Source organism: Dasypus novemcinctus, chromosome 1 (assembly GCF_030445035.2).
Source record: "Dasypus novemcinctus isolate mDasNov1 chromosome 1, mDasNov1.1.hap2, whole genome shotgun sequence".
Classification (NCBI taxonomy): domain Eukaryota; kingdom Metazoa; phylum Chordata; class Mammalia; order Cingulata; family Dasypodidae; genus Dasypus; species Dasypus novemcinctus.
In genome coordinates this window covers 25,487,842-25,559,930 of record NC_080673.1, presented here as the reverse complement: position 1 = coordinate 25,559,930, position 72,089 = coordinate 25,487,842, and the positions used below count along the sequence as shown (strand labels likewise).

Sequence of the window (72,089 nt, the reverse complement as noted above, 5' to 3'; positions counted from 1 at the left end):
AATCAGGCAATCCCAATTGTGAGATAATTCCCAATGCAACCAGTGTTGACTCTTCAAAAGTGTCAGTTTCATGAAAGATAAAATAAGGCTGAGGATCTATTCTAAACTAAAGAAGCCTAAAAAGACTGGGAAACGAAACCCGGTTTGTGATTGTTTACTGGATTCTGGATTGGGAAGGAGGGGGAGTCCTTAAAGGATATTGGTGTGAATGGAAAGTTCAAATATAGACACCATGTTTAGTAATAATACACCAGTATTATATCAATATACGTTTCCTGAGTGTGGTAATTGTATTGCAATTGCAGGAGCATCCCCTTTTCCTTATTCATTATATATTATGTATCCTTTCAAATGCTTCAGAAAAGAAAACTAAAGTTATATGTAAATAGAGAGAGGTAAAGCAAATGGGGCATAGTAACCAGGGCATGGGACACCATCAAGAACGCCAGTGTGGGAGTCCCAGAAAGAGAAGAAAGAAAATATTTAAAGAAATAATGGCTAAAAAGTTCCCAAATTTAATGAAAGACATAAATATATTCATCCAAGGCAGTCGATAAATTTCAAAGAGTATAATCCCAAGTAGACCCATGCTGTGTCATATTTTATTCACACTATTGAATGACAAAGATCAAGAGTGAATTCTGAAAGCCACAAGAGACAAGCAATGTGTCATGTACAAGGAAGCTTCAAAAAGATTAAATCTTAGCGTGGATTGAAGCTGTAAGTACCCCAGAAAAACATATTTTTAAATCTCATCTATTCTTGTGGGTGTGACCCCATTGAACAATGGGTACAGCCCATTGTAAATAGGACCTTTTGATGAGGTTACTTCAGTTGAAGTGAACGCAGTTCACTTTGGATGGGTCTTAACCCTTTTACTGGTGTTCTTTATAAGCAGAATGAAATTCTGAGACAGAAAGAAGGCCACAGGCAGTAAGAGGCTGGAAGAGAAGGGAGAGACCAGGATATGCCACTATGTGCATAACCGTGTGACAGAGGAGCCAAGGATCATGGACAGCCGCTCCAGAACACCTGTCTTCAGGAAAAAGGCATTATCTTGATGACGCCTTAATTTGGACATTTTCCTAGTGTCAAATTGTAAGCAAATAAATTCCCATTATTTAACCCAACCATTTCATGGTATTTACTTGAGCAGCCTAAGAAATTAAAAGTAGTTAACAATTTCTCTCTAGAAATTTTGGAGGAAAGAAGGCATAGGATGACATATTTGAAGTGCTGAAAGCAAAATTGCCACCCAGGAGTTCTACATCCAGCAAACCTTCAAAAACAAGGGAGAAATTAAGATATTTCCAGATAAACAAAAGCTGGGGGAACTTGTCACCGCTAAAATAACCTTCCGAGAGATGCTATAGAGAGTTCTGCAGGTTGAAAGGGAAAGATGATAAACAATAGATTGAATAAAGACCTCTAGTAAGGGTAATGACATGGGAAATATAAAAGCTAGTACTATGTTTTGTTGGGTGTTTTTTTGTTTTTTGGGTTTGTTTGTTTGTTTGGTTGGTTTTTTTGCTTTAGAAAATCACTTTTTACTTCCTACAGGATCTAAAAGGCAAATACACAATATGTAATGATAAATCAAGAGGTCTGGACACATGATGTTTCTTGTCACAAAAACTACATAAAGGTGGGAGGATGGAGAGGTATAGGAACAAAGGTGATTATTACAGAATTAGGATGTTAAATAAGCTCCATGGTAACTACAATGAGTGTATAGGAAAATATATAAGCTCATAGAGACAAAAATTAGAGTACAGGTGTTCAGGGGCAGGGCTGGGAAGTACAGAGCTAATGCATAAAGGATGTAGGGTTTCTGTTTGGGGAGATGGGAAAGTTTTATTAATGGAAGGTGGCGAGTGTCCCACAGTATTGTGAATGTGGTGAATCCCATTCAGTGGTATACTTGGGAGTGATTCAGAGGGCAATTTGATATTGTATATATGTCCCACAATTAAAGAAAAAAGAAAAAGAAAGAGCAACTAAACAGACAATGACAATTCAATGCAAAACAGGATCCTGGATGGGATGAGAAAAAGCTCAAACAGACAAAAATTGAATATGGACTATAAGCTTTATATCAATGTTAAAATTTCCTGAATTTGATAAAATGCACTTAAGATGGTACATGAGTGAATATCCTTATTCTGAGGGCATCACATGGCAGTATTAAGTACTGAAGGAGCATGATATAGAAAATCTATACTCAGGAGTTCAGAGGATGATGGGTAATAGAGAGATGGATTGAGATAGATGATAGGTGGACAAAATGATATGGCAAATGTCACAAGATGTTAAAATTGGTGGATCTGGGAATCTGCATGGGGGCTATGTTAGAGTTCTCTGTATGTGATTTGTACTACTTGATAACTGTCCAGTAATTTAGAAATAAAAAGTCTTTTTTTTTTTAAATGGGCCACATGAGCAATTTTTGGTCATTTGGAGCTGACTTGCTTTGCTTACCCTACAAAACTGTGCCCATCATCTGCTGGCCATAGCTACAATAAAACCTTGCAGTAGTCGGTCCCAAGATGCTTCAACCCCTGGGCGCTCTGGCCTAGAGACTCCCATTGTGCTCATTCTTGACCTCACCTAGACCTAGAAGCCTTGCCTTCCCACTCTCCCTCCTCCCCAGGAATGTCAGGCTTCCCCTTCTGGTGGCTCCTGCCACCACAGCCTCAGGACGCCTCCGGGTAGGGGACTTCACCTCCACTGCGAGGGTTGTCCCTCATATTAATAAATAGATGGTCCCTTACTGCCATCTAATGGTCAACTTTTTCTTGATCCGTTCCAAATTCCTCAAAATTGAACTCACACTACACCACAACTTTTGATTTCCTACTATCTCCAGAATACTGTATTTACATTAAGAAAACCATGTATTTTCCACTACAGAGCTGTTTTTAACCCCTTTCTATTAGTGTAAGGTGCTAGGCCTCTTATTAGATGCTTGGAACATGGGTAAGAGAGACACAGTCCCTTCCTTCATGGCGCTTGAGTCTTTTAGGGGAGACAGGCTAGTAAAACCAGGGTTTGTCTCTGGATCCTTTGGATAAAGAAGTCAAATGAAAGTATAAAAAAATACATACTTACCTTTTCCAGAAAATATCTTCCTGAATTGTGTGCTGTCACACTTGTTAAAATTTATAATATAGAGTACCTGTGGGACAGTGATGGTTGCAAATCCTGTGGTTGCTCAGAAAGGTCTCGGCTTATTTAGGAGTGAAATGTTATGATGTTTGTAATTACATTCAAATGGTTAGGCAAAAATTTATTTTCTTATCCTCATTTCTGTTTGATTATAGTTCTGATTATACTGACCACTGTGCACATAAATGGACAGAAGGTGAACTAGGCTGCCTTTGAAGTCTCTTTTAACTTATAAAATTCTGTTCTCACAGGATACATAAATTAAATTCCATATTAATCATTTACATGCAAAATTTTTTAAAAAAGAACTATATAAACATAAAGAAACTACATCAAAATAGTCTAGAATAATCCTTGGAAAGGGAAGGCTTTCCACATATTATATCAAAACCAGAGTCTATAGAAGATTAACATAGAAAATAATTAAATAAAAAAAACAAGTCACATTTCAGAAAAAAAGGTTAAGATCTTCAGTAAATAGTTCTTACTAAATACAAAACAGACAAGCAAACCAATAATGCATAGCCCAATAGGAAAAAGGGCAAGTCATTTGTAAAATAGGTGTCAATAAAACGAAAAAGAAAAAAAAAATAGGCTTACCAGCAATAAAAATATGTAACAAGGAAAAAATGAAATTGTTATGTGTTGCTTAGGAGATTTGAGTCTATCCAGTGTTTGGGGTTGGTTTATATAAGGAAGATGGGCAATTCTGTAATGTTTATAATACCATAATCACACTTAAAAATTAAATATAATTCCTTAATATCATCAAATATCCCATCTGTGTTTACATTTCCTGGTTGTTTCATAGTTTTTATATGAAAGACTTGACTTGTTTAATTCAGGATCCAAAGATGATCCACATTGCCATGTATTCTTTTCTTAATATTAATAGGTACTCCTATTAACATTATTATTCCTATTATTATCCTATTATTATCCTATTATTATCCTATTAACTAACATAACTAGAAGTGTATGTTATCATGTAAGTATATATGTCCTCATATATTTTAGTTGAGGAAACTAAAATTTACTAAAGTAAACTGCCCAAAGTTAATAATAACAGAGTACAACTGGAAAAATTAATAATCAGACAAAAATATTAGTGGCCTATTTGTGAAGTATAGATTGGGTAATCTTCAGACCACACGGAGTATGAGTACTAGGCAACAGCCAGAATATACCTCTCTTCAATTCTCTCGTGGTCTTGCTTGCCATTTGTTTCCATTCACTTATCCTATTCCCAGAAAAATATTAAATATTAAGATACTGTTCAAAGCCTTTATTAGAGCTCTGGCTCACTAATCTTTAGACTGGAAATCTCACCCAGTTTGCCATTAAAATTCTATAAGGGAGGACTTCTGGGAAGATGGAGGATTATGGAAGCAGAGGGATCATTTCTCTCCCAGAAAAAATAGCCCGCCTTTCCAAGGTCCTTGGAAACTGGCCTGCACACCGTTACTGGGTCCCTAGTCCTCATTTCAGCAAAGAGGGTCAACCCTAAATATCTAGAACAAGATGAACCAAGAGTCAAAAAACAGTGGTAAAACACTGTTACTTAACTGTAAATTCCTAGGCAAGAGAGACAAACTGAACATCAGAGTAAACCAGATGCCTAGACTTCAGCAAATTTTATAAGCCATACTAAACAAAAGGAAGATATGACTCAGGCAAATGAACAAATCGATGCTCCAGATGAGACACAGGACTTGAAACAACTAATCAGTGATGTTCATACAAATCTCCTAAATCAAACCATGGAGTTGAGGAACAACATGGCTAAAGAAATAAAAGACATTAAGAAGACTCTAAGGGGAGCAGATGTAGCTCATGTGATTGAATGCCTGCTTCCCATGTACAAGATTCTGGGTTCAATCCCAGGTATCTCCTAAAAACAAGCAAACAAACAAACAAAAAACACCCCAACTCTCTTTGGGGAGCAGATGTAGCTCAGTGGTTGAAGAGTTTAAACAGGATTGGTGTTAATTCTTCTTCAAATGATTGGTAGAGCTACACCTGCTCCCTATCCTTTCAGTTTTGCTAGAGTTTGCCTCATGTATTTTAGGGCAATCTGGTTAGGTGCATAGATATTTAGGACTGTTATTTCTTCCTGCTCAATTATCCCTTCTATTAATATATAATGACCTTATGCATCTATTATCACTTTTTTGCATTTAAAGTCTGTTTTTTCTGACATCAGTATAGCTCTCCTTTGGTTACTGTTTATATGAACAATCTTTTTCCACACTTTCACTTTCAGTCTATTTGCATCCTCTGGTCTAAGGTGAGTCCTCCTGCAGACATCATATGGATGGCTTATGCTTTCTTATCCATGATGTCAGCCTATGTCTTTTGATTGGAAAGTTAATCCATTAATGTTCAATGTTATTATGGTAAAGGCATTACTTACTTCAACCATTTGTCCTTTGACTTGCATATGCCATATCTTATTTTTATCCATCTTTTTACCCTTTTGGTTACCCTTTCTAATAGTCTTCACTTCTACAATCTTTGCCAAGCCTCTCTCTCTTCTCTTTTTCTTTCTGATTGCAGAACTCCCTTTTGTGTTTCCTGCAGAGCTGGATTCTTGTTTACGAACTCTCTTAGTTTCTGTTTATCTGTGAGTATTTTAAACTAGATGAAATGGACAAATTCCTAGAAATGTACAAACAGTCTACCTTGACTCTACAAGAAACACAGAAACTTAACAAATCAATCACATTTAAAGAGATTAAATCGGTCATCAAATTCTTCCAACAAGGGCGTCGGACTTGGCCCAGTGGTTAGGGCGTCCCTCTACCACATGGGAGGTCCGCAGTTTGGGCCCCAGGCCTCCTTGATCCGTGTGGAGCTGGCCCATGCACAGTGCTGATGTGCACAAGGAGTGCCGTGCCACGCAGGGGTGTCCCCGCGTAGGGGAGCCCCACGTGCAATGAGTGTGCCCCATAGGAGAGCCGCCCAACGCAAAAGAAAGTGCAGCCTGACCAGGAATGGTGACACACACATGGAGAGGTGACACAACAAGTTGACGCAACCAAGAGAAACACAGATTCCCATGCCGCTGACAACAACAGAAGCAGACAAAGAAGATGCAGCAGGTGGACACAGAGAACAGACAACCGGGGTGGAGGAGAAAGGGAGAAAAATAAATAAATAAATAAATATTTAAGAAAAAAATAATCTTCCAACAAGAAAAAGTCCAGGACCAGATGGCTTTACAGGTGAATTCTACCTATAATTTTGAGAAGAATTTAACATCAATTCTGTTTAAACTCTTCCAAAATACTGAATAGGAGGAAAAATTACCCAACAATTTTATGAAGCCAACATCACCCTAATAAGAAAGCCAGGTAAAGATACTACAGGAAAAGAAAATTGCAGACCAATATCTCTAATGAACATAGATGCAAAAATTCTCAACAAAATACTTGCAGATAGAATACAACAGTATATTAGAAGAATTATACACCACCATCAGGTGGGTTTTATTCTTGGTATAGAAGGGTCATTCAACATAAGAAATCACTTAACATGAAAAACCACATTAACAAATTAAAGGGAAAAAAACACTCGATACTCTCAATTGATGAAGAAAAGGCATTTGACAAAATTGTGCATCATTGCTTGATAAAAACACTTCAAAAGGTAGGAATAGAAGGAAAGTTCCTCAATATAAAAAAAGACATATATAAAAATACCAAAGCCAACATCATACTCAATGGAGAAAGGTTTGAAAGCTTTCCTTCTAAGATTGGGACAAGACAAATATGGCCACTGACACCATTGTTATTCAGCATTGTACTAGAAGTTGTAGCTAGAGCAGTTAGAAAAGAAATTAAATAAAAGGCCTCCAAATAGGAAAACAGGAAGGAAAACATTCACTATTTGCAGATGACATGATCCTGTATTTAGAAAATTCTGAAATGTCTATGACAAATATACTTGAGCTAATAATGAGTTCAGCAAAGTGACAGAATACAAGACCAACATGCAAAATATCAGTAACTTTTCTGCACACTTGTATTGTACAGTCTGAAGAGGATATTGGGGAAGAAAATGGTGTTGATGTAGGTAGGCATTGCTAGCTCTTTCACAAAAAATGGCAAAAGAGCAAAAACCTACCTGAATGAGCTGTTTTGGGAATCCTCAGAGCAAGAGGCTGCAGGGCATCATCCAGGAAGGAGTGGGACAAAGAGACAAAGAGCCCAAAGGAAAGTCTGTGTTGCTCACCCCTGTGACTAGGAACAGCAGGTGGGTAAGCCCCACCCTCAAGGCAAAGAGCCTCCATGGAACCCCTGGCTCTCACCAGCCAGCTAAGTGGGAGGAAGCATTCCCTGGGAGGAAGAGGGGTCTGACAAAGAGTTGAGAATAGTTTCCTTTCAGTGGGTTTGACCTCCTAAGTCCCCTTTGAATCTCGGGGAGGATAACAGCCATCACTGAGGTGGCCCCTCAATGCTCAAATGTGGCCTCTCTTTAAGCCAAACTCAGCATATAAATAAACTACCTCCCACCCTTCACCCCCATTGTTGGACATGACTTCCAGGGATGAGCCTGCCTGGCACTGAGGGAGTACTATCAAGCACCAAATAACAATGCAACCAGAAAAAGACTTTGACCAAAGGGGGAAAAGGGTAAAGACAAATGAGTTTATATGGCTAAGAGATTTCAAAGTGAGTTGGAAGGTTATGCTTATGCAAATCTCAGCAGGATCTCACTGATTGCCACAGTAAATATTGTCTCAAACTGAGGGGCTCCTGAGGGCTCTGGAGACATCCAGACACTATAGGCAGGGCTGACAGCTCAGGATTTTGGTGTCCTGCCAGGGGACTTGCTCTCCAGTTTATTGGTTCACCCAGGACAACTAACAAGGAGATGATGATGGACAATGACCATCCCAAGGAACAGAGAAAGTCTGCAAGTGTAAGCAAGATAGTCCCACCCATCTGGCCCATGGGATCTAAGCCCCCTCTCAATTAGAGGCAGAGTGGGCATCACCATCCCAAAATTCTCAGACTGAGGAATGAATGATGGACTAGAGTAGACTTATTATTTTTCTATTATAGACTTTTGATTCTAGCAATGGAAGAATTTTTATCATTGCTGTGGAGGCAGTGACCACCAGAGATTTTGAGGGGACAGAGAGGGAAAAATAGGTGTAATATGGGGGCATTTAATGTGGTAGGGGTAGGGAGTGGGGCATATGGGAATCCCCTATTTTTATGTAACATATATGTAATCTAAGTATCTTTAAAAAAATTTTAAGTATACAAAAATAAAAAATAAATAAATGACAAGACTTGAATAAACATTTGTCCAAAAAGAAAAACGAATGATGAAAAAACACATGAAAAAAATATTTAACATCATTAGCAATTAGGGAAATGCAAATCAAAACTACAATAAGATATCATTTCACACCTATCAGAATGTCCACTATTAAAAAGACAGAACTACAAGTGTTGGAGAGGATGTGGAGAGTTAGGAATGCTTTTTCACTGTTGGTGGGAATGTAGAATGGTATAGCCACTGTGGAGGACTGTTTGGCAGCTCCTAAGGAAGTTGAATATGGATTTGCCATATGACCCTGTGATTCCACTACTAGGTATAAACCCAGAAGAACTGAGAGCAGTGACACAAACAGACATATGCCTATCAATGTTCAGTGTTAGTCACCATTGCCAAATTTGGAGACAACACAGGTGCCAATCAACTGATGAATGGATAAATAAATTGTAGTGTTTACATACAATATAATATTATGCTGCTGTAAGAAGAAAAAACCTGGATGAACCTGGAGGCCATTATGTTCAGTGAAGCAAGCTGACACAAAAGGACTTACACTGCATGATTGCACTTCTATGAACTAAATATATTGTGTAATCTCATGATGTTAATAACTTGAATATGGGTCAGCAGAGAATAGAATGAGGTTAGAGAATGGAAAGCAGAGGGTAAACTTGTGCTAAATTGGTCAAAAGGATGTGTGCTAATCTTTGAAAATGAAAAGAAAAGGTGAAAGCCCTACATAATGTAACTAGCAGTAATATGTGGGTATGAAAGTGGTTCATAGGGATAGTCTAAGGTCATGTACACTACTGAAAGGAAAGCTAACAAATGTAACATGGAACTGTATAGCATAGTAAAGCCACAAGTGAAATATGAATATGGGTAAAATTGCATATATAATACTTTTTCTTTGAAACTGAACAAATGTATGTTAATATATAAGATGTTAATATCAGTCCAAAAAAAACCACATTATGCTAAGTGAAAGAAACCATACACAAAGTACTACACATTTTATGATTCCATTTATATAAAATGTAAACATAAATCAATTTATAAAGATGAAATTAGATTAGTGTTTTTATGTAGGGCTAGGGCAGGACTGCTAAGTGGTATGGAGTTTTTCCTTTTGGAGTAATGAAATTGTTCTAAATTTTTTTGTGGTGGTGAATGCACAACATTGTGATTATAGTAACAGTCACTGGTTTTGCACTTTGGATAGATCATACAGTATGTGAATATATCTCAATAAAACTGCTTAATAAATAGATAAATAATTGTGCAAGAATAGTTAGAAATACCCCCTCTCAATTAGAGGTGGAGTGGGCATCACCATCCCAGAACCCTCAGGACTGGGGAATTAAATATGGACTAGAGTGGATTTCCTGGGATACTACTATAGACTTACTGTGATTCTAGCAATGGAAGAAATTATATCATTGATCTAGAGCCAATGGCCACTGGAGATATTGAAGTCAGGGAGACAGACAAAGAGGTGTAATATGGGGTCTTTTTCAGGACTGGGAATTGACCTGAATGACACTGTAATGACAGATACAGGTCATTATGTATCCTGCCATAACCTACAGAATTGAGTGTGAGAGAGTGTAAACTACAATGTAAGTTATAATCCATGCTGTGTAACAATGCTCCAAAATGTGTTCATCGGTTGCAATGAATGTACCACACTAAAGAAAGAAGTTGTTAATGTGGGGAAAAGTGGAAGGTGTGGGAAGTGGGTCATATAGGAATCCCGTATATATTTTTATGTAACATTTTATGTAATCTAAGTATCTTTTAAAAATAAATTTTTAAAAATATATTTTAAAAAACTTAATGTCTAGGATTTACTTCAAAACAATGAGAGTTAGGAATGAGTGGGAACAAAAGTTGGTGGGTATGTACATAATACTATTTTGTCTACTATTTTATATGTTAACATGTTCTAAAATAAAAAACATTTTTCAAAAGGTTAAAAAAGAATAGCAGCTATGTACAGTGGGGGAACCATAGAAAGACTGACAGGTGAATTTTTTATTGTTCATCTGTTTTTTGTTTATTATAATTATTGAAATAATGAAGTGCTCTAATGATTGAAGTGATGAATGCACAACTATGTGATTATACCAAATACCACTGATTGTACACTTCGTATGAATTGCATGCATTATTACTATGTATCAATAAAATTGATTTTTTTAAAAAAAGATACAGAGGTAGAGAGTGGTTATATACCAATAAGCTTTTGAATGAGCAGTGGTATGGTGGCTGAACCCCATGAATTTGTATGCATTTCTTCAGGTCAGTTTCTCACTATCCAGGTGTAATCTTCACCTGCATCATAGACAAACAAAAAACCTATAGGGAAAATAAAGCTCATGGAGACTTGTTCATTTATTTCTGGTGGCTAAAAAAAAAAAAAAAAGAATTAGCAAATAGGTGGGAGGGGGAAGAATTGAGAAAAATTACCCATCCTGAGTGATGCAAATTAACCCCAAAAATCCATCAGTCCACTCTGATTTCATGCTCTGGGCTGATTATTTCTAAGAATTATAATTAGTATTTCTCTTTCATAACTTCTCCAGAGATGTCCTGTTTCACCCTGTCACTCCACTGAAATTGTTCCACTAATTCCTCAGTGAGATGTTGTCTGAGTTTGCTGTATAATTTTTCAGTCTTTTTTAATTTCTTTGGATCATGCAATAACTTGATCTTGAAGACCTACCTCTTACGGCTGTTTCTCAGTCTGTTTGGCAGGCTGCTTTTCTACTCTGCCTGACCTCTCAAATTCATTTCCTAAAGATCTGCCTTTGGCTGGTGTAAGAGTCTGACATAATTGATGATTTCCAAAAAGAAATATTGGATTGTGCTTGTAATCTGATCTGTACCTGGGCATGATTGAGTTATGATTAGATAAAAGGCATAGTGAAGAACAGAGTTGAGGGCTTTTAAAATTGGAGTTTTGATTTTGGAGTTTGATTGCTGAAAACTTAAACTGGAGTCCTGGGAAGTCAGCATGCAGAGGAAAGAGAAGCCAGCCCCAGGAAGGAAGGAACTTTGAAGCAAGCCCCAGGAATGTAGGAACCCAGGAAACCTGAACCCTAGCAGACACCGGCAGCCATCTTGCTACAAATAGACTTTGGTGAGTAAAGTAACTAATGCTTTATGTCCTGGTTTCTGTAAGCTCCTATCCCAAATAAATACCCTTTATAAAAACAACCAACTTCTGGTATTCTGCATCAGCATCCCTTTGGCTGATTAATACAGAATTTGGTACAGGAGTGGGGTAGTGCTTTGCAATTACTGAAATGCTGGAATGGTTTTGTAAATGGATAAGGGGTATTGTTTGGAGGAATTGTGAAATGCTTGATGAAAAAGGCCTAGATCACATTCAAGAGACTGTTGATAAAACATGGATGCTAAAGAGACCTTTTATGATGCCTTAGAAGTAAATGATGAAACTGTTACTGGAAACTGGAGGAAAGGCAATCTGTATTTTAAAGTTGCAGAGAATTTAGCAAGATTAACTCCCGGAGTTCTATGGAAAGCAGAAATTGAAAATGGTGAGCCTGGGAATTTAGCTGAAGAAATTTCCAAAGTAAACCCAGAGAATGTGGCTTGGCTTCTGCTTGCAGCTTATAGCAAAATGCTAGATGAGAGAGATAAGCTAAGGACTAAACTGTTTAACAAAAAGAAAACAGCAACTGATTCTGGAAATTCCAAGCCTTTGGAAATCAAGCTCCCAGATGAAAGTGCCCCATTTGAGGACTTAACTAAACTTGGAATTGGTAAATCAAGATTGAAGATGCAGTTATCTAGGAAAGACTTGTGGAAAGTCTTCCTCTGATGGCTTGGACCCCTGCTTCCTGCATGCTAAACCATATTGAGAGAGCAATATGAACAAAACCACTGTCAACCTGGCATAAAAAGGACATGGAAAGGAGAGATTGAAGGAGAAACAACTTTAAGAGGTAAACCATGGAAGCTGAGATCTGGAATTAAAACTTCACCTTAGGCCAAAAGAGGAACCCCACCCATGTGTACAGAGAGGGTGAGTTTGCCCCAGCAGTTGAAGAGGGTGGACATTCCTGTCCAATGTTATGGGAGAGTTTTGCTGCCCTGGGGTGCAGAGAGGGTGGGGCACATCCCCAAGGAGTAAGCGGTTAAGGTCAGCACCCCACAGGTCTGAGTAGGGTGGACCTGTCCTCCAAAGGTTAGGGAAAGCCAGGTGGTCAACCCGTTGCTCTGAGAGGGTTGAACCTGTATGCCAACATTAGGGGGAATGCTGTCTTCACATCACTATACTAGGGGGATTAAGACTAACCCAAAGACTGGGTGAAGTGTGGTAATCACCTCAACACTCTTGGAGGGAGAGGTCTGGAGCTTGGTCGACACCCAAATGCTTGATGAGGTGGAACCAAGAGCTATTGGGCAAAACTGTGGAAATAGTGGATCCCCATATGGCCCCAAGAAGAAGAAACCATCATCTTAAGAATGACTCTCAAACTTTGAAGTCATAGAGGATGCCCTGCAGGTCTACTGGACTACAGAGAAACTGTAAATCATGTTTCCCTTCCAATTTCTCCTTATTGTAATGAAAATGTTTATCCCTTTTCTATCCATTTGTGTAATGGAAGCAGATAAATTGTTTTGTAATTTCAGAGGTCTATAGCAGATAGGACTTTGGGTTCACTTGCATGGTGCAACCGCTAACCCTGCACAGAGGAGGTACTGAGCCAGCCCTTACCCCCACCGCGTGGACCCTGCAGCTGTGGCATGCACTCGTCTTACCTGCACCTGGGGCTGTGCTGAGGGCTTTGGGTCCGTCCTTCATCCACCTAGAGGGGTTGTTAGGACTCACATGCCAGAAGACCAACAGTTCTCTGGGAAGAGTTTTGCCCAAAGGCTATTTCCTTGGTTCCACCACATCAAGCATTTGGGTGTCGACCAAGCTCCAGACCTCTCCCTCCAAGAGTGTTGAGGTGGTTGCCCTACTTTACTCAGTCTTTGGGTTAGAGTCTTATGCCAGCCTACAGCTGAGATTGGAAGAAGCTGGGCCCATGAAGCCTTAAGAGGAAGAAGGAAGGACTGACTAGGCAGAGATCGCCCGCCATCTTCTTTCAACACTGGTACCTTGAGTTGGATTCCTTAGGGTCTTGTGACTGTAAGCTTTTACCCCAAATAAATACCCTTTATAAAAGCCAATAGATTTCTGGTACTTTGCATCAGCACCCCTTTGGCTTACTAACACACTCATTGTACCATTCTGAATTCATGATTGGTCTTTGCTCTAGATCAAAATTTAGGAGCCATCAATAAATGCATAGAAACTGCGAACTAGGAGTGGATAAGAAGACCTAGGAAGAATATATAGAAAATGGACAAACTACAAAAAGTAACTGAGGACTATGAAAAATAAATAAAGGCAGCAGGCTGGGGAGAGAAGTCTAAACTGGACTGTTAGGCAGCAGTGAGTTCCCTGGTTTTGTTCCTTCTTTATCTTCCAGCCTTGATCTGACAACAGACTGAATTGCGGCACTTCATTTGGAGTGTGGAGAGCAAAACTGTATAGCAAAAACTGGGGAAGTTTGGGGTTTTGTTTTGTTTTTTGCAAGTGGATCTGCCAAAAAGGGTCCCTTAGAGTTGAAGAGTGTGAGTTCTTTTCTCTTTTTTTCCCCAGGTTCTGCTCTGACACTAAGCCCAAGTCTGGGAACTGCACTGTGAGGTAATGGCTAAATAGAGGAACTGGCAACAGGGACCCCTATTTGCAGAGTGGGAAGATGCAAAACACAAAAAGATACTACTGCAGACCTACTATTAGAATAGCAAAAGAAAATTTAAAAAGATTGATAATATCAAGCACTGGCAAGTAACTGCAACTCTTAAGCATTGCAGGTGGGAATACAAATTGACAGTGGAAACTAATTTGGCAATTACTTATAAACTTAAAGGTACACTTACTATATGACTCACTATGCCCACTCCTATTTACCCAAATGAAATGAAAACCTATATTCACACAAAAGCCTATATGCAATTTTTTATAGCAGCTTTTATTCATAATAGCCCCAAATTGGAAGCAACACAAATGTCCCTCAACTGGAAAATGGATAAACAAGCTGTGGTACATTCATGCACTAGAATATTATTCAGCAAAAAAACAAAAAAAGGAATGAACTATTGATTTTCATATGGATGAATCTTAAATGTATCATGCTAATGAAGGAAGGCAGACCCAGAAGGTAACTACATACAATAATCCATTTATAGAACATTCTGGAAAAGACAAAACCATAGCGATGGATCCTTACCAGGGGTTAAGGGTGAAGGGAGGACCTGACTACAAATGGAATATAGAATAATGGAATCTGGGGAGAAGGGGGTGATGAAACCATTCTGTATCAGTATCCATTTTGTGAGGATTTTTTTTTTAATGTCAGGATTTTTTTAATGGACAATCAGGAGTGGCAAGGAGGAGACACAGGAGATGCTTGGGAGAAATTTTATACCCACGGGTCCAAAAGACAGAGTTTGAGCACACTTTGCAGGACCACACAGGAAAGACATAAAGAGTGAGGCACAACTGAGCAGGAAGGAGAGGTATCTATAGGGACAGTTCAGGAATTCACTATTAAGGACATTAATAGCCCATGGGTGTATGCAAGAGGGACCTGGAATGGGCGAGGCACCATTGACCAAGCCTGGGCTCATCGTTCAAATCTAGGTGTCAACAGCGCTGCATTCCTTCTGGAGGCTCTAAGGGAAAATGTTTCCTTGCATTTTCTAGCTCCTAGAGACCACCCACATTTTTTTGGTTTGTGGATCCTTCCTTCCTCAAGGCCAGAAGCATAGCATTTTCGAATCTCTGACCTCTGTGTCTGTCTTCACATCTCCTTCTCTCTCTTGCCTTCCTCTTCCCCTTATTAGGATTCTTGTGATTGCATTGGGCCCACCAGGAAAATCCAGGGTAACATCTCCATCTCAAGATCTTTAACTTGGGAAGCAGATGTGGCTCAAGCAGTTGGGCACCCACCTACCACATGGAAGGTCTCAGGTTCAGTTCCTGGTGCCTCCTAAAGAACACAAGCATGACAGTGAGCTGATGAGATGGGCTGGTGTGGTAAGTTGATGCAACAAGATGACACAGAAAGATGACACAAGGAAGAGAATTAGAAAGGAAATGCAATGAGAGACACAACAAGCAGGGAGCAGTGGTGGCTCAAGTGATTGGGTACTTTCTTCCCACATGAGAGGTCACAGGTACAGTTCCCAATGCCTCCTGAAAAGAAAATGAACAGAGAGCAGAAAGCAAGCACAAAAAAAAATGAGGGGGGTGGAATGAGTAAAATAAATCTTGAAAAAAAATCCTTAATCAATTTTGACATGGAAGGTAACATACAGATTCTTGGGATTAGGACATGCATATTTTTGGAAGACCATTATTCTGTCTACCAGTCTGTCCTCTGCACCCAGAGACTCACATCTGTCCCACAAAATACATTACCCCATCCCAAACATCCCCAAAGTCTCAGCCTACTACAACTGTGTTGGTTTCATGACTTTGTGCATTTCTTAAAAATCATAGAATTGTATAGCAAAAGAGTATTACTGAATATACATTTTTAAAGGGGCATAGAAAAGGAGGAAACAGAAAATGAGAATGAGAAGAAATCACCAAGCAAATAGGAAGAAAGCCAAAAGATTGTGCTGACCTGGAAGTCAAGGAGGGAGTGATAAACTCAAATGTTGCTGAGATCCAGGACAAGGAGGGCTAAGAACTGGGTTAGCAACGTGGGGGTCTCCGTTGACCTTGACAACAGTTAAGTTTGTGGAGTACAGAGGCGAAAGCCAGGCAAAAGTGGGTTCAAGAAATACTCAGGAGAGGAACCAGAGACAGTTAAAATAGACTAGTGCTACTCAAAGTAGCTGGTTCTTGAACTACTTGTTCTGGAGGCAATAAGAAGCTTGCACTATGTATTAGTCAGCCAAAGGGGTACTGATGCAAAGTACCTGAATGCTGTTGACTTTTACAAGGGATATTTATTTGGGGTAGAAGCTTATAGTCACAAGGTCCTAAAGAGTCCATCTCAAGGTACCGTAAGAGGTATTTTCTTGGGAAGCAGACTAGGCCCAATGGATAGGGCATCCACCTACCATATGGGAGGTCCGCGGTTCAAACCCTGGGCCTCCTTGACCCATGTGGAGCTGGCCCATGTGCAGTGCTGATGCGTGCAAGGACACCCTGCCACACAGGGGTATCCTCCACGTAGGGGAGCCTCATGCGCAAGGAGTGCACCCTGTAAGGAGAGCCACCCAGTGGGAAAGAAATTGCTGCCTGCTCAAGAATGGCGCCGCACACACAGAGAGCTGACACAAGATGATGCAACAAAAAGAAACACAGATTCCCAGTGCTGCTGATAAGGATGGAAGTGATCACAGAAGAACACACAGCGAATGGACACAGAGCAGACAAATGGGGGGGGGGGGCGGGGAGGGGGCGTGGAAGAGGAGAGAAATGAATTTTTTTAAAAAAGGTATTTTCTCACCCAAAGTCATTGGTCACATGTTGGAGCAAGATGTCTACAAGGGTTCAGCCTTACTTCTTCCTCTTAAGGCTGTGTGGTCCCAGCTTCTTCCAATCTGAACTGTGGGCTGGTATAAGGCTCATCTCTCTCCCCAGGGCTCATTTCTTTCTGGGCTCAGCTGCTCAGGTCTCTTCACAAGGTCAGCTGTAGACGATCAGGCTCATCTCTCTTCCCAGGGCCTCTCCTGTGTCTAATGAGCTGTCTCTCTTCCTCTGTTCTTCTCTGGGTGTTGACTTCTGTGTGAGTGTCTGTTTTATCCCCAAGGGGGCTGGGACTCCAAGTTGAGTCACTAATGACATGGTTGGATCAGAGCCCTAATCTTAATATAATTTAATCACATCTCAGCCTAATCTAATGCAATCAAAGGGTTATCATGCCAGAGGAACCCACCAGTTTACAAACAATCTATGTTTCTTTTGGGAATTCATAAATATCAAATTGCTACACACCAGAATGTAAATTAGTAAACTAGCACACTACTCCCTTCACTGAGCAATCTTGCTAGGAAGGAAACATCAGCTGATCTAAACTGCTTAGTGAACAGCACTGCTTCACTTTTTGGCTTGAGAGCCCCCTTTCCTCACTGATGGTAGCAGAAAGCCAGAACAGCACCAGACCACGGGCCTCACTTGAAGCATCACTGGTCATGCTATGGAGGTTTTGCTGCTTTACAATCTCCACATTTTTCACAGTTGTTTCCTCTCCTACTCCGGTCATTGTGCATTTATCCCTGAAAAAAATCTCTTTACTATCACTTTAGTGGATTTCAGAAGGCAGCATTGGTAAATTTGTGTATTCAATTCATCCATCATCTTTATTTGGAAGTACTGGGTTTTTGTTTGTCTGTCTGTCACTACTATTACCTAAAAGCAGTTGTACTACAGGTACTAAGTTGTTACATAAATTCTTTAGTTTACTATGTTGAACATTTCTTTAATTAGAAAATATTACACAGTTATTGTAAAAAATTTAAATACAGAAATAGAATAAAAGCCAAGTCCTTTAATTTTCTCTCCCTTGCCTAACACCTCCACTTTCCATTTGCCCACTCTACAGTCATATAACCTTTCCAGTGTAAACTATCATTAAATTTGTTATATATTCTTCTACATCCATTTCTATCAATTTATACATACACACATCATTTTTAACCTAAATGGGATATCATGGCATTATACATATATATTGTTCAACAACCTACTCACCCCCAAGATGGCTCCCTTGTCTGTCTGCTCATTGTAACCACTTGCTGTGTCTGCTCATTGTGTCAGCTCATTGTGCCTGCTTGTCTTCTATAGGAGGCACCGGGAACCAAACCCAGGATCTCCCATGTGGGAGGCAGGCACCCAACTACTTGAGTCACATCCACTCCCAACCACCTCCTATTTTCACTTACTATATTAGAGGCATGGTTTCATGTTGGTGCATATATATCTACATGATTTTTTAAAATGCTTCAGTGTTCTAGTCCATGAATTTATCATACCTTCCTTAAGGAATCACCTACTAATGACATATATTTCATATATTCACCATTAAACAATAATGGCATAAACATTCCCTTATATAACTTTTTCCACATATGAATACCTCTGTAGGAAAGATTGCTGGAATCAAAATTATTGGGTCAACTTACCGCTAAAAATGCTGTTCCAATTATATGCCCTTTATCACCATGTCAGAGTGTATAACCTTTACCAGAATATAATATAACCAATTTCTTCACTCTCTCCACTCTGACTGGCAAAAACACCCTGTTTAACATGTATTTCCCAGATGACTAATTACATGGGACAATCTTTTCATATAGTTTTTGGCCATTGCATTTCATCTAAGAGCTATATCTATTTATCCTTTGCTTATTTTTCTTTCTTTGCTTTTAAAAATATCTTTAATTACTATTTAAATAGATACCTATCAATTTTCAAAATCAAGTTTGCAAATTGAAAAAGTTGAAAGGATATACAATGAAGTCTCACTCCCACCCATCTCTTCGCCAGCCAGGTCCCCTTTCCAGAGGCATCCTAAGTTACCAGTTTTTTATAGTTATAGAGATAATGAATAAATAAGGAAAATGTATACATATCTTTTCTCTTTTTACACAAATAGAAGCATACTATCTAGTCTGCATCCTGCTTTATTTACTCAACAACATACGTTGGAGATAATTTTTTCTCAAGAAATAGAGAGCAGCTTCATTTTTTTTTTTATTAAACAAGTTGTATGTTTACAGAGAAATCATTCAGAAAATACAGAGTTCCTGTATAACATTCCCCCATTATTAACACTTTCTATTAGAGTGGTACTTTTGTTAGAAATGATGAAAGAATATACTTGTATTATTAACTACAGTCCATAGTTTACATGGAGGTTCACGGTGTTGTACAGTCCTATTTTTTTTAAATGTTTATTCTAGTAACATATATACACTCTAAAATTTCCCCTTTCAACCACATTCAAATATTTAATTCAATGTAATTGCATTCGCATTGCTGTGTACCTCACTTTTTTTTTTTTAATGGTTTTATTTAGTCAATTGTTTACTGCTGGTCATTTACACTGTTTGCCTTTTTCTTTCTTCTAGTATTTTATTTGCTATCATGGCTAGGGCCAATAGGAAGACATCATATACTAAGTTCTCTTTCAGTTGAAGCAACTATCTTCTATTTTTAAAATGTTTTTGGTAATGATATAAATAACAACATAAGATTTCCCATTTTAACCACTTTCAAGTATACAATGCAGTGGTGTTAACTACATTCACAATACTGTGCTACCACTGCCATATTTGCTTACTTTAGCTATAAGGAATAATCATGCAATAAATGCTTTATCACCTGTGGGAGTATATTCCTTGGACAAATTCCTGGAAGTGGAAGTGCTGGGTCAAAGGACATGTGCATTTGCGATTCTCACAGGATTCCACAGCGGCCATCAATTTAGACATCCCAATAAGAAGTGATTTGTTTTCCCACACTCTTGCTAATGGAGAATATTAACTTCTTTTACCTATCTAGTTGCTATCTCAGGGTAGGTTAAATAGCATTTCTATTATTGGGACTGAGGTTAATCATCTCATAGGTTTAAGAACATTTGAATTTCCTTTTCTGTAACTGTTCATATAGTTGGCCCATTTTGGGAATAGTCAGTCTTTTTCTAATAATTTGTAGGAACTTTTATATTAGAAAATTCCACCCTTGGTCCATGACATGAATTGTAAATATTTTTAAACAGCATTTGTCTTTTAACTTCATACTTACATTAGAAAGCGCTCTCTGTAAATATTTTTAAACAGCATTTGTCTTTTAACTTCATACTTACATTAGAAAGCGCTCTCTCACTATGAAATGACTGAAAAAGCTCTCCCAGTTTATTTCTAATACTTTAATGTTTTCCATCTTAACACTGAGATCAGCTAAAGGTAGTAGGTATGAATTTTAAGACAGAGATACAATAGAACTTTGTTTCCCTGATGGTTCAGCAATGATTTGCTGCTTTTACCTAAATTCTCCTCTACATATATTATGGTCTATTTCTGCATTTCCTATTTTGTTTCATTTTTATATTATTCATATATAGTATCGCACTATTTTAATTATTACTGTTATGTTTACTATCTTGTAGCAATAGTCCCCTCCCATATATAGATTAAATGAGAGAAGTATCATGTTTATGACAGCAAGTCTTTCTATCCAAGGATACCGCATGTCTTTTCAAATCTTCTTTTGTATCCTTCAATAGTGTTTTACAAAGTTTTCTTCATAAGGATTTTACATATCTTATCTTTTGTCGTTGTTGTAAATGGGGCCTTTTCTTCCATTGTATTTTATAACAGGTAAATGTTTGTATAAAGCAACTATTTTTTGCACATTAATTTTGTACCCAGCCACCTTACAAATTTTTAAAAAATAATTTTTCCAACAGACTTTTTTTCTGGGTGGGGGTGGTGGATTTGCTGACAGTTTTAGTTTGCCAAAGGGCTGCTGATGCGAAGTACCAGAAAATGTGTTGACTTTTATAAAGGGGATTTATTTGAGGTTCAATTCCAGGGCCATGAGATATCCAACTTGAGGCAGTGTAAGAGGTACCTTCTCAGCAAAGTCTGCTCTGTTGATCCTGGGCGTGTTGCCAAGTGGTGAAGCAAGATGGCCACCGATCTCTGTCTAGGTCTCTCCTTTCTGCAGCTGTAGGCAAACCGGGCACAGAACCTGTCTCTTACTGGGCTTCCTCTCTCTCTCTGGACATCAGCAATTGGGCCTCTCAGGAGCTTCTGTTTTCCTTTAGTACTTTCTCTCACATTGCACAATCAAATCACTGGCTCCCTTTTTCTGTGTCTGTCTGTGTGTCCATTTATATCAGAACCAGCAAGGGGGCAGAGACTCAACCAGAGTTATGCCTCACTGATCTAGTCCAGTCAAAAGCCCTAAATCGTCTTATCAAGTGACTGATTATATCAAAGGCACCTCAACTGAATTTAATGTACTCAAAGGGAACCACACCCAGGAGAACACTTTACAAACAAAATATTTCTCTTTTTTGGGATTCATACTCATATGTCTGAGTATTCAAACATATTACCTTCAAATAATTTTATCACTTTCTTTTCAATCTATATATCTTCATATTCTTTCTCTTGTCTAAATGTTTTGTTGAAACCTCCAAACAGTAAGAAATTGCAGTGATAGGGTGGACATTCTTGTCTTGTTTTTGATATTAATGGGAAGACATCTGATATTTTCCTACTAACTTTGTTTTTCTATTGGGTTCTTTCTGTTTTATTTGCTTAAACTATGAATATGAATGTTTAGCTGTTATAGTACAAATACTTTCTCCTGTACTGTTGGGTTTATATTTAATTTTGTATGTGAAATTGCATATTTATGTCAGCAAATAGACATATATATATTTTTAATGACTACAATTATTCTGCTGTATTATCAAATCCACTGAATGCACACCAAATTGAGATATTTGGGCTTCCCCTTCCCACAATTATAATCCTTAGTGCCATGATTTTACATGTCTTTGTGTACTTGGATAAAGGAAAATTATTTCATTTTTTTACTTTTAAATCTTTGACACATCTGAAGTTGATATGTTAAGGGTGATGATGCATGGAATTTAGCTTGTTTATTGAATAATTTATATTCCCCCCAAGTGGAATTTCTATTTGTACATATTCTAGTTACCCAATATTCATGGCAACATATTAAAATATTTCTTAATAGGGGATATTTATTAAATAATAACAGAGTTCTATAATAAAATGTTAAAAAATATTACTGGGTAATTTTTAAATACAGTTACCAATGGTACCTTTTCCACTGTTTTTTAAAACTGGCCTTTGTATGTTGATCTTCATGTTTTATAATTTGCTTCTCTTGCTTTTCTAATAGCTTTTCAGTTAATTCTTAAACCTGCCAGATCTATAACCATCATCTGCACGTAATATTAATCCTGATCCTCTATCCAACAATGAGCACTTAAGGACAATAGCAAATTAACTGTGACTAGAGGGAAGCAGACTTGGCCCAGTGGTTAGGGCGTCCGCCTACCATATGGGAGGTCCGTGGTTCAAACCCCGGGCCTCCTTGACCCGTGTGCAGCTGGCCCACACGCAGTGCTGATGCGCGCAAGGAGTGCCCTGCCACACAGGGGTGCCCCCCGCGTAGGGGAGCCCCACGAGCAAGGAGTGCGCCCCGTAAGGAGAGCCACCCAGCGCGAAAGAAAGTGCAGCCTGCCCAGGAATAGTGCCGCACACCTGGAGCGCTGACACAAAAGATGATGCAACAAAAAGAAAACAGATTCCTATGCCACTGACAACAACAGAAGCGGACAAAGAAGGAACATGCAGTGAATAGACTCAGAGAAGAGACAATAAGGGCGGTGGGGGGAAGGGGAGAGAAATAAATTAATTTTTTTTAAATGTTAAAAAAAAAACTGTGACTAGAAGTATCAATCCTATCTCTTTTTTTTTTCATGTCTTATTGGGTCCTAGAGGTGAATTACTTTTCTTTTTTTATTAGAGAAGTTGTAGGTTTACAGAAAAATCATGCATAAATTCAGAATTCCCATATCCACCGAATTATTAACACCTTGCTTTAGTGTGGTACATGTTACAATTCATGAAAGAATATTTTTATAGTTGTACTATTAACTAAAGTCCATTGTTTACAATAGGGTTCACTGTATGAATTTCTGAAATAGACAAAAATAATCTCTCAGTTCAGGACTTCATAAACAGGAAGTGAAAACTGAGCCTGGGCAGAGGCAGGGTTATATACAGGTTTTTAGCTTGTATGAAAGTCCTTTTTTAACTATGGTTTCAGTAGTTCAATAGATATTGAACACCTGTTTTATGCCAGACAGTGTTTTCAGTACTATGACAGTTTGTTATTGTACATGAATTCCAAAAATAGATATTGGATTGTGTAAGCTGGTATATTCCTCTGGGTGTATTAGATTGTATTAGACATTAAACATTAGACATTAAATCAAGATTTCATTAAATCAAGATTAGGGCTTTTATTTGTTGTTGTTAGGGCAACTCAGTTTGAGTCCCTGTCTACAGCTAGTCTACAGCTGTGGCTATTATATAAATGGGTGCTCAGTCAAAGGCGGAAGAAATTAAACAGAGAAGGAGAACACTGAGAGTTTTGAGACTGGAGCCCCTGGGAGAAAGCCAAGCCATTCACCTGATTTACAGCTGGCCTTGTGGAGAGAGAAGAGCAGCTGAGTCCAGGAAGAGACAAACCCTGGGACGAGAAATAGCCTTATCCCAGCCTACAGCCAAGATCAGAAGCTGGGACCATGGAGCCTTAAGAGGAAGGCTGAACTCCTGCAGACGCCCGCAGCCATCCTGCTCCAACAAGTGGTGACAGACTTTGGTGAGGGAAGTGACTTATGCTTTATGGCCTTGTAACTGTAAGCTTCCACCCCAAATACCCTTTATGAAAGCCAACAGATTCGTGGTATTTTGCAGCAGCACCCCTTTGGCTGATTAATACAGGTACTTGGTTACAGTAATGAACAAAAAAGACAAAAATTCCTATCTTCATGGAGCTTACTAGTAGGGGAGGGAGAGAGACATACACAAGTAAATGTAAAATATATAATATGTTCAGGTAGTAAGTGTAATAGAAAAAAAATGGAACAGGGCAAGTGAGATGGAAAGTACCGAGGGTAAAAAAGGATACAGTGTGGTTAGAGCAGGCCTCTCAGAGAAAGTAACCTTTGAACAAGAGATAAGGGATATATGGAAATTAATATTTCTGGCAGAGTAACAGTAAGTGCAACGTGGTAGCAATGTGCCTAGCAAAAGAAACCAATAATGTGACTGAAGCAGAGTAAGCAAAGGAGATGGGAGAAAAGATGAGGTCAGAGAGAATTGGGGCAGGGTGGGGCCGGGGAGCAGTGCAGATTTCCCTAGGGCCCCGGAGGTCATTTTCAGGACTGTGAAGTTTAGGCTGAGACAGGGAGACACAGTAGCAGCATGATGTGATCTGATTTAGAAGGATCTCTGCTACTGTGTTTAACATATATGGAGGGGTGACGAAGGGGAGGCTAGCGGCACAAAGGGCACTTTGGAGACTTACAGTAATCTAGGAAAAGATGGTGGTGGCCAGAGTAGGACTGAATTACCAAGAAGTGGCTGGACTCTGGGTCAGTTTTAAAGGAAAAGCCAGCAGGATTTACTGACAGACTCTATGTGGGTATGAGAGAAGCTGCCATACAATGTGGATAGTTCAGTTTTGGATGTGTTATGTTTGAGATGTCTTTTAAACCTCCAGGTGGAGCTCTACAGAGGAGGCAGTTGGGTGAGTGCAGAGTTCAGGGAGGAGGAACACCTCACTGGAGATGCACGTTTGAGAGTGCTGAGATTGTCGACTATCACAGCCATGAGAGTAAGAAAGCACCGAGACAGTGAGTGTTGAGGGAGATGAAAAGAAGTCCAGGGACTGACTGATCCCAGGAGCATACCAACTTTGGGAAGAAACCTGGAAAAAGACAGAACGAGAAACCTCTCAGGTTGATAGAAAATCGGGAGAGTATAGTGTCTTGAAAGCCAAAATGAAGAAAATGAATGGAGGGAGTGGTGAGCTGAGTTAACTGCTGCTGGTGGGTGAATGCACTCCTCCCTGCAGTAGGCACTGTGGAGAAAAGGTACTGGTGACCTTACCAGTTTCCATGAGTAGTGGGGTGAAAAAGCGAGACTGTACAGAGAGAATGGGAGGAAAGGAACTAAACAACAGGCGTCCTTCTTACAAAGGAAATAATTTTCCTCAGGAAACCTACGGAACGTTTTGAGATTTTAAATTTGTGCTTGTTATATAGTCAAGGCTTGTGTTTTTGTTTCCTTGGCTGCTCAAGCAAACACCAATGAGGAGGGTTGACTTAAACAGGGGGAATTTTTAAAGCTCATGGATTTGAGGCTAAGAGCAAGTCCAAATCAGGGTATAATTTAAGCAGTGCTTTCTCCCTACAGACTGTGGCGTTCTGGGGCTGGCTGCCAGTGAGCATTGGTCCTTAGCTGGTCACACAGCAAGACACATGGGGCATCTCTTGGCCTCTCTCTTCTAGGTTCTGTTGATGCTCAGCTTTTGGCTGCTCTTCCGGCTGAATTTCATTCCACTTATAAAGGACTCCAGTAATAGGATTAAGACCCATGAGGACTGAGGGGGGCCACACCCTGGCTGAAGTAAACTCGTCAAAAATTCCTAGTTATACTGTGTGCACACAGGGATGTTAAGATTAAGAACATGTTTTTCTCAGGTACATACAGTTCCAAACCACCAGTGTGTTTCCTCAAGAATGCAAAGGCCAAATGAGAGTTGTGTATTTGAGATTTTATTATAAACAGCACTTGATCAGGTTGCTAGATCACTAAAGTTTCTGAAATGAACAGACTTTTGAAAGGACATACCTTTCCAGCAAGTTAGCCTTTTCTACAAAAAGGATAGGGGAAGGAGAACACAAAATTTATTTCATTTGCTATTTTGATTTTCTGAATGGTAACAGGGCAATTTTTTCCCCATAAGTCATATTAACATAAGAGTGCTCCATGGGGTATAATTAATGGAAGAAAAATAGAATTTATTAAACCAGTGGTTGGTTTATCTATAATGTTCCTGTCTGCTCTCTATTCCTCCTCCTGCCATTAGAATGTAGATTCCATGAGAAGAAACTTCTCTTGTCTTATTAACTCCTGATTCCCAGTACCTAGAACTCTCTCTGGCACATGGTCAGTTCTAATTAAATGTTAAATGAAATGCATGTGTCTGGAGCCATTTTTGGTTGTTACAACTGCTAACTGTCCTACAATGCACGGGAAAGCCTCCCATGGTAAAAATTACCTGACCCATAATGTCAATAGTGTCAAGGTTGAGAAACGCTTCATCAGAGGAAATGTGGAGAAAATAAAAAAGGGGAAAGATTTCATTTGATTCCAGTAATACTGGTTTGTATCCTTGAAAGAAGGAAAAGAGCCTACAGCAGTAGCCTGGGTATATTAAGTCAAGCACTGGTGGCTCTCTCATAATAAAAAGACATCTGATGTAGCATTTAGGGATTCATCAGTATGAACTATTCCATCAGTGCTGTGGAAGGCAGAGTCCAGACTGCAGTGTTTAAGAGTAAAGGACAAAAAGAACCCAAAACACCAAGAAGTATTTCAAATTCATGTAAATTTAGGACTCTGCTTAACACATAAAGGAAGATTGCATTTTTAAGAAAAAGAAAATCTCAGGGGAATAAAAGGCAAAGGACTTGAATCTACATGTTACAAAAGATTTATAGAAGACAAGAGAATGAAAAAATGCTCAATTTCATTAGTATTCAAAGAAATGCCATTTAAAACAATGGCGTATGTTAGCAATCGAATTTCCCACACAAAGGGCATATTCAGCTCCCAGCTCCCTGGGGCTGTGAACCCATTTAGAAACAGGGTCTTTGACGATGTTATTAGTTAAGCTGTGCCCAAACTCAATCAGGGTTGGGCCTTAATCCAATATGGCAAAAGATCTTACAAGCAAAGGAAACTGGACGTGGAAAAGCCACAGGGCACAGGCAGCAGCTGGAGGAGAAAGGAGAAGATGCCTCCATATACACTGCCATGTGATGGAAAAGCAAAGGAGCCCCAAAGATTGCCTGCCAGCCAGAAGATAGCAACTCCAGGAGTAAGCAAGCCTTCTAGTTTCTGAAACCGTTGCCAGTAAATTCCTACTGGCAACCCAACCCATTGTATGGTATTTATTTTAGCAGTTAGGAAAATGAAACATTTTTTTATCCAACACATAGCTAGGATTAAGTAGGTCTGTTGAGGAATAAAAAGCATAACCTTGCAAAATATCTAACATTTTTTTATCCAACACATAGCTAGGATTAAGTAGGTCTGTTGAGGAATAAAAAGCATAACCTTGCAAAATATCTAACAAGTCACTCCTGGCCCCGCTTCTGTGGATCAGCCTGTGAGGGCATAGCCTAGCAGAAAGATATCAAATGAGTGACTTCACCTACCCCTTCACAACCCCCCCCCTTCTGTAAATCAGCCCACAAACTTGCAGCTGCATTCTGCCTCTGCAACCCCCCTGCCCCTGCTTGCAAAATTTCACCTAGCAACGCATTAGCCGATGAACAAAAGTTACGCTGATCCCACCTGAAATCCTATATAAACCTATGAAAACTGAAAAAAAGGGCTCAGAATTTGGAGACTGACTCTCCTCTAGGGCCACGCATAATAAAACTGTTCATCCACCTTTTGGAGTGCTGGTTGTGAGTTTCTATGGTTCAGAACTCCTGGCTTTGCTGTAACAGGTTGATAAGACCCACAACTGATGAGGGTATGCGACAAGTGGGGTAACGTAAACTGGTATAATTCTTTGGTAGTGGGACTTCAAACAATAGTTTTTTTCTCTCTACTTTTCAATATTACAATTTTTAAAATAAGCTTATAAGTTTAAGATGTGTTGATGTTATTGTCATTGGAAAAAAATTCCAAAATTAATAATAAACAATCATATATATATAGGCAGGTTTGGTTCTGGACTACTGCAATAAAGCAAATATTGCAATAAAGTGAGTCACACAAATTTTTTGGTTTCCCAGTGCATATAAAAGTTGTGTTTACTCTATACTGTAGTCTATTATGTGTACAACAGCATTATATCTTTTAAAATAATGTACAAACCCTAATTTAAAATGTGGTAGGGACACAAAGTGAGCACATGTTAGCGGAACAATGGTGCCAAAAGACTTGCTTGATGCAGGGCTGCCACCAACCTTCAACTTATTAAAAAAATGTAGTATCTGTGAAGCACAATACAGCAAAGCTCAAAAATGAGATATGCCTGTACATATTATATTTATAATAAAATGTAGTTTGGGGACCTATCTTTCTGCCTTCCACATTGCACTATAATTTGATCCTCCTAAAACTAAAACTGACTGTCAATTCCTTTCTTGAGAACCTTCAACGAATCCCCATTACCCACAGGACAAAGCACACATTTCTTAGCTTAGCACCAAGGATCTCCAAGAAGCAACCCTGTCTATCCATGTCCTCATACTTTTGGTTGAATTTATACACAATGTATATGATTTTGGTCGCTCTTTGCCTGGCTTCCTTGACTCTTGGTTAATTTGCCTGGAATACCTAAAACCTCCCTTCCCCCTAGAGTACTGTCCAATCTCAAGCTCCTATAGGACCTTGGGCTAACTGTCATTATTTCACTTACCACAGAGCCTAGAAATCCTGTCCTTCTTCCCTAGAACGTAAGCTACAGGCCAGGGTCTCTCTTAATCTTTATTCACACTGCTAGCACAGTGCTAACCTGGAGTATAGAAAGCTAAATGTTTAAATGCCTGTTTTGCTGCTTCTCATAGTTTCATTTTCATTCATTGTATGATATATTCATTACTGAGTTTAGAAAACGCAGCAGTTATACAAGCTACAGCTCATCAGAACCTGATTATCCTAATCTTTTTTGTTTTAAATATTTATTTTTTTAAAGATTTATTATTTCTCTCCCCCTACCCCGTCGTCTGTGTCTGCTTGGACTCCCGTCAGCGGCACTGGAAACCCGCGTCTCCCCTTGTTGCATCATCTTGCAGTGGCAACTCTCCATGTGTGCAGCACCACATCCAGGCAGGCTGCGCTCTCCTTGCGCAGGGTGGCCCTCCCTACAGGGCACACTCCTCCCGCATGGGGCTCCCCCAAGCGGGGACACCCCTGCTTGGCACTGCCCGCGCCCATCAGCACCACGAGTGGGCCAGCTCACCACACGGGTCAGGAGGCCCTGGACCTGAACCCAGGAGCTCCCATGTGGTAGGCGGACTCCATCCATTAAGCCAAATCTGCTTCCCTAAATATTTTAGTAACATATATACAGCCTAAAATTTCCTCCTTAAATCCATTCAGATATAATTCAGTGCTGTTAATTACATTCACGATGCTGTGCTACCATCACCATAACTTTTCCATCACCCCTGACAGAAAGTCTGTACCAATTAAGCTGTAACTCCCCATTCCCTACCCCCTCCCCAACCCTGGATAGCCTGTACTGAAGTTTCTGACTCTATGAATTTGCTTATTCTAATTATTTCATATCAGTGAGATCATACAAAATGTGTCCTTTGGTGAATGGCTTATTTTAATTCAAAATAGTATCCTCACTTTTTAACTATGCCTTTCTTTGTAAACCAAAGTTTATCTAAAGAGCTTAGAAATGGACTATAGATCCAAATAGAATTTAAAAATAAACAAGAATTCATTGTCTACCACCTGTATTTTCATTTTGAAAGTTCATAGGCTCTTTCAGACTTAGAAATAGACTTCCAGAGAAAATAATGGCTTTGAGACATACTTATTAATTAGGAAGGAAGAGAGAGGGGGAAGTGGAAGGGTGGTAAAAGGTGGGAAAGGAGGGTAGGAAAAAAGTCAAACTTGGATATAATCTGAATTTTGAAAATACAAGTTTTGGCCTTATTTTGTGAGCATTATGATTTGGGGGATTTAACTGCATTGTCAGGAGGTGACATACAATGATCCTTACCCTAGAAGAAAACTTTTAGAATGCCCCAGCTAGGGCTGTATTTAAAAGAAGCAGGTGGGTAGTTGTGTCTGAATAATATATCCCTTGCCAAAAAGTCTGTATAGCTCAAAACTTTTCAAATCAAATATTAAGTATTCAGCTAATGATCAAAAAGAGTTAACAGCGTGCATAATTACAAATACCTCACCCACAATATTAAGCTTTCAACCAAAAGGTTTCCTAAGGCAGCATGGAAAGGTGCTAATGGATAATTAAAGTACCAGTAGGAAAAAGGTACTCATAAAAATACTTCATTTTATCTGAATAATTAGATATGCTTAATATTTATATATAAATTGATATGGCATTTTATTCCTGTCAAAAGTATAATCCAAGACATTAAAAGGTGTCTTTGTTTTCTTTAAAACGAAAGATGTTCTTTTCCTATAATTTATTGACCCAATGAAGTAAAGTCAACAATGAAAAATATATGGCAACTTCTTGAAAAAGGGCAAAATAAAAGAACATTTCAAATCCTTCTCTAAATTCTCCAGCTACTGCCAATGAATGGCATCACTGGCTAGTCTAACACTGGTCTAGGTAATACATATTTTATTTCTGGGGAATAAAAATACTGGAAGCATTTGCATAGTAAATCACCTAGGAGACCCTGGTGAGTAAATTCTCTACATGGACTAAGCTGTCATCCAATACCACATAAGCATATAAAATACATGATAAGGTTCTGTGTAAGAAAAAACAAAACCTATTAACCATATTAAACTTTTTCATTAGTTTAAAAGTAGGAAGAACTTATTTGATGAAAACCCTGTTTAAAACAGATTGTCAAGTCAGACTTCCTCTATAAATAATTAAATTATTACAGGGTTCTAAAGTCATATGGAAGAAGCGTTGGCCATGGAGACATTAAAACTCTATCTTTGATCCCAGAATAAAGCAAAGAAGTTAAATAATTTCCATAAGTGCAAAACGGACCATTCTTCTCAAATTAACAAGACTTTTTTAAAGTACATTTCAAACAGTCCACAAGCCTTACATACTAAACAGCCACACATTTGAAAACCAAATTCAGGTTTCCAACATGAACTGTAAAATGTCATTCTGCAGAAGCCGCAATTCCCTACGGCAACCGGCCAGGTAGTCCATCAGTCTTTAAATGACTCTGAATTCCTCTTGAGCATCTCACATTCTACTTGGCTGAGATCCTAGGTCAGAGGAAGTGAAAGTCAACAATCGCTTACTCAGCAGTGCATTGTGTCGTTTCAGGTATAATATTATGTCTCCTTGCTTTTCAACAATTTCCTCAAGACACGAAATAGTCCTGTAAATAGTCAAGATATTAATGGGTTACATTTATTTACCAATAGTCATTAGACTCTTTGCAAACAGGTCCCTACTACCAGTTTTCAGAATAGCATATTATAATTGTTACTGTTTCTTAGATTTTATAAGTCAGGACAATTTTCCAAAGTGAGGTTATTTTATGACCCATTTTAGGTCCTTTTAAATTTGAAACAAGTCTATTCTGCAAATATCATTTTGAAATTTTAAAAACTTTTACAAAAAAATTTTTTAATGAATTAAAAAATAAAAAGCTTTTACAATTCTGAGAGTTTAAAAGGCCGTATCACTTTAGGTAAGAGGCATCCTATTTTGTTAGAGCACAAAACTGAATCTAAGTGATCAACTTAAATAATATTTGGAGAGACAAGCAAAGACAAAGCTCATTCAATAATCAAGTGATGATCTAACATTAAAACAAACAACTCAGACCATGAGGTGCATTTTAAAAAACATGACACTACTTTGCATATGAAACAAATTAAAATGTCCAGAAAAGTATAAAATTTAAGCATATAAGTTTCCTAATTTCTTCTGACACCACTCTCCTAGCCCACTTTGATCTCATTGCTCAGAATTAACAGTTATTAAGTGTCTTGAATTTCTTTCCATTAATTTAAGGTATTAGTACTAGGAATAATAACGATGATAATTATAATAACAAAAATATACCAGATGGCTTTTGAATGTTGTGACTAAAAACTGCCTATTCAAAAATAAAATAAAGAAATAATGGAAATAATGTTTTTCCTTATAAATTCTACATATGTTGAAAGGGAAATATTTTTAAGAGACAAAAAGGGAAATAACCAAGGTGATTATAATAATCACCTGTGTAGAGTAGTCCCATGTGAACCAAAAATACTAATATATTAATAGTTATGCTTGTTAATATAAAGGTTGCAAGCATGGGAGAGCATTTGGGCAAATCAGGAGGAAAATCTACACAACAGAAAACAGCACAAGACTCCCAGAGAAGGAACAAAGGAAAGGAAATCCCCTCCTGAAAGTGAAACAACTGTACATGAAAGGGCAATTTTAAAAGTTGTATTGCATCTCTATGGCAAGAAACAGGTACAGAAGACCTAAGAAAATCTGAACGTTAAACACAGGCTGCTCTAAAGGTACACTATAAGCTGGATCAAGCATTGAACAAGAGTGTTAACATACAGTCAATCTACAACAAATCCCTAGGCAAGAAGGAGAAACTGACTTTCAGGGTTAGCACATAAAATAGGCAGATGCCCAGACATTAAAAAAAAAAACAAAACCACAAGTCATATAAGAAACAGGAAGTTATGGCTCATTCAAGGGAATAAATTAAAACTTCAGATTTTGGAATAACTAATCAAAGACATTCAAACAAATCACCTAAATCAATTAAAGGAGCGAAAGGAAAATATGGATAGAAATAAACTAAATTAGATACAGAATTTAAGGATATTAAGAAGACAAAGTATAAACAAACAAGAACAAAAAGACTTAGAACGTTTAAAAAGAAACATAACAAAACTCCAATAATGGAGATTAAAAATATAGAGGCATATAACAGCAGATTTGAACAGGCAGAAGAAAGAATCTGCAAACTAGAAGACAAGACAATCAAAATCATAGAATAGATAGAAAAAAGAATAGAAAAAAACTGAGAGCAGTATCTAAGCGCCCTGTGTGACAGCATGAAGCATGTCAACATACATGTCATGGAAGTCCCAAAGGGAGAAGAGAAGGGAAAGCGGGAAAAAAAAATGTAAGGAAATAATGGCCAAAAATTTCCCAACTCTTATGAAAGACATAAAGAAACATTCCTAAGAAGTGAAACATACTCTAAATAAGATAAACCCTAAAAGACCTACTGTAATAGTCAGCCAAAGGGGTGCTAATGCAAAATACCAGAAATTGATTGTTTTTTATGAAGGGTTATTTATTTGGGGTAGGAGCTTACAGATACCAGGCCATAGAGCATAAATTACTTCCTTCATCAGTCTATTTTCACATGTTGGAGCAAGAGAACTGCCAATATCTGCAAGGGTTCAGGCTTCCTGGGTTCCTCTGGGCTCAGCTACTTTATTTTCTCCACAAGGTCAGCCGTAGACTATCAGGCTGTCTCTTTCCCCAGGGTTCCAGCTTAAGACCTTCAGCATCAAACTCCAACAATAAGAACCCTCAACTCTGTTCTTTGCCATGGCTCTTATCACACCCTAATCAAAACTCAGTCATGCCCACATACAGATCAGATTACAAAGATAATCTAATATCTATTTTTGGAATTCATAACCATATCAAACTGCTATATCTACTCATCAAAATGTCAAATGCAAAAGATAAAGAGAGCATTCTGAAAGCACCAGGAGAAAACTGATTCCATTCCCTACAAGGGATCCTCAATATGGCTAAGCACCGATCTCTCATTAGAAACCTTGTTGATGAGAAGGCAGTGGTATGATATATTTAAGGGACTGAAAGAAAAAAAACTGCTAGCCAAAAGTTTTTCATCTGGAAAAAGTGTTTCTCAAAAATCAGGGAGAGTTTAAGATGTTCACAGATAAACAAAAACAGAGATTTCATCACCAAAGGACCTGTCCTACAAGAATTACTAAAGGGAGCTCTTCAGGATGAAAGGAAAAGACAGGGAAAAGTGGCCTGGAGTAGTATGAAGAAGATCTTTAGTAAAGGTAACTACATAAGGAAATGCAAAACCCAAAAATACTGTATCTTCAGTATATAACTCTACTATTCATTTCCTATGAGAGTTAGAATACAATTGAATAAGAAATATTTCCTTATAATAGACACACAAAATGTAGAGAGGTAATATGTGACAAGCAAACAGAGAGGGGAAACAAATTTAGAAGCAGAGAACATGTATGATATTGAAGGTAAGTTGGTGGACTCAGGTTGTGTAATACCAACCCCAGGGTAACCACAAAGAAAGTATTTTTAAAATATACAAGATAAATCAGTTACATCACAAAAGATCAACTATACACAAAAGGAGGCTAAAATAAAGGGAGAGAAACAAAAAAGATGACACATGAAAAACTAAGGACAAAATGGTGAGAATAAGTCCTGTCTTACCAGTAATAATGATGAACTCCCCAATCAAAAGACCCAGTTTGGGAGAAGAGATAAAAAAACTATCACACAACTATATGTTGTTTACAAGAAACTCGACTTAGATCCAAACACAAATAGGTTGAAAGTGAAAGAATGGAAAAAGATATTTGATATGAACAATAACCAAAAAAGAGCTGGGATAGCTATACTAGTTTTGGACGAAATAAACTTTAAAGTCAAAATCTGTTCCAAGAGACAAAGAAGGACACTATATATTAATAAGAGCTAATCAACCAACGAGAAATAACAATCATAAACATCTATGAACCTATCTACAGTGCTCCAAAATACAAGATGCAAACACTTGGAAAACTGAAGAGAGAAATAGATACCTCTACAATAATAACAGGATTCACATTCATCTCAAGTGCACGTGAATCAAACTTTTCCACAGCAAATGCACCATTTTACATACCCACCAACAATGAATGAGCATTACTGTTTCCCCATATCCTCTCCAACACTTTCATTTTCTATTGTTGTTTTATTAAATAGCCATTCTAGTGGGTACGGTTTTGACTTGTGTTTCCTTAATGGCAAATGATGTTGAACAACTTTTCATGGGCTTTTTGGCTATGAAAACATCTCCTTTGGAGAAATGTCTATTCAAATCTTTAGCCAATTTTTGATTGGGTTGTTTTTGATTTATAGGATTTCTTTATAAATTTTGGATATTAAACCTTTACCAGATATACGTGGTTCCAATGTTTTTTCCCTTGAGATGGCTGCCTTGTCTGTTTGTTCACTGTTTTTGCTCATTGTCTGCTTGTTGTTCTTGCTCATTGTCTTCTCTGCTCTTTGTCTGTTTTTTCTTAGGAAAAAACCCAGGACGTGTGCACCCCCCCCCAATGTGGGAGGCAGGTGCCCAAATGCTTGAGCCACATCCACTCCCTGCTCCTTTTGTTTTTGCTGTCTGCTCACTGTTTGCTCAGTCTTGTTCATTTTTTTCTTGTCTGCTCATTGCTTTTGCTTGTCTGCTTGATGTCTGCTCATTGTTTGTCTGTCTTCATTTTTTTTTAAGATTTTTTTTTTTAATTTCTCTCCCCTTCCCCACCCTACCCCCACTGTTGTCTGCTCTCTGTGTCCATTCACTGTGTGTGTTCTTCTGTATCTGCCTGGATTCTTGTCAGTGGCACCAGGAATCTGTGTCTCTCTTTGTTGCATCATCTTGCTGTGTCAGCTCTGTGTGTGCAGTGCCACCCCTGGGCAGGCTGCGCTTTTTTTGCACAGGGTGGCTCTCTGTGGGGCGTGCTCCTTGCGCATGGGGCTCCCCTACGCAGGGGACACCCCTGGGTGGCATGGCACTCCTTGCGCGCATCGGCACCGTGCATGGGCCAGCTCACCACACAGGTCAGAAAGCCCTGGGTTTGGAACCCTGGACCTCCCATGTGGTAGGCAGACACTCTACCAGTTGAGCCAAATCTGCTTCCCTGCCTGTCTTCTTTAGAAGGCACTGGAAACCAAACCTGGGACCTCTCATGTGAGAGGCAGATGCCCAACTCCTGAGCGACAGCCACTCCCCTGGTTCCAAATATTTCCTTCCATGGTAGAGGTTGTCTTTTTATTTTCACAATGAAATGCCTTTGATTCAAAAAGTTTTAAATTCTGATGAGGTCCCACTTACCATGAAAAACCTTGGATTTTTCTGTCATTAAGTATTTATATCCTACAGTATAAAGAAAGCAGCATGCTTCTTCAAAGAGTAAGTCAGAAAACTGGCTTTCTTTTCAACTACCAGTTTATACCTGTGCCTAAAGATGGCTCAATTTCATATGAACTAATTTAAAAAATGATACTCAAAACTAAAGGCTAATGAATTGAACTATGTTTATTTCAATCAGAGTTTTTAAAATGTCCCTTTTCTTTGTAAAGTTTCACCCCTTTCTTTAACTAGTGTATTAGTATTGCCACTGAATCAGTTCCTCAAAACTCTACAATTTGCATGATGTTAAGGAATACATTGTGTTCAGATTATTTAAGTCCAATGGCTAGATGAAAACAAGTACAAATGTAATATAGATGAAGAAGAGACCGTGGGCTGATGCTTTACGAATGCTCATCTTTAGGAATTGGGAAGGGGAAGAACAAGCCAAAAAGACTGAAAAAGGAGTGGCAGATGAGATAGGAAGAAAGGTAGGAGTGTCGTATCTCACAGCCCAGGGAAGAATGTGCTTCATGAAAAGGCCATGGTCAACTATGTCCAATGCCAAAGAGACGGCAAGTGTAGGGACTGAGAGCCAGTCACACTGGATTGGGCAAAGCTGAGGCCATTCGTGTATGTACTGTGATGTGGAGAAGGCTTGAAAGGAATCAACATGGAGCAGGGAAACCAATAAAGAGACTCTTGTAACAGATGTTGTGGCTTGGGACCAGAGTTTTGGCAGTGGAGGTGGTGAGCAGTGACTGGACTTGGGATATTACTTTGGAGATAGAACTTGCTGATGCATTATCTCTAGGCGTGGTGGGGATAGAGTAAGGGAAGCAGCAGTAAAGCGTAATGCCAGCTTTCTGGTCTCACCAACCATTGTCTGGTGGTGCCACTTCCAAAGATGGGGTGAGGGGGTGGGCTGGGAGGAATGAGAGGGCCCTGTTTTAGACAGTGAAGTTGGGGATGTCTATTTTAGATATCCAAGTGGAGATGTTGAAAAGTAATGAAATAATCAGATATAAACTGTGGACTCGATGGGAAAAGTCAGAGCTGGAGTTATGGATTTGGGAGTCAAACATAAGTCAATTTATTTATTTCTATAATTTGGATTAAAATAGCTATTTTGGGGGAAGCGGACTTGGCGCAATGGATAGGGCATCTGCCTACTACATGGGAGGTCCGCGGTTCAAACCCCAGGCCTCCTTGACCCATGTGGAGCTGGCCCATGCGAAGTGCTGTTGTGCACAGGGAGTGTGGTGCCAGGCAGGGGTGCCCCCTGTGTAGGGGAGCCCCATGCGCAAGGAGTTAGCCCTGTAAGGAGAGCCGCCCAGCGCAAAAAAAGTGCAGCCTGCCCAGGAATGGTGCCGCACACACGGAGACCTGACACAACAAGATGACGCAACCAAAAGAAATACAGATTCAAAGTGCCGCTGATAAGGATAGAAGCCATCACAGAAGAATACACAGCAAACGGACACAGGGAGCAGACAACTGGGGGCAGGGGAAAGGGGAGAGAAATAAATAATAATAAATCTTTAAAAAAAAAAAACCTATTTTTTAATACTCAAAGTTTTAAAAAAAGTCAACTATTCCTAACTGCAAGGTTCACAATGGAAAAAGAGCAGTTCCCTGTCCCCCTTCCTTTCATGCACAACTTTCTACTTTCCCTGCAGTTAATAACTGCCTCATTTTTTTGTTTACATTGCTTTTTATGACCATCTTATACCCAGGCACTCCAACAGATATGGATGACATTAAATTCATGGAAGTCACGTAAGGAGAAATGATGGGTAGAAAAGAAGTAGACAGGAAAGAGAGGGCAGCCCTTTGGTACTCTGACATTTGTAAGTTCCGTCAGAAAAGAAAGGGTCATCAATGGAGAAAACCCAGGAAGGTGTATTGTTACAGAGCTTGACCACTTCCCTCCCCCCGGCAAAAAAAAAAAAAAGAAGAAAGAATCTATAGTGTCATAAGTTCCTGAGAGGCTGAGTAAGAGATTGAGTAAGAGGTTAAGTAAGAGGGTAATGCACAGTGATTCAGACTTAGCCTCACCACAGCTGAAAGGAAGTTTACAAATCAAACACACTTATAAAGTGCATATACGCATAGTCATAAACTCCAAGCATTAGAATGCTTTCTAGATTTCTAAGGGGAAAAAAAAAAAACCTTTTAATTCTCTTTCTCCAGTCTTATTTTGCCTCTATCCCAAACCTTACCTGAATCCAGTCTCTGAGTTAACACTGCTGGGATAAGCATAGATTTTTTCTTCTTCAAGTACATCAGGCCGTGGTTTAGCTTTATTAAATTTCCGAATTTTCACTAAAATAAAAAGTCATTATTAGTCAGATTATCTAATTATGAAAAATTTTGTTTTCATTTAATCAAATTACATGAATTGGCTATTCTCAATAAGTTAAAATACATAAAATTGCTTCATGAGTAAGTAAATGGGTTAATTTATTAGGGTATTCGAACACTGGAAAGCCTACTACGTTCCAGGTCTATACTAAGCAATGAGAACACAGATCATCACCACTGATGAAAACACCACCACCTAACATTTATTGTGCACTTACAACACAGGAGGCACAGTTTAATCCATGTGTGACATGGATTAATACATCTGCTTCTCAAAACCATCCCATGATGTAAATGTTCTTTTCATTTATATTTTATACAAAGGAGCTCAGAAAGTTAGACAACCAGCTGAGGTTGTAACCAAGGCAGCATGACTTCAAAGTCTCCACTGTTAAAACTACTCTACAAAAAAAAAAAAAAACTACTGGTTCAGGACAAAAGTACAAATCATAAACTACATTCTAAAACAGCGTGGAAAGTTTCAAAACAGAAGCCTTGCACAAGGAGCTAAGATGGCCCTGGAAAGGTGTTCCACCAAATTTTTAGAAAGCTCTATATACTATTCTGACATGCAGGCTCAGCTGAGAACTAGTAATAAGATATGCCAAGTAGGCTGAAGAAGAGGTTAAGAGTGGAAAAGTGAGGTGATCTGCAGAAGGCTTATTGGAAAGAACCAGCAAGGAAGCAGGTAGTAAGATGACAAAAGAAAAACAGCTAGAAGCCCTTGACTTTTAGGCGGTGGTCAAGAAAGTTAGAAATGAGAAGATCGTAAGGTTTTCAATGGAACTCAGGCATAAAACTTGAGGTGCTAGACATAGAAGATTCTTGGACTGGGAATAGATGACAACAGTTATTTGGCATTCAAGTAAAATTTAGGAGGCAGAAATAAAATTCATGCCCATAGCCTGACAACACAAAAACATCTTTCAGACTCATTTTTGCATTGTTTAAAATAAAGCTGGATGCGTTTAGCATTTCTCAGATCACAGGTCAGGCAGAAACACCGATGCAAACGGCATGGGTCAAGAATCTTCTACCTGTCCTTTCCATCATGAGCAGGGAAAGCATGTGTGCTCAAACAGCAAAATACAAAAGACAGATGGGCTTGTTCCCTGTTTACATTCTCTTTCATTCTACACTGAAGCTCTCACAACTTCAGGGAAGCTTAACTGGCTGCTGGGTAGCATTTGTTTCAAGAGACAAATGTGCTTATTTTTTAATGATTTACTTACTTATGGAAAACTAATCAAATTTAGTATCACAGAGCTGTTTTAAATTTTATTTTCCTACTTCTCTCCTCTAGAGGCACACAGGCAAATTAATGCTCCAGGAGAAGAGTCCATATTAATAGCTCTAAAGAATAACTACTCTAACAATGAAAATTCATTAGTCAACTTTAGGTTAGAATTACTATATTACAGAATAATGCCCAAGAGCTACGACAAACATTACTAAAACTATCTTTGAAAATATTTTAGTTAAGAAAATGAAGAAACCCAACCTTAAATTTTCTGTGACACACTGAACAAAGCAACATTTGTTCCCAGAAACTGCTCCCTAAATACTCTTGTCAGAGCCCATAGTACATTTAAAGGCACATAATCATTTTAAAAGCAAGCATATTACTGAGGATGTGGAGGAATAGAATTTCTAAAGAAAGTCAGTATTTGTAGAAACCCTGCACTAAGTAAATTTATAAAAAGTAAAATTGTAAACCTTTCCTATGTAAATCATCTATTTATTCTGCAAGTCTGGATGACCCATTATTAGGTTTCCTTAAAGTAGAGAGCATATCAATTTGAGATTTAAAAAGAGTATTTTTAATGGTGCATTGTGTTCAAATAAAACATGTAAAAAGTGATGTCAATAAAGACGAAATATGCTTCTAAACCTTTGACTCTGACTATAGCATAAACAATTCAATTTAGGAAAATAAGGGACTAATACAAATACTATATGCTAAATGAAAATTCTTAAGTTTTAGGTGTCATGTAACTAACACATTTATGCTCATCAACTATAAAAATTAGTTCTTCTCAGGACTCTTAGATTATCTGCTCCCTCTGCCTCCTGTTAAGTGGTCCCTGGTTTTTGTCTTTCTGTTTTTAACAGGTATTTATCTTATTCATAGTATTATTAGTTTTAAATGCTATGGCAAATCCTTTAAAAATAGTAGAGTAAATCCTAGAGCAGGGGTTCTTAACCTTTTTTGTTCCATGGACCCCTTTGCCAGTCAGTGAAAGCCACAGACCCCTTTGTAAGTCCACACTATACTGTGTATTATTTAATAAATATATCACATCTGCACCAACACATCCCCACAGGAACAGTGGTTTTTTGAATTCCAATTAAAGCTCATTGACCCCTTATTAAGAATCCCTGTCTTAGAGAAATAAATCTTGGATTACATTTTAACTATATTAATTTCCCCTTATTTTTATGACATTCACATGATCTTTGCAATATAGTTGTCATCTCCTTCTATGCCATAGAAAATACACAGGTATTTCAGAAAATACTTTTTTTAAAGTACCCACCTGATACTTTAATGACGGCTCAGATCCCTTACTGTAAATAAAAGTTGTAGAACACTATAAAGTAACATACTAAATGAATTACATGCTCAAATCTGAACTATAACCCTATTCGCAACACATCACAAAATGGTACTGATGTCAGTTAAACAGGGTAATTCAAATGTTTATTTCTGACCCATGGATCACTTTATTGAAGTATTACAAAGTTTCTTATACATTGAAGAGTTAATCTTATAACTAAAGTCTCATTCATTTTTTCCCCATAAAGTTAATTGGGGGACACATACTTTTTTTTTTAAAGATAGGTATAATTATAATCCTTTACATAACTCTGTTAATTGTTACCCGATAAATCAAGACATTTATAAAGTCAATTAAGAATGCCATCTCAGTTACATTTATTCTAAGTAGACAAACTAGTTGCTCCATTTATATTCTAAATGCCCTCTCTTGGCCTCAAGGAGATGCACCAAAGTTAACAGAATGAAACACAAAACAAGACCCACATCACTTCTTCCTTGATAACCAGGGAAATGATCTCTTTCTAAATGGTTGTCTGGATACATGAGGCATTTTATTGTGACAAAACAACTGTTAGCTCAATGCCACCAAGTCAGCTGCTAGTATGGACAGATTTTACTGCATGTTAATTTTGCACCAGAAATGAAATCTTTATTTCCCTTGGGCTTGATTTTTTTTCTGTTGAAGTATTCTTCCATACGACTTTTTACATTAACATAGCCGAAGTCTAATATACTACTCAGGGTTTTGAGAGACAGGAAGAGAGGGAGGGAGAGAAAGAGACAGAGAGAAAGAGAAACCAACCTTCAGACAGCTCTAAGCTTAGGAAGAAGTGGGTTGCTAAATGATTTACCCCAAAGTAAGTTTAGACTAAATTCAGGTCTGCATGTATAAATGTATTTATTTTTAATTCTTTACTTTAAATGCCAGGTTTATATACTTGAGCAGCCTTTGGGGGAAATAAAAGGATTTGTTCTCAATTGTTTTCATGAAAAGACCTTTACTTTAGTTGATAAGAATTTGCCGATTACATAAATGCTGTTATGTGTATCTTCCTGTGGCCTGACATGGTTTAGCATGGAGAGATCCAGATGCTAAATAGCTTCCCAGCTACAAAGAAACACTTCCTTGTTCTTAAGATCATAGACTATGCGCTAAGTGGGGAGGAAACAAGCAAAAGTCTTTAGAACAGTTTAGTGTGGGAAGAGGATGTGGCTCAAGCGGTTGAGCGCCTGCCTTCCACCCAGGTTCATCTCTGGTACCTCCTAAAAACAAACAAAAAAGCAAACAAATGGGGAAAAAAACAACTCTGGGGAGACAATTTGGCTCAATGGTTGAGTGCCAACTTCCCACACACAAGGTCCTGGGTTCAATCTCTGACTCCAGTACCTTAAAAAAAAAAAAAACTCTACTTGTAATCCTCACCTGTGTAAATGAGCAGACACGTCAGGGAACAAATCAGCTCCAAGGCTAGGATGGCCAGAATGAGGGCGACGTACAGTTTCCCGGGCTCGGGGAAGGAGTGCTGTATGCACAGTGTGAGGAGAAGCCCTGTGTTGCCTGGCAAGGAGAAACAAACATGGTGTGAGCCAGAGCACAGCACTGACACCCACCAGGGCAGACATGCACGCAAGTCCATCTATACGGCGCAATGAAGACAGTTCCAGGGAGAAACCCCTAAACTAGCTAGACTTCTGAGGAAACAAAAACAAAACAAATCACACACATAAGAAAAAATGGTGCCCCGTAATACGATATAAGAATCTGGACTTTCTTAAAAACTAAGAAGTGCTTTATAGGATTATTACCAATGACACTCCTTTAGGTCCCTTGTGCACTTAAAAACTGCTACGGCGTTTAGAAGACTTCACTATGCCGGTCTGTCAAGCTCCACAGGCGCGCGAGGATGCCAGCACCCCACGGCTCATACAGTGTGCCAACGGCAGACCTGCACAAGGGTTATGAGCGCTGCAGCCATGCAGACTGCTGGGTGACGGTCCAGGACACAGAGTTTATCTTGGAGTAATTACCCACATATCTGCACCTCGACTCCTTCATCTGCAAAATGGGTGTAACAAGAACACCTTCTGCACCCAGCTGCTATGAGGAGTAAGTCAATTAACATATAAAAAAATACTTATGGTGCCTGGCACATAAGCACTCAATGAATATTAGCTATATTTCCCCCCTAGTCAACATGTTCATTAGTTAATATTTTGTTCTTTCTTTTGTTGTTTTTTTTGTTCTTCTTTATTATTTGCTCATTAGTTAATTTTAACCTTAGTTTGCTCTTTCATTCTGAAGAATTTAGGGGCAAAAGTGATTCATAGAGCACTGTATCTTAGAATTTCCTGAAACTTATTCAGCACAGTTATCTAAGTCTCATCATGGAAGAGAATGCTTATATTTAATTTCTGTCTCTTGGTGCAAAAGAAATGCCTGTGAGCCAAGAATCCATGTCCAGATGACCTATCAAAAGACACACTCCTCCAAGTTAAGCTGTAACAAGCTCTAACCCTCCCCGCAGACGCTCACAAGTGACCGATAATTTAGCATGCAGACTGTTTCTTAGTAAATTACTTTTGTGAACAAGGCAGTTTAACATTTAGAGAAAACAAATTGCACAGAAAGTGAAAACATAGTTTTCAGAGGATCCTCACGTCCTGAGCTACAACCTATGCAATCAGGCACTCTGACGGGCGGAAAGATTATAATGGGGAGTTCCATGGGCACGAACAACATAAAAGGGATGTCATTTGTAATTAAACTAAGGGCCCAGGTACCACATCATGATTAAAGGTCTCACGTTAAACAAGAATTAGATGTCGGAAGAAAGGTAAAGATCAGACAAGCTATTTGTGGGCCTCATAAATACATTTTGCAGACCACCGCTCGAGAAACTGAACATTATTTTGGTCACACAGCACGTGTTTTTGCAGTAAACAAAACAGGTTTCTGCTTTTATTTTGGGGTGCAAATTATAGTGACATCTTCTGGCCAGAAGCAAGCACTACTCATCAACATTCAGCATGAGGTCAGGTGCAGCCTCAGAGAGGTGGGGAGCAGTGACTGGCTTTCCCCCTCCAGATCAGTCAGGATGGCTCAGCTCTATAAAGTGGGTGGCCCTGGTTCCTCTGTGCTACAGCAAGGCTCAACGACTTCCACTAAGAACCTCATTGAGTGGGTGTACCTGCAGCCTCCCCTTTCAGAAAGTGCATTTAACAGAACAGAGAAGAAAAAGAGAACTCTTATTCTGTCGAGCTACTGCTCAGTTTTTCTGGAGAAAATACAGTATATCTAATCTGTATTTAAAATTTTTAAAGATTTATTCTGGGCCAAATTGAAAACAAGAATCACTTAAAAAGGTAGAAGCTTTGACACTAAGTCAAAATACCTAAAGAAGTTCAACCTATTTCTATTAAGCCTTCCAAGTGTAATGTCTGCAACAGAAAAGAAAAACAATAAGAAAGAAATAACAAAGGAACAATAACGAAAAACATTCCTGTATTCTGAGTCCTGTCTGGACCTTCTATCCCTGCCTTCATAAGTTAGGACCTGTGTATTTTTCAATATTTTACTATATAACACTCCCTCTTTTTCCTAGGAACTTACCATGCAGATAAATTTTCCACCAAATTTTCCATCATGATCTCCTACTGCAAGAAAAGCACTGATTTTCATTAAAAAAAAAAAATCCTTCTTCTTATCCCTAGAAATATCAAATAGCAACAGAATTTATGTCTCTCCTCGAGATGAATAAACCTAGTGGCACCAGAAGTGGGGGAAATTCTGCCTTTCACACGAGAAACATGGACACCATCTTCATAACGGGAATTTCCAGATTTCAGATGAAAATTTAAGACTGTAGATATTAATTAAATGTCAAGATACAAATGTAGTCCAATTTTTAGTGGCCACAACACACACTGCTTTCACAAAAATGAGAGAATGTATTTGATTATAATATCAAATTTCACATTTTCTTACTCCTTTCATTTTCACCACTCAAGCAAGCCACAGAAAAGTCGAGAGGCAACTGGGCTTACCAGTGGAGTGTATCATTAGTGCAAGTCTTTTAAGATGCCTTGTGGAGCGGTAGATCATGTTATAGCCTCGATTTCTTACTTTGCTGTGGTGGTACTGGATGTACTGCTCAAGAAGTAAATGCAAGAGCCACAAAATAACTTTTCCAAGGATTATTACTGTCTGAACTTTCAATGGGTTGGTGTAGTTTCCTGGACACTTGTCCTCATTTGGGTTAGGGTAAGAACAAAGCACACCTGTTAAAAATGCTAAAATAACAAACACAAGCTGGTAGAAAAGAAAGCAGAAGAATTAATATTCAACATCAGTAATTAGGAAACAATAATAACCATTCCAACCTGTAATCTTATACCTATGACTTTCTTATTTTTATAAATAAGTTAAGGAACACAGATATTTTTCATCATTTTAATGAACTTTTCTTAGATTATAAAATTTTGCACAAAATCACAAATAAGAAAAATCACCTCAAATTCCCATGTAACAGAGATGGTCATTTAATGTTAAATGTAGTTTCCTGCCCTCCTTTTTTTAATTAAAAAGTGACTAATGAAAATCAAGTTTCCAAAAGTTTATTTCTAATTTCAGTTTTAAGAGAACAAGAATAACCATCCAACTTGACTGACAAAAATGTAAAACGACTGGTGCCAGAATATGGACAAAAAGACATTCTTACATATTGCTGACTGAAATACGAATTGCTTTGAGAAATAATTTGTAAATATTTTAACCCAAAAATCCTACTTTAAGGACTCTATCCCTCACAAGTAAAAGCACAGTACCTATAATGAATGGATACAAATACTTACCACAGCATTAAAAAAATTTTTTTTTAATTACGGAAGTTGTAGAAAATAGAGTTCCCATATACTCCAACTCACATATACAGTTTTCCCTATTTTTAACACTTTGAATTAGTGTGGTACTTTTGTTACAATTATGAAACACTATTATTACAATTATACTATTAACTATAGTCCATGGTTTACATTAGAGTTTACTGTTTGTGTTATATGGTCTTATGGTTTTAAACATTTTTTTATTCTAGTAACATATATAAAACTTAAAATTTCCACCCTTTTCACAACATTCAAATATATAGTTCAGTGGTGTTGATGACACCGGCAATGTTGCGCTACCAACATCACCCATTACCAAAACTTTTTCATCATAATGAAGAGAAACTCTGTACCCCCTAGGGCCTGGGATAGCAATAACAATGGAGGGGCTGAAGAACAGACTTGGAGGGGAGCCGCCAATAAGATCTACAACAAGACCTGCACGCAAGTCTTTTAAAAATCCCTGGATTTTCTTGTCATATAAACGTGGGGAACGTGTACACACTATGCGGATGCAACTTGCTTTCTCTACTTAACGTTATTTCCTGGGTGTGGATAAATTTCTATATCAACGTATATAGACTTATCTGCAACTTCGTTGCTGTTAACTAAAAAGTAACACAAAAAAAATAAAAATAAAAAATTTTCCAAAAAAATTATACATATATGGTAAAAAAGTTCAAAAGGTAAAAAAGCAAACAGTAAAATATATTAAATGTCACTTTCACTGAGACCCTCTGTCCTCTACCTCAGCAGCAACAAGTGCTAACAGGCTCACAAATGCAACTGGAAATACTCTATTAAATACAGAACTTCATGGACATATCAGCCCTCACGACTCCCTTTCCAAAACTGCACATAAGAACATACTGTACACACCACTGTACATCTGATTTTTTTCACTTGATAATGTCATCATAGCGACTGTTCTACGTTGTTAATATATATACCTCTATCCCATTTCTTCTTTATAAAATTACTTTTTCCTTTTTTAAATTTTTATTTTTTGTATTGTTATACCCACTTCTTTTTAACAGTTGCATAGCATTCCTTTAAATGGATAAGACATACAAAGTATATTAATGGTAGGGAATTTGCAGTCTCTTGGCAATATAGACAAGATTGGTATCATCAACAACATCCTTACAGGTGTACAAATAGATCTAAGATAGATTCTTTGGCGACATCAGTGAAGAAAAACATACACATTTTAAATGTTGACAGAGGCAGCCACGTGGCCCTCTGAAGAGCTTATATATTTTTTTAACAGCATCCCCCCGGGATGGATCGCTTTCTCCCCAGTCAACTTACATGTATGAACATTAGAAGATTTGCGATGATGACTGTAGGAAGAGGATGGAATCTGGGTCTAAAATGAGCGTGCAGTGAGTGATGTGGGAGGTGGGCGTCCAGGAGGGGGTCATCCTCAATACTCTGGGTGAGATCCAAGGAACCCTGGGGGACAGAAAAATGGAAGCAATAATTACCAATTTCTGGATTGTGTATCGAAGACAAATCCACTAAATTATAAAGCTTTAAAACCCATCAGACAATTTAGGCAGGAAAGCACATGCCCTACCTAAAAGCAATGGGAAAAAAAGACGACCCCCAAAACTCTAGATAATGCTACTGTTTACAACTTGGTGAAGACAAGTATTAACACAGATGGAAGAAATCTTAATTGAATTATCTCCTACACCTCACAAACAAGGTAAACAATGAGCCGGAGCAAGTCCTTTTCTTCAAGCCCTCAAAATTCAGATATTGATTTTTTTTAAGTATATTATTGATTAAATAATTACAGAAGGCTGCAGTTCTTAAACAATGACTCAGGTGTCTACAGACTTTTGAAAGTCACTGAGTCTTTAAGAGTGCTTAAAACAAGTTTTCAGTTACGGTAGAAATACTTTAGAGCACTAATAGAAACAGATCACCCTAATGGATCCTCAAGGAAGATACCAGATCCTCAATGAAAACAACTAGTTGTAATGTCCCTAAGGAGCCATTGAAGGTTGAGTACATGTGGGCTTGAACTGTCCTGACAGCAGCGGTACTTCAGGTCTCTGCCACATATTAATACAAATGAGCCACAAAACTCTCACAATCTTACATCCTTAAAGAATACTATCATGTACCAGGCACTATGCCTATGATAAAAGAAAATGACAGAGTCACTGTCCAAAAGGAGATTCTGTCTTCATCCAGGGAGGTCAGGGATAAGACAGGAAAGACCAAACAAGAACATAAGAATATACAATAGAACATAATGCAGGGCATACTACAGGGAGGTACGTAATAAAGGAGCACAGGGTGATGGTTTAGGTTTAGAAGGTTAGCTAATTGCACTGAAAATAGAAAATGAAGACTAAATGACAGAAGGGAATTCTAAGAACAGGATTTAGATACAAGGATGTTATACTGCTCCCGCAGGTTGCGGAGCTCAGCTGGCTCAGGGAAAGCTGCCGGGGGGCCGGGGGCCCTTTGAGCCGGCAGCAGGCGGCTCAAGGTGTGGTGGGGACGCGCAGCGCGATGGAAAAACGCCACGGAGACGAGGACTGTGCGCAGGTCTACTTTATTGAGGAAGTGCACTTGGTTATATAGGGTTGGGTGAGGGAGGGGTTAGTACTGGGGCGGGCTGGCTACGGGGTGGTGGCGGATAGGTGGGTAAAGGCGGATGGCTATGAGGTAAGCAGTGGCTATGGAGATACAATGGCTAGGAGGAGGGGTGAGGGGAGGCAGCAGCATAAGCTGCTGCTAAAAGGGGCTATAGTGTAAGGAGGTTACTAATGGTTAGCGGGCAGAGGAAGTGAGGTGGGGAACACAAGGATAAGGGCTTTTTTCTGTGGAAGGGATAGGGAGTAGAACAAACGGGATAATGGAAAGTTGTTGGGTGCGAGGATTACAAAGCCAGATACATAATCTGGGGCATGATCCACATCTGGGGTAGGCACCTCAATTTTCAATATCAGGCATTCAGAACTGCTCTGCAACTCTTTTTTTAGTTTTGTCTTTTTTCTTTATTTTTAAAGGAGCTTTAAGTTATATAAATATTACATCAAAAAATATAGGGGATTCCCATATACCCCACCCCCTCTGCCTCCCACACTTTCCCCCATTAACATCTTTCATTAGTGTGGTACATTTGTTACAACTGATGAACACATACTGAAGCATTGCTACTAGACATGGTCTCCAGTTTACATTGTTTTACACTGCACCATTTTATAGGTTTTGCTGCAACTCTTTTTAATTCAATGCCTAGATAGTTTCCTAGGCCTTCTCAAAACTCATGGTACAATTCTGATTATTTCTGTTCTCAGGAATGCTCTGCCTCTAGCTCTTTCTCAGTCAGTAGGTGTCCTGGCCTTCACAGTTCTTCCTTTCAGGCCCATCCAGGGTCATTCCCAGGTAGCCTTCCCGGACCAACACTCCCAACACTCCCGATATGCATGGTGCCCAGCCTTCCACGCCTTTCCAAGCACTCTGTGATCACCTCCTTTATCACACTCCCCTGTCATGGTCTTCCTACTTGTTTGTCTTCCCCACTAGCATGTCATTAGACCCACTAGCTCCCCACTGGCCTTATGTGCCTTTGTAATCCCAGTGCCCAACAGTGTCTCATGGTCAGCACTCAAGAACATTTGTTAAACAAATGAGTATCCCAAACTTGTCCTTCCAATGTTCTCTAATCCAGATAAGGGCATCACCAAGGGCCTGGGCCAAAATCTGAGAACCATTCTTGACCACAAGCAGCAAGAGCTGCCTCCAAAGACAAACGACCTGGGTTCAAATACAAGATCTACTGCTTACTAGCTGTACTCTTACCTCACTTCTCAAGGCCTGTTTCCTTATCTGAAAAGGGGAATAAAAATAGCACATGCTCCATAGCTTTGTTGGGAAGACTGAATGAGTTAATAATACACATAAAAACATAGTGCCTGACACAGAGTAAGCAATCAATAAAAGTGCATTCTCTGGCTTTAAGTTCTGCTTTCTGTATATAGAATTTTTTACCTCTCTAACTCACATGGTGTATTTTCCTGCCTCTTTGCATGCCTAGTAATTTATGATTGAATGCTAGATATGAAAAAAATTTACCTCTTTGGTTACTGACCCATTTTTATATTCCAATAAGTCTTCTTGAATTTTGTTCTGTGATGCAGTCACGTTACTTGGAAACAGTCTAACCCCTTTGCTCTTGCTTTTAAGACTTATTGGATGGGCCAAGAGATGTGTTTAGTTTAGGGCTAACCATTCCCCACTACTGAGGCAAGCCCTGTGAATGATAAGATTTTCCATTTTGGCTGGTGGAACTATTCCTGGCCCTGAGTGGAACACAAGTGCTATGCCCTTGATTCCTTTCAGGTGGTTTTGTTCCCAGGTCTTGGGAGTTTCCTCATATGGAAGTGCTGATCAGTCTCCACTGAATACGTTAGGAGGGCTATACAGATCTTCAGAATTCTCTCCCTTTGCATCATTCTCGTCTCTGAGTACTCTGTCCTGTGAACTTTAGTTACCCTGATCTCCCCAGACTCTCAACTCCATCTCCTCAACTCAACGGGTCTGCTCAGCTCCACCAGGGTTCCATGCCCTCTGACGCAGCTGCAAACTCTCTCAAGGCAGTAGGCTGGGACAACTGTAGGGCTCATCTTGTTTCCTATCTCTCAGAGATCGCTATCCTTCATTGCCTGATGGCCAATATCTTGAGAAAACTATTATATATTACATCTATTTTTTGGATTCAGGCAGAAAGGTAAATCCAGTCCCAGTTATTCCATCTTGGCCAGGAATAAAAGTCCCTAGTACACCCTTGTGCATGTCAATTTTAACGTATAACACTAAGCACACAATATCCAGCATTAGTGATATGAATAATAACATACTCCCATACATGCAGAAAAAGTTATGATTCACAAGGGCAGGGACCCTACATTATATTGTGTAGTTTTCGCACCTGATACATAGCAGGTGTTCAGTATGTGTTGAGTGAATGAAAAACCATCCAACTTCATGAACACTTAAGAAATGTGTTTAAACAAAGCTAGTACTGAAGTCTTAACTGTAAGATAACAGTAAGCTTTATCTGCCACTACCTTCCTTTCATGTACCTTCTCCTCGAGCCTATGTGAGCTTTCTAGAGTATCCCACAAATACCCTCTTATATTTTTTCAGCCTTCAACTAATTTTTCAAAGTTCCACCTAAAATGTGTGTCCTTTACAGAACTTCTCCTGCCTACTCCAGGCAAGTGCTTTCTTCCTACTTTAAAATTCATATAAAGCATACTACCCATAACATTCATTTGGAATATTTCATATGCTGCCTTATATTACCTTCTTCTTTACATGTATATCTTTTGCTTTTCCTAATTAATACATTGAAGGGATCGGGATATAATGTGGTTTCTTCCCTATGTAATTACGTTGAGTAAATAAAATGTATTTGCTGGCTATCAAATACCATCAGGTGGATCCTATAGGAAATATATAACATAACCATACAAACAGCACCCACTTCTCTCTACTTCATCATCTGCAAGTGTCCCATAATGTTTAGCCTTTTACTAAATGTTAGAAACCACATCTACAAAATACCAAAAGCAGACAACTTAGATGTAAAGTGACTTACATCATAAAGTGATTACTTGTTGGTGAACCATTACCCTCAAATTGTTTGGTAAAACAGGTTTCTAGGATTATACTCATCTTAAAGCTAAAAGCTATAGACCTAAGAACCCCAGAATAGCTGAGAATCAACCAAGAATCATTTACTGACCACGTTTCTCTAAGAGTCTCATTTCCTCCTTAGATATTTGTTTTTTCCATAAACTGTCAGCTCTTGAATCTCAACATTAAACATTCAGAAAAAATGAATTTTCTTTCAATGTCCCAAGTCTACTTCCAGATTTTATAACTTTCCATTTTCTCAACTGAAAAAAATTGAACTTTCTAGTCTCATCATTAGAAATCGTTAAGTCTTTATTAAAGATTATATATGGTCAGCATTTGCACATGAATCTAAACTTCTTATTGGTCTGGAACCGTGTTTTGTGAGTCTTGTTCTTCCTGATGCATATCATTCAGTCATGGGATCATAATATCATTCCTACTGATTTATTCATGTTAGTGTTTCAATGTAACTGTCAGCTTGCATTTCTCAAGGGCAAGAGTTGTACTGTTACCCATGGGGCAACCCAGTTAATTCTGGGCACAGAAACACGTTTCCCCCTGAAAATGTCTTAATATAGACTTAAGCAATGGAGTACTATTTTTGCAATAATGCTATTACCCTGTACTGTAAACTGGGTCACTGGGGGTTTTTAGTAACCTAGTCTGGATTCTTCTAAGTAAGGAGATCTTTTAATCTTGTCACTCCTACTGGCACGACATTGCTTTTTCCCAGCGTGGGTTTCTGGGCGATGACAGCGACAGGTCTGCCCGCGGGACGCTGGCGTCTGGCGCGCGCGTCGCAGCCGCTCCAGGTCCACCGGAGCACTAGGGAGCCCCCCAGGAAGGGAGATGCGCCTGCAGCGCCCCAGAAGGTCTGCACGGAGCGCGGCGGGCGGGCGCCCAGGAGGCGCCGGAGGAAGGGCTGTCAGGCCCGACACGCATCACGTGAAGCGCCGAGTTCCGGGATTGAAGAGGTGCGCGGCGCGTGGGCTGGACGCCCGCCTGGGACTCCTGAGACCGCGCGCCCGCGGCCCCGGAGCCCACCCCAGCCTCCACCCTGGGGGAGGAGCCCGGAGCCCGCGCAGGCGGCGCGCAGCCCCCGCGGCCGCCCGGGAGCCACCCCCCACCGCGCCGCGCCCAGCGCCTGCACAGCGCCGCCTCCGGCCGCAGCCGCACCGGGCGGGGGGCGCTTCCCCCCGCGGTCCGCGCCCCAGCACAGGAAGGAGACTGCGGGGCCAGCCGCCCGCCACTTCCGTGCACTCACGTCCTCCGTCCTGGCGCCCGCCGCCATCTCCCGCCGCCCGAGGCCCAAGCCCGGGCCGGCCGGCCTTTCTACCTGCGCCCGCGGGCCGCCGGCGGAGCAAGAGCGTCACCTTCTGGGACCTGCCAGGCCCCGCCCCCGCCGGCCCCGCCGGCCCCGCCCCCGCCGGCCCCGCCCCGCCCCGCCGGCCCCGCCCCGCCTCCTCGCTCCCGATTGGGCGGATGTAGGCTGCGGGGTTTTACCTGTGTTTGGGGAGCTACCGCCGACCTCCTCTCCGGAAGGCGTTTTGCCAGAGTCCGCTTGGGGCGTTAGAGTTTACTTCCTCCTGCCACTGGTGTCGTTTTAAAACGTTGATTTGTTTTTGGTCTTGCTTAGTAGTTGTTTGCAGGCACAGCTCTGTGCATCAGGAGAACCAGCAGTAGACTCCCAGGGTTTCCACTGATAGGCCGAAATTCCACCAGTGGAGGGACACCAACAGAAAACGATTCTGATTTCCATGACGTATTTACAGATTTCACCAATGGAAAATGAAGCAGTTCATCGTTTTTAGGGTTTTCGTTTTTGAAGATTGATTTTATTTCTGTACCCCGCTCCCCACTTCATTGCTCGCACTCGCTGTCTGCTTTCTGTGTCTGTCTGTTGCCTGCTTGTCTTTTTTTTGGAAGGTACCAGGAACCCAACCCGGAACCTCCCATGTGGAAAGGAGGCACCCAATTGCTTGAGCTGCCTCTGCCCCCTGCTTGTTGTATCTCTCGTGTTTCATCGTTGTGTCTCTTTGTTGTGTCATCCCATTGCGTCAGCTAGTTGCTTCAGCTCGCTGTCTTGCTCATCTTCTTTAGGAGGCACGGGAAATCGAACCCAGGACCTCGTGTGTGGTAGGTGGGTGCTCCAGGGGCTTGAGCCACATTAACTTCCTTGGTTCTTTTTAAATGAAAACTTTGAATGGAATTTTCTGATAATACATGTTTGTTGTAAAAAATGTAAGCAAATAGAGAACGTAAAATTGTCCGTTAATACCAACCCCCAGAGATAACCTTGATACCAGTAGGGGAATATATATTTCCATACGTTTTGGTGCTTGTTTGTATCTTGTGTGTAGTGTGATCCTTTTTATGCTATTCTCAGCAAATGGAAAGAGACTCCACATGATCTTTAAAGCAAGGGTTTTTAACCTTTTTTGTTGCATGGACCTCTTTGCCAGTCAGGTGAAAACCACAGACCCCTTACTAAGTCCACACTGTACTGTGTGTTACTTAATAAATATATCACAGCTGCACCAACACATCCCCACAAGAATAATTTTTTTTTTAATTTCAGTTCATGCTCATGGATCCCTTGTTAAGAACCCCTGCTTTAACGTGTCATAACCCTGAAATTCTATGAATTATTTCTCAAGAGCTTTTTCTAGACATGCACTTCCCCCAAGATTTTGTTTTGGAAATTTCAAACTGCAGAAATGTTGAAAGACCAGCCCAGTGAGCATCCATACACCCTTCACATTGACTGACTACCTGGTAATTTTATGCTGCATTTGCTCTGTGTGTGTGTGTGTGTGTATGTGTGTGTTCGCATACTTTTTTTTTAACTGAACCACTTGAAAGTAAATTGAGGACATCATTAAACTTCATTCTTAGATATTCAGAATGCTTCAGCAAGCATTGCCTGAAAATAAGAATATTTTTCTACCTAAACACAATTATTATTGCACCTAAGGAAATTAATGGTAATTCCATATTTGCTAGTAACCAATAAATGGCAAAATTTTCCAAATTGTCCCCAAAGTGTTTTTTTTCATCTTGTTGTTATTTTTATCCTCTCACTATCCAGAATCCAATCAAGGATTGCATTTAGTTATGTCAAAACATTCATTTTAATGAGTAGCAGTATTGTTTAAGACTACAGTTTTGGAATTACTCACAGAGGCTTACTAACGTGTGATCTTGAGCACTTTAAGTTCTCTAAAGCTCAGTTTCCTCATCTGTAAAAATGGAACTATTAATGTTCCAATTTCATACAGATTTTTTATTAAATCAATGCACAATGCTCTTAGCAGGGTGTTGTCTCTGCTAAACACTCAACAAATGTTAGTCACTTTTTACCTATGTTTATTGAAATCAGTAACTGTTTTATAATATACTAAGAACTTTGTGACATTCAAATGGTTCTTCAATTTTTTTTTTCTGGAAGTTGAAATTGTTCAAAGTAAAAAAGTTTGGGGCAAAAAGATGATGATAGGCTAAAGGACTTGCTTACAGTTTAGGGGAGGGACAATCTGTGATTCTCCAATATAAACCAAAAGGGAGCAATGGTTTTGGAAATAGAATTCTGAAAATTTCAATATTGGATAAGGGGGCAAAAGCACTGATAATCATATAAAGATTTTGTGGAGATTGATGGAGAGGGTGAGGTTGTCAGGCCAGGAGGTATGCTTCAGTAGGAGACCTGGCATCTAGGAAATAGGGTGAATAGAAGGAAAGGATGGTCCCTGCTAAGTTAAGTGTGATGGTTTAGAACAGGGTTTCTTAACCTTTTTTGTTCCGTGCACCCCTTTGCTAGTCAGATGAAAACCATGGAGCCCTTCTCAGAATATAGTAGCAGATAGTTTTATGACCCAGCCTTGGCATGTCTTTAAATTAAATTTTAGGATTATTCAAAAGTATGTTTTACAACTTTTCCATAATTTCAATAACTGATAACCTAATGCGGCTCAACATTTGAACAGTCAAATGGTCATTTTTAGAAAACATTTAGAAATTCGAGTTTTCCGCCATCTTTACCACCCTTTTTGCAGGCAGTTATCCACTGCACTCAGAACATGCAACAGCAAAATAAAAATCATTCTAAGTCCACATTATACTGTGTATTATTTAAAAAATATATCACACCCACACCAACACATCTCCACAAGAATTTTTTTTTAAATTTTCATTTCAAGCTCACAGACCCCCTGAAATTTTCCCATGGACCCTTTGGGGTTACGCGGACCCCTAGTCAAGAACCCCTGCTTTAGAAGGAAACAGGGGAATAAGATCTATCTTTGGCCCGTTTTGCTTAGGTCAATCCATGCAGCAATACCATCTATGCCATGTTTACCATGTCCAGGTCAAAATTTAGAACTGAAAGGAAATATACAATTGCTGCTAAAAGTCATTCATACTCAGGGAACACAAGCAGAAATAGGTTAGTTATAGGGCTATGATTTGGTGGAACTCTGTCCAAAATGCACCTTCCGAAATGTATTTTTATAGAACTTCAGGCATGGGTAACATGTACGAGGGATTAAAACTTCGTCATCATCAGGAAATATTATTTATTATTAAAATCTGTCTATAAAATACATGTGTGACTGTCAAAACAACTTAAATAAACATAGCACTGTGGGGAAGCGGACTTGGCCCAGTGGTTAGGGCGTCCGTCTACCACATGGGAGGTCCGCAGTTCAAACCCCGGGCCTCCTTGACCCGTGTGGAGCTGGCCCACGCGCAGCACTGATGCATGCAAGGAATGCCCTGCTACACAGTAGTGTCCCATGCGCAAGGAGTGCGCCCCGTAAGGAGAGCTGCCCGGTGCAAAAGCAAGTGCAGCCTGGCCAGGAATGGTGCCGCACACATGGAGAGCTGACACAACAAGATGACGCAACAAAAAGAAACACAGATTCCCATGCCGCTGACAACAACAGAAGTGGACAAAGAAGATGCAGCAAATGGACACAGAGAACAGAAAACCGGGGCAGGGGGGGAAAGGGGAGAGAAAGAAATAAATCTTTAAAAAAAAAAACATAGCACTTTATATTTATAAAAGTGTCTAGCAGTTTTGTTTTTATTTTTTAGGAGGTACTGGGGATTGAACACAGTACATAGCCCTGATCACAGATATTAATATTTTGATATTATTTTTTAAACATCAGAATAAAATGTGCCTATATTTCCTGTAATTTCCTTATTCAACCTATCATACCTAGTATCATGCATTGTGCAAACAATAGGTGCTTAATAGATATTTATTATTGATTTTAGAGGGGGATCTATTTAGCTACTCATATTGGGCTTTTTTGTTTGCTTAAAGATTTATTTATTTATTTGTTTAACCCCCGTCCCTCCTCATTGTCTGCTCTCTGTGTCCATTTGCTGTGCATTCTTGTGTGTCAGCTTGTCTTCTCTTTAGGTGGCACCAGGAACCAATCCTGGGACCTTCTGGAGTGGCAGAGAGGTTCTCAATTTCTTGCGCCACCTCAGCTCCTGGTCTGCTGTGTCTTTTACTATCTCTCCTCTGTGTCTCTCTTTGTTGCATCATCTTGCTGCGCCAGGACTCCTCTAGGGTCAGCTCACCGCATGGGCCAGCACTTCATGCAGGCCATCTTGCCTTCACCAGGAGGCCCCAGGAATTGAACCCTGGACCTCCCAGATGGTAGACAGGAGCCCAGTCACTTGAGTCACATCCACTTCCCCTCATATTGTTTTCAACCTGCCTTTTAAATCAAATTTTAGATTGAATGATCCTCACTATACTCTTCTACAGTTCTCTTAACTCTTCTCTGTAGCTCCACCAGGAATGATCATATCCCAAATTCTGGCTTTGGATAATGGTTTGTAGCAAACTCTCTCCTAAACATCCAGAAATAAGCCTCTGAAAATTTCCCTTTCAATGAATTGACAGAAAAACCAAGTCAATAGTTAGTTTAATGCATCAGATTATTTTTTGGTGTATGTATTTCTTTCTAGAAAAAAGTTTTAGGATATTGTGATTGAAATTATTCCAAAGTTTACATTTATTCAATCCATAAATGTTTGTGTCTATCAGAACACCAGGTACCATACCACAAATAGAATCCAGTTGTAACCAAACATTTCAAATTTGGGTGTGGAAAGGTCTGTTAGAGGTCCGCAGGAGCTACAAAATTTCAGACCATGTGTCCAGCACTATCCTCCCATCTTCCCATTATCAGTTAGTATTCTCCTAAAATCCATGTGCTTTCAAATCCTGACATTTGAAAACACACTTGTCTCTGAAGGGAGAAAACTTTATTTTGGTTTCACTGACTAATTCAGGAGTGGGAGAACAAATTATGCTGAAATTCTAAAAATAATTTAACTTTGGATAGATACCAAATATGTGAAATTTTAGACCAAAACCAAAATTTCTCTGAAAGTTCTAAGAAAATCATTTACAGAAACCCAGAACGAAAAGGAATTTTGTAACTTTCTTTCTATTCCTTGACTCCTGGCCAGTCTTTGTGAACCCTGATCCCAGATTTATCCTCAGATTCCAACTGCTGGGCTTAATCCCCCCATGGACTGAGTAAATTACACTCATTCCTATCAGACTTCAGATTTCTCCCAATTAAACGACAACACATTGTTCTGGTTTTCTAGCATTGGCTCAGTTCTTTGATATCTGCTGTAAGCCTTTCCCATTTTCAGCTTTCTATTCTTAGACCAAACAGTTAAAAAGAATTCCTGGATGTTCCAGGGTGGTGTTGGAGGTACGGCAGAAGAAAGATGAGAAACTTTTGGAGAATGAGGAAATACTTCATCATTGATGAGGTGGCAATTGAGTTGGATCTCACAGGCAAAAGTAGAAAGGAAATATATTTGAGTAGGAGGGTGTGAGTAAAGAACTCAAATTGGAAGCAGTCTCACAAGCTGAAAGACCAATCTGGCTCTGATTCAGTTCTGAAATAAGTAGGCTTCTTCTTCTTTCAGGAGACTAACTGTGCTGAGTCTGATTCCTAGTCTGAATAAAATTTCAGGACCCAAAGAATTCTAGTCCCTTTTCAACTTGAATTTTATATTTCTTTTTATAAATATTCCCCAATTGATGGATTTTTTAATTAACAGGAAAGAAAGTTAATCACTTCTGGTTACTTTTTTTTTTTACTTGGAAAAGTTATGGGTTTACAGAAAAATCATGCATAAAATACAGAGTTCCCAAATACCACCCTATTATTAACACCTTGCATTAGTGTGGTACATTTGCTACAATTCATGAAAGAACATCTTTCAATAGTACTATTTACTATAGTCTATGGTTTATATTGGGGCTCACTATTTATGTTGTACAGTCCTGTGGTATTTTTATTTTTAAATTTTTATTCTAGTTATATATATATATACACACACAAACTACAATTCCTCCCTTTACTCACATTCATATATATAATTCAGTGCTGTTAATTAGTTCAAAATGTTGTGCTATCATCATCACCATCCACCTAAATGGAAACCCTGTACTAGCATTAACTCACCATTCCGTACCCACTGCTTGGCCCATGGTAACCTCTATTCTAGTTTCTGACCCTACAAATTTTCTTATTCTGATTTATTTCATATCAGTGAGATCATATATTTGTCCTTTTGTATCTAACTTATTTCACTCAACTTGATGTCTTCAGGATTCATCCACATCATATGTATCAGAACTTAGTTCCTTTTTACGGCTGAAAAAATATTCCATTGAACGTGTATATCACAGTTTGTTCATCCATTCTTTACTTGATGGGCACTTGGATTGCTTCCATCTTTTGGCAATTGTGAATAATGCTATGAAAATCAATGTGTGAAAATATCAGTTCGAGTCCCTGCTTTCAATTCTTCTTGACATATACTTAGAACTGGGATTACAGTATCATATGGTAATTCTATACTTAGTTTCTAAAGAACTGCCAAACAGTCTTCCACAGCAGCTGTACCATTTTACATTGTCACCAGCAATGAATGAGTGTTCCTGTTTCTCTGTATCCTCTCAAACATTTATGTTCCTTTTTTTTTAATAGTAGCTATTCTAATAGGTATGAAATGGTATTTCATTGTGGTCCTGATTTGCATTTCCTGATGGCTAATGAAGTTGAGCATCTTTTTGTGTGTTTTTTTGGCCATTTGTATATTTTATTTGGAGAAATGTCAGATCTTTTGTCCATTTTATAATTAGGTTGTGTGTCTTTTTGTTATTCAATTTAGGATTTCTTTATATGGATATTATACCCTTATTAGATTCCAAATATTTTCTACCATTGTGCAGGCTGTCATTTCCTTTTCATGATAAAGGGGAATTTTAGGTTGTATATATGTTGTTAAAAAAATTTTTTTTAAGTTAACCATAGGACTGTACAATACAGTGACCCCATATGTAAACTATGGACTATATATAATAGTGAAATTAAAATAATATGGTTTCATCACTTGTAAAAAATGTACCCTACAAATGCAGAATGTTAATGTCTTAGCTTGCTAAAAGCTGCCAATTCAAAATACCAGAAATAGGTTGGCTTTTATAGGGGGAATTTATTAGGGTAAAAGCCTGCAGTTCCAAGGCTGTGAAAATTTTCAAATTAAGGCATCATCAGAAATGCTGTCTCCAGAAGGTCAGTTGCTGGCAATACTGGACTCTTTGTCATGTGGAAAGGCAAAATGGCGGGCAATCTCTGCCCTCTCCTCCAGGCTCACTTTCTCCCCAAGTTCAACTGTGAGCAATCAGGAGTACGGCTTGTCTCTTGGCCTTCAGGGCACTTTCTCTCCCTCAGGCTGCAGGTGATCCTGGAGTCCTCTCTCACATGGCGGGGTAAAATGGCGGCTCTCTTTCTAAGTGTGTCTCTGCATGTTTCTCCCATTTATATAGGACTCCAGAAAGAGAACCAAGACCCACCCTCGGACAAGTCACATTGAAGTACTCCAGTCAAAGGTCCCCAGCTGAATTCAATCCAATGAAAGGGTCCAACACCCACAGGAATGGGTTAACTCCAAGAACATGATATATATAGATGTATTTGTGTGTGTGTATACGCATTTGTGGTGAAAAAGCTATTGATGTATTTGATTATGTCTACTTATGGGAAATTTCTGCAAGAATATAAAAGAATGTAAAAGAATGTTTACACTTTTTCTGCACTCTGAACATGTATGAATTTCTACCATGAACATGTATGAATTTTCAAACCAAACTTTAAAAAATTTAATTGTACAGGTAATTCATGATTATATAACAAGTAGTTTGAAAGTTTATTCCTCCAGGCTTTAATCTGTCTTCTTTTATAGCACATATTTGCATATCAAAATATTTGGTTTGTCATGAATTAAAATTGTATCATATAATAATTTTGCAAAGTTGTGGAGATATTTCTATTCAAACACATATAGATCTACCCCATTTTTCTTAACTGCTGAATAGTATTTTAAGTATGGATATCATAGTTTCCTATTTAACCATTCCTTAAATCTTGGTTGCTTTAAATTATTTAGGTATTCCAAATAACACTGTAATGAACATCTTTCTACTATATATCTACTATATATCACTTGATGTGTTTGTGGAAGCATTTTTCTGGAAGGGGTGCATTGTTTTTACAATCAAAACTAGTTTGTAAAAGAATCAAGTTTTGGAATGTTAGCAGAAAATTTTCTTTTAGGCAAGAATCTGACAATATAAATAGAATTTATATTGAAAAGATTAAGGTGTCTCCATATATGCTACTGGAAAAGAGTCAAATGAAATAAAGTGGAAAAATGATTTCGAAAAGCACCTCTTAGTTCCTAACACCTGAAACATAATAGATTGATGAACTATACATTTTGAATCAAATTTAGGGAATTTTAACTCAAGAAATAAAGAAAGCACACATAGGGATGGGTGTCATTCCTCACACGAAGCCCAGCCCTGAACATACAACAAATGGTGGCTGCACTGGACTTAATGCGAAATGAGGAGGAAAGGTGTAAAGTGAAGATAATAGTGGAAAATAACGAGTGGGATAACCAAGAGCAAGAAGGAGAGTCTAGAATGAGAGATTCTGGAAGTTGGAAGAGAGAGGTGAGAGGAATGGTGGAAGACTAGAAAATAACACTTGTTGGAGTTGAGAAGAGGTATGGAAAAAAGGAAGGAGAGGCCTGAGGGGCACGGAAGTTGGGCAGTTGCCGTGCCCTTTATCAACCAGATCAAGATGTTAAGATCAATATGACACATTAAGAGCGTTGGGCAAGGAACACAAGAAAATAAATAGAAAACAGAAGAGGAACAAAATCTACCCTCAAACATTGCCTGCTGACAGCTGACGGGCGGCTGACGCCAGGGAGTGAACAGGGCTGGGCTCCGGGGACCAGCCAGGCACCAGCGGCAGTGGGTGTCTAGTCTGGGCAGGTTGGCTGTGGTTCCTGGTCATGCAGTGTTATGCCCATCATGTCCCTGGTTCTGCTGCGGAGGATTTACTGTCCAGGTCACAAACGTTCAACCCTAATGGCAATCTCAGAATCTCATAAATACCCGGGGGCATGGGATGACTCCTTCGCTGGTCACTGTTTCTAAGATTTTTAGTGATACTCAAGCCTGAGATAATAAACGGAACAGAGTGTTTTGCCTTAAATTTTAGGGTCTGAATAAAAAAGTTCTTTTCAGAACGTCTACAGGAATAAAACCGACTACTTTATTTGACCCTAACTTACTGTGACGTGCATATCTCTGCCTCCCATCCACAAAGCCTAGAAAGCTGGCTCTTTGTTCGAAGGAGTCCTTTTCTTCTGAACATCAGCCTGTCCTCCTAGCAGAGGCAATGGGGTGTAGAGAACAGAGGCTTAGTCAGAAAACTCAGCTTGATTACCAGCTCCACAGCTTACCCCTCCGAGCTTCATGTTCCTTATCTACAAAACAGACAAAATGATCCCCATCTCATAGTGGGATGGCAAGGATAAATCCCATGTACAATCTCTACCTGGGACTTGGCACGGTGCAGGAACTCATGAAGTCTTAGCTTCCTTCTTGCCTCCCGCTCCGTGCCCTCCCATTTCTCTATATTGTAAACTGCTGGAGAGCAGGGACCAGGTACACATAGTTCTTTCTATGGGAATCCAGCGCAGCAATTAGATACTTAATAAATGCTTTTTGATTAAGTTCAGCAGCATCATAGCAGGTGAAAAGTGCTTTGCTCAATCACTCTGATTAGATGTTTCTCTTTGGCAGAAGTTCAGATGGCACCAATGCTAAATTCAGAGTGTTGTTTTGGCAAATCACATAATGATGCTTCAATTCATTTCTCCCCAAGATAGGATGATATTTGTCATACTTGTCTCACAACTTTGTTTCTGTGCCATTAGACAGATGGCTAGAACATGAGGGCCTGCCCTTTGACCAGTAACCCAGGTATGTGACATAGAGGCAGAGAGGTTTAGAGGCTGGGAGCTGGTCAGAGAGCTAGTCAGAGACCAGGCTTTTGGGAGAAAACCAGCATGAGCTGGGATCTCCTTGCCCTTTTTCCTTCATTGATTCTACAAGAAACCAATTTGCACTAGGCACTTATGGATTCTATAGAATTTTCTGAGGAATGGGGAAGAATGCAGGGCTGTCTGCCATCCCACTGGCTCAGCCCCTTTCCTTTCCTCCACTTTCCCCTCTTTCTTCTTAGGTGCAATGAGTCATGCATGTCAATTTAACTTACATCTTTTACCGCTTGAGAGGCTCGATGTCCTGCCCTCCTCCCCAAGCAGTTTATCAAACTATTTCTTCCAAACTTCAGGCTCTTCCTAGGAGATACTCTGTGGTATGAAATTTTCTCCACCTCATCACCCCTTCCTTCTCCCTCTTCTATTCCACACTATGTCCTTACAACACTCCCTTGGAGCAAACAAAGTGGTTTGAGCATATTGGATTGCCTATCCCAGTGCTTATTGGGACTGCCATCTAGGAGCTTTAAAAAAAACAATTAAAAAAAAACCTCTGACCTTCCTCATAACAGCTATATAATTTGGTAGTGTTATAGGTTGTCTTGTGTCCCCAGAAAAATATGTCTAAGTCCTAGCCTCTATGTTTTAGCTTCCTAGGCTGCTTACAGCAGATGCCATGAAATGGGTTGGCTTAAGCCAAGGGAATGATTAGCTTACATTTTGAAGGCAGGAAAATGTCCAAAACAAGGCATCATCAAGGCAATGCTTTCTTCCTAAAAACTGGCTGCCTGCACTCCTTGGCTTCTCTGCCACACGGCAAGGCACGTGGAAGCTTCTGCTGGTCAAGGGGACCCACGTAAATTCTCTGGATTCTTTGCACAGTACAGAGAATTGGAGTCCACACCAAGATTTGATCACACAAGGGAAAGTGTTTTATTAAGCTGGTGAAGGTCAAGAGACAAATTCTCAAATCTGCCTCACTGAACAAAGGAGGCAAGAGTTTGCATTAATTCAGACAGAGAGGTGAAGACAGGGATGCCATTGGCTGAGCCTATCTGCAAACTAACTTGGGTCTTCAAACTGGGCATTAGAGGAGGAAGAGAAGGTATAAGTTCACAGCCACTCTCTCTGCCCATTTAACCGTGCCTCTAGAATGCCCTCGGTCTCAGGCTTCTCCATCCTATGCATATTTTATCAGGTTTAGGAAAGGGAAAGAAGAAAAACAGGAGCTTGTGAGGGAGCAAATAACAGGAATTTTGTGACTAAAGATAGTTTCCATTAATAGGTAACAATGCACAGCTACTTGCTACAGATTACAGGAGTGAGGTTACATGATTAAAACTAAAACAGTATTCATTAGTTAAAGCAAAATTTAAACCTACGGTGTAAGATATATCCTATGACTGCTTTTGGTCTCTTTCAGTTCTCTCCTCTTCTGGGTTTCATTGTTTTCTGCTTCTCTCTATATATTTTTCTCTCTCTCTCATAAAGAATTCCAGTAATAGGATTAAGACCCATCCTGATTGAGGTGTTCTCACCTCAGCTGAAGTAGCTTCATCAAGATGCTCTGCTTACAGAACTCATTGACAACCAAAATAGATACTACCCCAAAGAGCAGGGCTCTTGAGGGCAATGGAGACATCCAGAAACTATAGTCAGGGCAGATAGCTCAGGAGCCTGGTGCCTTACCAGTGGGCCCTACTTTGGAATTTATGCTCCCCAGTGTTACAAGGTTGGGCTCATCTGTGGTTTCCCTACACATGGCTCTTCTGTCCTTCTATTTGAACCTATAATTATTACTAGAGTTGGTAGGTGTAAGTCCAAGAGACTTAAGTCTTTGGGCTGTCCATGCGCCAACTAGAACATGAATCTCAATGGAGTTGCAACACCTACTCTCCAGCTCATTGGACTCACCCAGGACAACTAACAAGCAGTTGAGGATGGACAACCACTACACCAAGGAACCAAAAGTATCTGCAACTGTAAGCAAGAGAGTCCCATCCATTGGCTATATGGGATCGGAGGTCCTCCTCAATTAAAGGTGGAATGGGCATCATCATCACAGGGTCCTCAGGACTGGGGAATGACCTATGGACTAAAGTAGACTTACTGGTATTCTAATATAGACTTATTGTGATTCTAACAATGGAAGAACAATCATTGATGTGGAGGCAGTGGCCACTGGAGGTTCTGGGGGTAGGGAGAGAGAGAAACAGGTGTAATATCGGGGCATTTTTGCGACTTGGGAACCATCCTGACTGACATTACAGGGACAGATACAGTCTATTATATATCCTGCCATAAGCTACAGAGTTGAATGGGAGAGAGTGTAACTACAATGTAAACTATAATCCATGCTTAGTGGCAATGCTCCAAAATGTGTTTATCAATTGCAATGAATGTGCCACACTGATGAAAGATGTGGTCAATGTGGGAAAATGTGGGAGGTAGGGGCAGTGGGGCATATGGAGATATGGGAATCCCCTATGCATTCTATGTATCACTTATGTAATCTAAGTATCTTTAAAATTTTTTTTTAATTTCCTAAAAAAAAGGTTCTTCTTACAGCGGTTCATACCCACAGGAATAAATTAACTTTAAGTTCATGTTTTTATTTTCTGGGGTACATAGCTTCAAACCACCACACCCCATTACCTCAGATTGTGACCTTATCTGAAAAGAGAGCCCAATTACTAGGTGTAATTAGTTAAGATGAGGGCCTTTTGGAGTAGGGTGGACACTTTGTGCAATATGGCAGGTGTCCTTATGTGAAGAGAGGAGACAAGGAGATGGTAATGTGAAGATGGAGGCAGAAATTGGAGTCATGCTACTGCCAGGAATGCCAAGGCTTGCCGGCCACCACCAGATGCCAGGAAGAGGCAAGGAAGGATTTTTCCTTACAGTCAGCAGAGAGAACATGGCCCTGTTGTCATATTGGTTTCAGACTTTTGGCTTTCAGAACCATGAGCAAATAAGTTTTCATTGCGTTAGGCCACCACATCGGTGGTAACGTGTTACACTGACCCTAGGAAACAAGTAGTAAGTGTCCCCACAGCACACTTGGGTTTAGAGCTGCAGTTCTCATCCAGCCCACTGAGCAGTGCTGGTCCTCTATTAGTAAGATGAAGCAGTCGTCTCTGAAGTATAGTTTGACATCAAATGGGAAAAACATGTAGTGTTTCTGGCTACGCATTTGAAGATATTCGTGTTTCCTTTTAGTGACGTCTATGTGGAGGTTTTTTGGTGGATACTAAAGAAGCAAAGTGACTTATGATTTGAATAGCACGTGGTATGTGTCAGGCATTGTGCAAGGTTGTTGAAAGACTCAGGTAACCAAAGACAAAAATGTAAAACATAAGACCACAACTGATGTGCCCAACCATTATTATTATCATTATCATCCCCATCGTCTTCTTCCTTATCATCATTACTAAGGCACAACTCTTAAGCACCCCATGAAGCTGTCACTGTATTCTAACAAGTCCTTTTTTGTGTGTGCAAGGGGCAGGTACATGAAACCAGAGACCATTACCAAAATTCTTTAATGGCGAGTTTGAAAAGAGACATTCTAAATGTCTTTCTTTTCTCTTTCTCAAGAACGAGAGTTGAGAGTATTTGCTAAACACCCACTATATATTATCAGGGACTATGCTGCTTTTTACAAAGTTTATCTGATTAAATTTCATAACCTTAAGAGGAAAGTAATGTTATGCTCATTGTGCAGAAAAGGAAACCAAGGATCAGATAAGCCAAATGATTTGACCATACTCTCACAGCTATGAGTGACAGAGTTAAGATGTGAACTCAAGTATATATGAAACCAAAGTCCACGGTTTTCCAGTACACAAAATAACAACAACAACAAAGGTAAAGCTGATGTTTCTGATAGGAGAGCATTTTTTTTTAACTTTTTCTGAAGTTATTTTTAAAATTACAAAATTAGGAAACTTGAATAAAGTTGCTGTGTTGTCTAGAAACAATTATGTATATTTTATCATTTTTATTATAATTTTCTTCAATATAGCCTTTATAAAAATCTTAGATGTTTGAGGATTTTATATTACCTATGAAATAGCATAAAGCTGACTCATTGCATATTTTTCCCTAGTTCTTTTTGTGATAAAATTTTATTGAAGTATATCATGCATACATGAACATGCATAAACAATAAATATGTAGTAAAATTTGTGAATTTACAAAACAAACACGCATATCATCATTGGAGGCTCCCACACATCTCCAAACTACCAATGCCTTACATTGTGTGAGACATTTGTTACAAACTATGAAAGAGTATCCTCAAAATATTACTGCTAACTATAGCTCATACCTTACATTTGGTATATTTTTCTCCCAACCCACCCTATTATTAACACCCTATATTAGTATTATATATTCATTATCATTCTGGAGAAAATGTTCTCATATTTGTCCTGTTAACAACAGTCCCTTACCCACCACTGGATTCCCTGTGTTTTTCAGTCTCATGCTTCATACAATCCATTCAAGGCATACACTCAGTGGCTGTCATTGTCATCACAGATTTGTGTTGTCATCACCTCAATTTTAGAACATTTTCATTAATCCAAAAGGAAAACTCCTATACCCCCTTATACCCCTCTATCATTGTCCCAAGGAAAAATATTTTATTGGAATTGCTGTAAAATATCACAGTATTACTGTTAACTATGTCCATAAGTTAGATTAGTTGTAATTTTCCCTTGTATCACCATATTCTTAGCACTTTGTAAAAGAAGAGTATTCTTATATTTATACTATATATTACAATTGTCATCCACCAACAAAATCACCATATTATACATTCCCTAGATTATACTCAGGTTTCCTTTCAATTGACATTTACTCCACAAACTATCTGTTTCAGCCACAATCATATTTATAAATCAGCGGTGTTAGTTATTTTTACGTGTTATTCTCAACTCTAATCATTTCCACACATTTAAATTTAACCTTATTAGTAATGTTATGTACACTACACATCAGCTCCCACTTCCAACCCATACTCTAGAGTGTATCTCCATGAATTAACTCATTGTATTTAGTTCACATTAGTGAGACCACACAATATTTGTCCTTTTGTGTCTGGCTTATTTCATTCAACATAATATCTTCTAGGTTCACATATGTTGTCATATGCATCCTGGGTTCATTTCTTCTTACAGCTGGATAGTATGCCATTTTGTGTCTATACCACATTTTGTTTAGCCATTCATTGGTTGATGGACACTTGGACTGGTTACAAATTTTAGCAATTGTGACTAATGCTGCTATGAACATAGGATGTGCAAATGTCAGTTCGCATTCTTGCTTTCAGCTTTTTTTGAATATATTCCTAGTAACAGGATAGATGGATCATATGGTAGTTCTTTCTATATTCAGCTTCTTGAAGTGTTGCCAAACTGTCTTCCACAGAGGCTGCACCATTTACATTCCCACCAACTGTGAAGGAATGTTCCTCTTACTTCATATCCTCTACGGCACTTGTAGTTTACTGTTTCTTAATAATAGCTATTTCACAAGATATGAAATGGTATCTGATTGTAGTTTTGATCTGCATTTCCCTAATAGCTAGCAATGTTGAGCTTTTTTTTTTCCATGTGATTTTTGGCCATTTCTATTACTTCTTTGGAGAAACGTCTGTTCAAGTCTTTTGCCCATTTTTAAATTGTTGCTTGCCTTTTTATTGTTGAATTTGTGATCACTTTATATATTGTTATCAAACTCTTATCAGACATGTGGTTTCCAAATATTTTCCTCATTGAGTTGTATGCCTGTTTACTTCCTTGAAAAGTCTATTGAAGAAAAAAAGTATTTAACTTTGAGGAAGTCCTATTTATCTATTTTTTTCTTTTGTTGTGCTAAATAAAACTACTGCCTACCACAAGATCTTAAACATATTTTCCTACATTTTCTTCTAGTGTTATGGTTGTCACTTTTATATTTAGGTCCTTGATTCATTTTGAGTTAATTTTTAAGTTGTAAGATAGGGGTCCTTCTTTCTTTTTGATATGCATGCCCAGTTCTCTCAGAAACATTTGTTGAATTAACTGTTCTGACCCAGCTAGGTGGACTTGATAGACTTGTCAAAAATCTCTTAACTGTAGATGTGAGGGTCTGTTTCTAAATTCATTTGGCTCTATTGGCCAATCTGGCTGTTTTTATTCCAGTACTATGCTGTTTTTATCACTGTAATTAAGTAATATACTTTAAAGTTAGGAAGTGAGAGTCATCACCTTCATTCTTCTTTTTAAAAACATTTTTTCCCAATTTGGGGCCACCAACCCTTCCCAATAAATTTGTTAATTAGCTTTTCCATTTCTGCAAAAAAGGCTGTTGGGATTTTTATTGGGATTGTGTTGAATCTGTAAATCAGTTTGGGTAGGATTGACATTTTTATGATATTTAGTCTTTCAGTCCATGAACATGGAAAGTCCTTCCATTTGTTTGTCTTCTTTGATTTCTTTAAGCAATGTTTAGTAGTTTTCTGAATATGGGGCCTTTATGTCCTTGGTTAACTTTATTCCTAAATACTAGATTCTTTTCATCACAATTATTAATGGGACTTTTTTTTTTCTGATTTCCTTTTAAATTGCTCATCAGTAGTGTATAGAAAAGCTACTGACTTTTGCATACTAATCTTACATCCTGCCAATTTATTGATTTTGTCTATTAGTTCTAACAGCTTTGTTGTGGCTTTTTCAAGAGATTCTAGATAAAGGTATATCATTAGCAAAAAGTGAAATTTTTACTTCTTCTTTTCCTATTTGGGTGCCTTTTATTTCTTTATCTAGCCTAATTACTATAGCTAGAACTTCTAGCCAGTATTGAATAACAGTGGTGCAGTGGACCTCCTTGCTTGTTCCTGATCTCAGCAGGAACGTTTTCAGTCTTTCACCATTGACTACAAGCTAGCTGTAGGTTTTTTATATATGAACTTTGCCGTATTGGGAAAGCTTTCTTCTACTCCTATCTTTCGAATGTTTTTATCAAGAAAGCATGCTGGGGGAAGTGGACTTGGCCCAGTGGTTAGGGCATCCGTCTACCACATAGGAAGTCCACGGTTCAAACCCTGGGCCTCCCTGACCCGTGTGGAGCTGGCTCACATGCAGTGCTGATGCGTGCAAGGAGTGCCGTGCCACGCAGGGGTGCCCCCTGCGTAGAGGAGCCCCACACACAAGGAGTGTGCCCCATAAGGAGAGCCACCCAGCGTGAAAGAAAGTGCAGCCTGCCCAAGAATGGCATTGCACACACAGAGAGCTGACACAACAAGATGGCACAACAAAAAGAAACACAGATTCCCGTGCCGCTGACAAGAACAGAAGCAGACAAAGAAGAACATGCAGCAAATGGACACAGAACAGACAACTGCGGGGGGGAGGGAAATAAATAAATAAATGTATAAATATATAAAGAAAGAAAGAATAAATAAAAGAAAGGATGCTGTATTGTGCATAAGCTTTTTTCTGTATCAAACTAGTATCATGTGGTTTTTCTTCTTCAATTTATTAATGTTGTTTATTACACTAATTTATTTTCTTGTGTTGAAAAACCCTTGCATACCTGTGATAAAACCCACTTGACTGTGGTGTGTAATTCTTTTAATGTGCTTTTGGATTTGGTTTGCAAGTATTTGTTGAGGATTTTGCATCTATACTAATTAGAGATATTGGTGCGTAATTTTCTTTTCTGGAGAATTTTCATCTTGTTTTGGTATTAGGGTGATGTTGGCTTTATAGAATGAGTTTGGTAGCATTCTTTTCTGTTCAGTTTTTGAAAGAACTTGAGTAAGATTGATATAAGATGATCTTTGAATGTTTGGTAAAATTCACCTGTGAAGCCATCTGGTCCTGGGCTTTTCATCTTTGGGAGGGTTTTGATGACTGTTTCAATCCCTTTACATGTTATTAGTTTTTTGAGATCTTCTATTTCTTTCAGGGCTAGTATAGGTTGTTCAAATGTTTCTAGGAATTTGTCCAAATCATCTACATTGTCTAGTTTTGTAGTGTACAGTTGTTTGTAGTATCATCTTATAATCTCTCTTATTTCTGTGTGGCCAGTGGTAATGTCCTCATTCTCATTTGTGATTTTATTTATTTGCATCTTTTCTCTTTTTTCCTTTGTCAGTCTAGCTAAGAGTTTGTCGATATTGTTGATCTTCTCAAAGAACCAACTTCTGGTTTTGTCAAATCTATATATTTTTTTTTTGTTCTCGATTTCATTTATTTCTGCTCTGATCCTTACTATTACTTTCCTTTGGTTTGGTTTGAGATTAGTTTGCCTTGAGGACTATAAATTTCCCTCTCAGCTCTGCCTTTGCAGTGTCAAATAGATTTTGATATGTTGCGTTCTCATTTTCATTTGTCTCAAGATATTTACTGTATTCTTACAATTTCTTCTTTGGCCACAGATTATTTAAGAATGTATTGCTTAATCTCCATATATTTATGAATTTTCCCTTTTACTGTCCATTATAGATTTCCAGCTTCTTTCTATTATGATCGAAGTGTTTTGTATAATTTCAGTTTTTTAAAATTTATTGAGACCTGTCTTGTGACTCAGCATATGGTCTATCCTGGAGAAGAATCCATGAGTGCTTAAAAGAATGTGTATCCTGCTGTTTTGAGGGGTAATACTCTATAAATGTCTGTTAGGTCTATTCATTTATCATATTATTTAAGTTTTCTGTTTCTTTATTTATCCTCTGTCCAGTTGTTCTATCTAATACTGAAAGTGGTGTATTGAAGTCTCCAGCTATTATTGTAGAGACATTTATTTCTCACCGCAGCTTTGCCAGCACGTGACTCATGTATCTTGGGGCAGTCAGGTTAGGTGCATAAATATTATAGTTAGGTACATAAATAGCATAGTTATTTCTTCTTGATGAATTGTCCCTTTTCTTAATGTATAATGACCTTCTTCATTCCTTATGACAGTTTTGCATTTAAAATCTATTATGTTTGATATTGGTATCACTAATCCAGATCTCTTTTGGTTATTACTTGCAT

At 38.9% G+C, this 72,089-nt stretch overlaps 1 protein-coding gene across 2 annotated transcripts; it reads right to left on the bottom strand.

Moving 5' to 3' along the window:
• Positions 1-25,864: 25,864 nt before the first annotated feature.
• On the bottom strand, positions 25,865-53,076 carry TMEM192 (transmembrane protein 192). 2 transcript variants are annotated; one of them, XM_058275383.2, is made up of 6 exons: positions 52,994-53,076; positions 47,302-47,445; positions 45,154-45,418; positions 42,533-42,667; positions 38,408-38,510; positions 25,865-31,409 (listed from the first exon to the last, which is right to left on the bottom strand). In XM_058275383.2, the coding sequence occupies exons 2-6, from the start codon at positions 47,311-47,313 to the stop codon at positions 31,271-31,273; spliced, it is 654 nt and encodes a 217-aa protein (XP_058131366.1). In that variant the 5' UTR covers positions 47,314-47,445; positions 52,994-53,076; the 3' UTR covers positions 25,865-31,270. The 2 variants fall into 2 exon arrangements, with proteins under 2 accessions (XP_058131366.1, XP_058131343.1); XM_058275360.1 differs by having other exon boundaries at positions 52,922-53,070.
• Positions 53,077-72,089: the final 19,013 nt, after the last annotated feature.

Excerpts from the sequence above, each read along its gene's own strand:
- TMEM192 (XM_058275360.1), bottom strand. The coding sequence starts at position 52,948 with ATGGCGGCGGGCGCCAGGACGGAGGAC. Across the intron at positions 47,446-52,921 it reads CGGGCGCCAGGACGGAGGAC|GGTTCCTTGGATCTCACCCA; the intron begins GTGAGTGCACGG and ends TCTGTCCCCCAG. Across the intron at positions 38,511-42,532 it reads GTGTCTGCTCATTTACACAG|TGAAAATTCGGAAATTTAAT; the intron begins GTGAGGATTACA and ends TTTTTATTTTAG.